The following is a 72,089-nucleotide window of genomic DNA, read 5'->3' as shown; positions in this document are numbered from 1 at the left end:
AAAAAAACGAGATTTGGTATGTGTTGATGTAGTATATGACATAAATTAGGATTGATTGACGTATTCAATAGTTTTTGGTCGCTTGTTGTTTCACCGGAAATTATTACAACTTTTGCTTTTTAAATGACCCCCTCGGTTTTTTTACTTTATTCTATAGAAAATGACACTGAATAGAATGGCAAAATATTTTTTTCCAAATATGCTAATGAGCCACCCTTGTGCCATTTGAAGATATTGAGATATAATTAAAAATACGATCTGGGCATATTTTAACCGGCCAGGAAAAGAAACGAAGAACATTAGATGATCAAATCTATTTTTCCAAGGCTCCTTGATTAAAAATTAGTGTTTTTATCACAGCCATGGCACTCTTAATTGAAATTTAAAATACGACTTTTTAAGCAAAAATGTCAAAAGTTGACATATTATATGTCATTCTATTCAGAGTGTCATTTTCTATCGAATAAAGTAAAAAAATACAGAGGGTACAATTAAAAAATCAAAAGTTGTAGTCGGTGAAACAGGAAGTGACCAAAAACAATTGAGTACGTCAATCAATCCTAATTTATGTCATATACTAATATACCAAATCTCGTTTTTATCTGAAAAAATAAAGCTTCTGAGACCTACCTGGCATAGGGGCAATGTCTAAAGAAACCAATACTCTAAGTTTATTTTACACTTAGTTTTACACTTAAGTCTATTTTTTATAACAAAATTAGTCAACCAATAATAATTTATGTCACATCCTAATATATCAAATCTCATTTTTATCTGAAAAAATAAAGCTTTTGAGACCTACCTGGCATAGGGGCAATGTCTAAAGAAACCAATACTCTAAGTTTATTTTACACTTAGTTTTACACTTTAGTTTATTTTTTATAACAAAATTTATTTTTCTTTAATAAATACTATTTTTTTAATAATATTAAAATTATTTTATTTTTATTCTACCACAAGAATCAGGTGCTATTTGGTCAATAAAACAGTTTTTTAGCCATTTATTTTTTTAAGTGTCAGACTACAGATACCTGATAGCAACAGCGTAAATTTTATTAGATAATTTTAAATCAAATACTAAATAAATAAAATAAAATCCCATATGATGCACTGACTTTATCTGTGACATAGTATAAAAATATTTTACGTTTGCGACAAAAAAAAATAAAAACCTTTTAGTTTGATTCTGCTGTTTAAACAGTTTGAATCTCTTCATAGTTAATTAATTTAAAAGTTCGTCGCAATTACAAAAACTACGCCGTTATAAAATATCGACAGCCAGTAGATTTTAAACTTGGGGCTTAAGGGAATATTGATGATTGAAACTTTTATCGTTTTTAAAACTCTTAAACGAAAAGAAAAATCATCTTTTTATCGATGGGATCGATAATAAGACTTTTATTCAAATATTTTAAATCTCAACGTTCGTTTTATTTTGAAGTAAAATTCAATTTTTTTATTAGACCCGAATTACAAAATAATAAATGTGCGAAGCGATCGCATCGCGATTAAAAAAACGATACAAAGACACAAAGTGCCGGAGTGTGTCAAACACAGAGTGAGTATTCTACGATGTTCTCTATGGGTATCTCGGAAACTACTGGAGCTAGAGAGTCGTTTAAATGGGAAAGAATTGCAGTTTTGTGAAGAAAAACATATATGCCATTCAGAATTTTGAAAAAAGTTTATGGCTTACTAGATATTTCGAAAAAAAAATCCGGCTATTTTAAAAATGCTCCCTAATTCCATTATGATCCATTTTTGAGAAAAAGTTTTCAGATAAAAGTTATAAATAATCACATGCTTAATGAGATTGTATTCTCCGTTTTTTTCCTAAAGCCTGTCATTTTTGACATATGACACATTTTCTTAAATGGAAACCATAGTTCGTAATGACTTCATAAAAAAGCGACATTTTTTAAGCTTTTCAGCGATATAAGCTGCATGCTTTTTTTAGAAAAACTACTGAATTATAGCCAATTTTTACCTTTTTAAACAATTTCACTTAGTTAGCCATGGAAGCATCTTCAATCGTCGTTGCTCTCAGAGATGTCAAACTGTCACATCCAAATAAAAATAAAGTGAATTTTCAAATGAAGAAAGGCGCGTGGAATTCTTGGACCATACATTTTTGAGAATACGTTGACTGGTGAACGTTTCTTATGCTCTGTAGAGAACCGTTTTCTAGAGATGTTAGAAAAGTTAAATTTAGAGATTCACACATCAATAGAGAGATTCCAACATCACTTTCACTATGACGCACTCCCGCGAAGAGGTGGTACGGGAGAAGTTTAATAATATTGACTGCCGTTCTGTAGGAAAAGCTGTAATTAAGTTTTAAAAAGATGCATTTTAAGTACTCAAAACAATGGCGGATTTTTTGAACATTTGCTAAAGTAACTTAAAGTGAATGTAGTGATATCAGTTTTTTTTCAGTTTAAATTTGGTTAATGTAAATTGTAAAGAACAGTTTAATAAAATATTCTGCCTTGTTATAATTAATCATAATAGAATAAGCATAAAAGATAAGAATTTGCTATAACTCCTTAAAACATAAACATATTACACCTTTTATTGCTGGAAACCTGTAGAAATGACGCTTTTTATGAAGTCATGGACAAATGTGGTTTCCATTTTACAAAACATATAAAAAAAAGTAGGAACAGAGCTAGGAGTATTTGGGTGGAAAATTAAATACTCCGAACGATAGAAGATAATGAAAAAGCAAACGATCAAGCTAGAAAAGGAGTAAACACTCCACTAACTGGACCAGAACCGTTCTGCTTCCCAAGTGGAAACCAACTTAAAGCGGAACCAACGGAAACCAACTTAAAACCTAACCTAACTCAACAACCTGACCAAACTAAACCTGGAAGACTCCAACCGTAACCTGGAATGGGAATCTTCCAAGACCTATAGCACTCAAAGAAATTTCTCAGAATTTAAGACCGCGAAAAATAATAAAAAATCCTGATTTAAGTAAGAACAATCTTTGTCACGGGGTTTTTAACAGTACACTCTCTTCTCAGTGAACACCTCATTAGATTGAAGCAAGAAACAAGGGCGAATGCAGATTCTGTCGAGAAATACCAAAAAAAATGTCTATACCTCTGTGGCGGATTCATCTATCCAAAAAAAACCTATCGGTATTTTGCCACTATAAAAAAATCTACAAAATAAAATAGTTATTAACAGTAAACACTGCTGCGTTAATCCAATGGAGACTAATTGCCAGCAGTGGTTTACAATAAACAAATTAGCCTAACGGAAAAAAAATTCACAGTCCTTTACAAAGATGCAACCGGGGGGGCATTGAAAATGATGAATAAAAACGTAAAAATATGATTAGTGTAGTGTATTACATACATATGTTTAAATAACGAACTTAACAAAAAAAAACAGATTTAAAGATTCACTGAAAAAGTAGTAGTGTTAACATTAAATAAAACATTATCAATAATAATTATGCGATCGCACCTATCCATAAAACAAGCAAGCAAAAAAACCTCGAAAAAAAATAAAATAACATACAAAACATCAGGTTAACATGATGACAGATCATGATCAATGACAGATAAAGAATTCTTACGGAAAGTTACACTTTACGATATAATTTTTTAACTGTTAAAGGCAAACCCCATTTAAACACAAAACTTTTTAATACCTACTACTGTATCTAAAAGAATTTTTTTAAATTACTAAATTCTTAGCCACGCTTCTGTTTTTCTTGGCTGTTGTGCGTCACGTCACAGATTAACAGGCCCACGTTTGCACCACAAGGCGATGCTGCAGACTACTAGTTAGACCGGTCGTAGAAATTTATGTTATACAACTTGTAGTCAATCTACACAAATATTATCAAAAACTTTTTTCTTTTAAAATGTGTTCAGATTTTGTAAAAAGTATAAGTCAAAATCGCAAAACTTAAATTTGATATGAGTTTCTTAGTTTTTAACTAATATAGTGGCGAATTAGAAAAATTCCTTTTCAATGAAAATTAATGAGTTAAATAAAATAATTTAATAAATTACTAGCTTTTTCTCGCGACTACGTTCGCGTTACACCTCGAATCGTTCATGCATTGATTTAAATGATTTTTTACTTCTTTATAGAGAGCTAGTGAGCATAGATGTTTTTTATTTTTCATCTTTTTTTTATTTATTAAGAGCACTAATACTCTGTTTATAGGCTATTTTTTATTCTTTGAAGGATAATTGAGGAAGATATATTTCGTTATGATGTCACTAAATAAACCCTTGTATAAAATTTTATACTGTCTGGTTTATAATGTTATAGTATTGCATTTTCGTACAGCAAACTTTCATTCCCTATTCTACTCCCTAAGGGTATAAATTTCATAAATTCGCTTTACCTTTGTGCCAATTTTTATGTGTATAATCCAGAGGTCACCAAGTTTTATATAAATTTTTACTAACTTTACCCATTTGGTTGATGAATTTCAAAAATTTCTTCTAATTCTTTTTGTAGGATTTCATTCTTCTAGACCAAATAGTAAGGAATTTTCATACAACAAACTGTTCCGAGATAATTTTACTCTCTAAGAGGATGAATTTCCTAAAATCGCTTTGTGTAGCTAATTCACTAATGTCGTTTAAACGAACCTTTGTGCTAATATTTATGTATCTAAAGCTGGCGGCATGAACTCACTCTAAAATATCTAAAAACGTAATATATAATCTAACTGACACACCACTGACAATGACAAATAATTTATTTCTGGAGGTATTGTGTGTAGGTGTTTTTCAGGTATGTTTTAGTATTTAGTCGTTTTACACAAAGAAATAGCCATTAAGCACTATAAAAATACTTCATAACAAATCTACACATATATACCTTTCATTTAAAAAAAGAATCATCAAGATTGGTAAAGCGGTTTCGGCGGGATGGATGCAACAAAAAAACCCTTTGAGCTTTTATATATGTATGGATTAATTATTTTTCCAACATATTTTACTTTGCAAATTTTTATAAATATTCAGACTCGCCAATATCGTACTCCACCGTGTCCAGCCTGTTTAGCCAAACGTAGGCCGATTCCTCTTCGGCGGCGTCGTGACCCTGGCCGAAGGAAGAGTCTTGAAGACGCTCATCCGCGCATAGGAATAAGTTGACTGCGTAGCGTATTGCGTATTAATCGATTCTGAAACTTTCTATCTCGTGTATAACATGTTACGCAAGTTTATTATTTTAATCTCGATTTTAATAGATAAATGTGTGAAATGCCACCTGAATATCTTCCGCCATGACATGTTTTTACTTTTTTGTTATGGTAAAGTGATTTGTATAAACTTTATTCAATAACGTATATTTTCCTCCATTTGTGATTTTTTAATTTTAAGCGAAAATTAAGTATAACATTTTAGGAAAAAGAAACACTGTAATATTTAAAAGAATAAGAAGAAATTAGTCTTATTTTGAAAGGAAAATATAGAAAAAACTCTTTCTATAGAAAAAGTCTTTATACTAACCAGAATCCGGTGACATATACGCGGTCTCACCGGAAACATTACTTATTACTTCGCATAACTTGAAGAATATCTACTTTTAATAATGAACACTTCAGAAATACACCAGTAAAAACATTTATTATTTGAGATTAAAACTCGAATTAAATTATAAATATTAGTTACCTATGTTGTTATAGCTTTTATAGGCCTGTTTAACGACTTAATAAGTTACCTAGCGAAAAAATCTGTGCGCGTACCTACCACTATTGTTACAGGTTAATTCGTTAAAGAAATATGTTACACAAGTTAAAAACGCTAAAATTTTAATGGTATTACTTGTGCATTATTGGCCTTATAATGTAATTTGTTGGAATTATATCTTCTTTAAATATAATTAGACTTTTTAACGACTTTTAAGTTACCTAGGAAAAAATCTGTGCACGTACCTACCAGTATTGTTACAGGTTAATTCGTGAAACAAATGTGTTACATATTATTCGTGGTATTAGTGGTATTATATTGGAATCAGCTTGGCATTAGTGGGGCATTATATGAGAAATTTTGGTATTTAATTTGTATTTTTGGCATTACTTTGGCATTAGTATACAGACATTTGTCAGCGGTTTACTCCTTGTAGATAATCAAAAAGTTTTTTGATAAAATTTGCTTTTCATGTCAGATCATTTCTATGAAAAATTACATTAGATTTTTATTAAAGACGCTGGGTAATTAAAACATTGACTAATAAACCTTGTCCACTTTAAATACGGGGTCACGAAATATCCTCCTTGGAGTGTTTGGGTTAAGGGGTGTATAATAAATTAATCGTTGTTTTATAATAAAAACCATAAAACATTTATTTGTGAGTAAAATAATGCAATGGTTGGATATCTCTCCTTTATAATTCGGTGACTAAAAATACACTAAAATAATTAGAAAAAAAATCTTGTACTTATTTAGTAATTACGTCAATATTAATTAATTGACTTTCTAGTCTATTTTATTTTATGTACAAATATATTATTAAATTTTAAGCATTAAGTAATAAAACACTTTGTGCCCTCTTATATCGTAAAAGGTTACGAAATATACTCCTGGTTACACCCCTTACAGAAAACAGTGTAAGGGGTGTAAATAAATTGTATAATCACTGTTTTTTATAATAAAAACTATAAAATATTTCTTATTTGTGAGATTAAAAAAACAAAACAATGCATTGGTTAAAATAAGTACATTCAATACTGTTTTCAATTGTTAATTCAATAATGTGTTATAACATAATATAGCCATTACTATTATACTATTATTATTAAAATAATATGTGTGTAACATATTTCTTTAACGAATTAACCTGTAACAGACATTTATATGCCCAGTATATTTTTGTTTAACAAACCAATCAGGAAAAATCCAAAACCTACCGTTATAGGAGGTATAAGACGATTAAACTTATATAATGACAACTACTTATCGGATAACAAATTAATTACTACTGTCAGCTAGTTCAGCTACTGTCTAGGTAGAATTTACCTAGAGTACCTACACCTACCTATGATGATGTAGGTAGATTAAAGCTTATTTTGACGTTACCTCTCACTTCGGTGTCACAAGCTGAATTTTTCAGGGATGGAAGTACAGTACATCACAGTACATGATATGGGGACCCTTATTCCGAAAGTAGTACAAAATTAAACAGGGTAAAAAGGCACTATCATCAAAAATCGATATATTAATACCACCGTATAGAGAAAACAAATACTTATTTTTTGATCCAGTACAGAATAAAGTCTTCGTAGGGAGTAATTTTTTATAATTATTTACAAAAAAACATTTCCATTAGCGCTTATGACCAAAAAAAAACTTTAAACATGAATAATCATTTCAATCATGCGAAAATTTGGTTTAAAAAAGATTTTTTAATATAACTTTCATTTAACGAAAAACGAAGGCCTAAATGAAAAAAGAAACAATTTAAAAGTTTCGCTTATGTCTTGACAAGGTATCAAAGCAAACCCCATATTTTTTGCTTTTAAACTAATAAAGATATATCAATAAACAATTAGCGACGTAATGGTTTTTGCGCGCGCTGGCCGACTGCCGCCGCTGCGCCGAGATTTCCTATACCGTTGTATATATGACGTCATGGTGTGGCAAATGTAGCATTTTAATTCGATTTGGACTCCCTTATATAGGATAACAGAAACATTTTCAATGTTAAAATGTTTCGGAAAGTATATCCCTTTCCATCGTCGGAAGCAAAAAAACACAATGAACAATGAAAAAAAAAATTAAATATCTAAATGCAACTATTCGAGAAAACTTTAGTTTTTTAAAACAGATACGTTTACAAAAACCGTTGACGTTCTGTTAAAATGACATTATATCAAGTTAAACTTCAAAATTAATAATTACTACCTGATAACAATTTCTTAGTAATGTAAAACCAAAAAGCTTCAAACCGTCTGTATGATTATTTTTAATTTGTATTTAATTTTTACGTATGTTATATTTATTTATCTTATGTTCTTTAAAATTAAAGAAGCAATTGCCATATATTACTACCATCTACAGATTCATAAGCAATATATTTATTTTTATTAGATTGTATTAAAAAGCCTCTTTTATTTTTCTTTTAGAGGCTATTGCTTCTTTCATTGTCATTTTTGCGTTGTTAAAATCTATTCTGTGCCCTGTGTCCCATAAATGCTGACAAATCTTAGATTTGTGAAAGTCGCCCTTCCTTAAATAATTTTTATGTTCTTTAATTCGAACATTTAAGGGTCTAGATGTTTCACCAGTATAAAATTTTTTACATTCACATGGTATTTTGTATATTACATTTTTTGTTTGTTGTACAGTGTTTATTGGTTTAGTGTGTGTTAAAATTGATCTAAGTGTATTATGTATTTTGAAAGATGTTCGTATGTTATATTGTTTTCCTATACTTATTTTATTATCCCAACGAAACGCCTCGTATGTATGGAATTGTAAGTTGTATGGTATATTGTGAATTGTTATCATTGTGTGTATTCTGTCTATGATTTGGGGTTTGTATTTCGTTTAATGTTTTGTCAATAAAATATGGTGGATGGTCGTTTTATATTAATGTATTTTTTATGCGGTTTATATCCAAATACATTATAAAGATAGACCGAACATCTCATTCATAAATACTCGTTGGTAGTGTATCAAACATTCCAATGTATCAGACAAGGACAGAAGAGAAAGAGAAGTCTAAAATCTCCGACCCCGGCAACTAGGCGCATTTGGATTGTTCTAATGGCCAGTGGCGTATCGTTTTTTGGAACGAATTTAATTAGTAAAGTAAAAGTAAAGTAATTAGTAAAATTTTTACTCCATATTGATATACTACATTTTTCGTCAGATGAGTTTTGTTATAAGGTCTACTATGATTAACATCCCACATATTATATACATATGTGGATATGTTGAAACGTTAGTAATTTTCGAAAATCGCTCCGACGCCGATTTTCAATTTAAACTTTCAGTTACTTCTATATTTTTCAATTATAGCGTATGATAAAAAAAAACGGCGTCCAGTTGGTTTGAAAACGACGATTGATGATATTCCCCATATAATTTTGCATATGAAATGACAGCGATCTGCATTTTATAAACATCGTTGATGCCGCTTTTTTCGATCCTATTGTATCTCTGTTAATAGTATCAGTTAGTAGTGGTTAAAAGAAAACGGCGTTAGCCATTTTATATGTAAAATTAAATGGGGAATGGTCATCGATCGCAACTTTTTTTCGGTCATACGGTAGTTATGTATGTATATAATGGCGCGATCGCACATGCGGCATTTGGCGATTTCCGAGCGCTCATCGCCGATCTCCGATCAGTGTGGACAAGCAAGTTGGAATTCGGCGACTCGATCGGTTACGAAAACGAGCGCTCCTCTCTATGTTGTTGCTATCAGAGCTCGGCGATGCCCGCATGTGTGGACGGAAAGTCCGATGACGAGCGCTTGGATAATGCCGACTGGCCGCATGTGCGGTCGCGGCATAACGAAGATCAATTTTATTTACATCCGCGACAACATCCAATTAAAGCCCTCCCAAAAATTTAAATTCAAAGAATTTTAAAACTGTTTACTGTTAAACCATATAAAATTAAACAATTACTTCCTGTGAAGTACTGTGTAATAGTTGTTTAATCTTGAATTATTAATAACTTCCTATAAAATCAATATTTAATGAGAAAATTGTGTTATTTTGAAAATATAAGACAAGATTTGACTTTCGGTCTTCTCCGTTGTAGCGTACTACGTTTGGCTTATTTTTGGTTGTATCAAGTGGGAAGTGAACCTTTCAGTGTTTTTCAGTAGTTTTTGTTTAACGTACTTTTGAATCTGCGAATTTTCAATATGGTACGACAATGTCAAGTGTGTGGAAAAATAAGCTCAAATTACCCGAATTTGTCTTTTCACAGGTAGGTATTGTTTTGACATTTTATATTTCCGCCATAATTGTACATAGGCGACCACAAGGGAGCCTCTCACAATTAAAATAATTTATAATTAAGTATATTCGTGTCAATTTTGCTCAACGAAGATGGCTCTGATACGAGGCAATTGCCTCACAGTCTCTTAATAGAAGGTATTTAAAAGTATCAAATCTGTGTGCTACAGTGTGGATTTTCTGTCGCATAATAATGAATATTACGCTTATTTACAAATGCATTACTTTTAAAAGTAGATTCATCAGACAATCAAATTTTAGTTAAATGTCCCAATCTTCATGAACTGTATTAAGCATATGTATTGGGGTTTGAATCACCCTGTATATTGACAAAATATTTTGAAAATGTGCGTTACAATGGCCCCCATCTTATGTAAAAAATGAGAAATAAAAATCACAAACCAAAAACGTAATAGGTATAAAGCTTTTTTGTAGGCCGTAACAAATAACTCTAGGTAGAGGTATTTGGACGGTGGTGTTTTGGAAGTTGTCTATACAAGGCCGAAGGGGCAGATATAATAGAGCAATAAAATGTAAAAAAGGTCAGGTAAACACCTTTGTTTATTTGTTGAGCAAAATTCCTTTAGAATATCGTATACCATAATGACCAAAATATGACGCAATTTTAAAAAAAATGACACTTTTTGGCTTATAATAAAGTTTCAAATGCAACGTTTATATTCAAATTCGTTATGATCTACAATTGTTAGTAATTGAGACGAATTATAATTCAATTACCGTCTACTACGTTCTTGTTTTAATAGATCAAAATTATTATAGTATTAATAATTATAAATTATTTAAATTGTGAGAGTCTCCCTTGTGGACGCCTATGTACAATTATGGCGCAAAATGTCAAAACAATACCTACCTGTGAAAAGACAAATTCCCGTAATTTGAGCATATTTTTCCACACACTTGACACTGTCGTATCATATTGAAAATTATCAGATTCAAAAGTACGTTAAACAAAAACAAAAACAACCGAAAAACACTGAAAAGTTCACTTTCGACTTGATTCCGACTCCAAACACACCGTAAGCTAAACGTAGTACGTTACAACAGACCAAGGGCAGTCGCGAGGGGTGGTGGGACGGACGGCTCATTTCGTTCTGGAAGACTAGTAGCGACGTTGCCAATAGTTCTAGACGTTTCAGCACATTACTAAAAAGTAAACATGTCCTTTAATAGTAACGCATATATCCTCTGGTTAATAACATATTATTACGCATGCTTCTTTAAAAATAAACTATTAATTTAATTAAGAAATTGAGATTTATTGATACCCGGTGAAGGTTTTAAAGTCACCTTTTCTGCAAATCAAACTAAGTAGATAAGCGCAAATTTGAGATGTGGCAATGTCGCCTTCTCTATCTCAGTTGGTTTTTACAGTACGTAGCCAACCTCCGATTGTTTGATCGGGTTAAAATGCACAATGTGATATCTGTTCTTACTAAATCTATGTTTATATCTCTGTTTAGTGAATAGTCGTCTGAACATTTTATTTTTGCCCTATCATATAAACTTTTTATAACATCTACAATCTACTTCATCAATATTATTAGAAATAAATTATCAAATTTTGTTGTATATTACATCTACTTTAAAATACCTCTTGTGAAAATATGGTTTATAAATCGACCTAGGTCTTTGCCTATCCCACTAACCTACATTCTAAATATCGATATAGTCGAAGCAGAATTTATTTCGGGTCGTTTTAAAAAGAACGTAATAAATCACCGGAATTTAGACATTGTTAGGCTGCCGAACCTTGCCGATCTATTCAAAATACTATCGATATATTTACGGATGTGTAGGAAATTTCGTCTACGACTACGAAAATCGAAAATTCTTATTCAGCTTATCTATTATTTACCGGAAATTCAACGATGCTGTTTTAGATAAAACGCTTAAAGTTAGTAAAACAGGATGGTGCAAAAGTGCTTATACCGCTTACATCCCCCATGTTCTTTCAATGGACGGAGGTTGGAGATTGCCATCCTAATTGAGAAATGAAAGAGAGCTTCAAAGTTACTTTCGCTCATGTAAAGGAATCAGAAAATATATTTATTTCAAAATGAATCAAGTTAGTGATTATACACATCGGCTATGTTGGATAGTACTAAACAACAATTAGTAGAAGGCTTATTTCTGTATATTTCTAGTTTTTACGTTTTAAGTTCGTGTTTTAAGTACTTAATGCAGAGAGACAATTTTTTATCTGTAATATTAAAATGACACCGATTGTTTGAAAGTTGCAAAATAAAGTAATTTAAATTGCATTCCACGTCAACACATATATGTAGGTATATAAAACTCAATACTGATTGACTTACGCGGAAACGACTTAACATAGAATCAAAAGATTAGGTACAGTTAATCCTTGCGGGATGTAATGGTGCGTTTAGACTTGAGAACGCACGAGCAGAGCGTGCGCGCACGGCATTCGTTCGCGCTCTCGGCTCCGTGCAATTTAAAAACTTATTTTTCGACGAATAAAGTGATCCATTTGTGCGCGCACAGCAGAGTTGTGTTGGCGAAAATAATGGACTACCAAGAAATAGTCGAGGCTGCAGTCATTGTTATGTACAGCTTATTTATTAAAAAGGAGAAAACATCGTCGCTGGTAGCAAACCCAAATTTTTAGAAATCGATATAATTTACAGCAACAACTTAGTGTCTGAGGAGGGCTATGATCAGTTCAAAAACTTTACAAGAATGACCAGACCCGACTTTGAATATTTACAAAATTTAATAACACCAAAAATTACGAACAAAAGATACAAATGAATAGCAATTTCATTAATATCGACATATTCAATATTAATTTTATTTACAAGATCTTGCCATGCGTTTTTTTTTGATTTTTTAATAATACAAAATACAAAGAATGTTTAACATAATATAGGCAACTTTTCATATTCTTCAATTAATAATAACGAAGATTCATTGATCCACTCCATAATTTTATTAAAGAAAACGAAAAAAAAATCACATACGCACGCACGAACGCAGACAAAACAAATTGCCGGTGCAAACTGAACGTTAGCGCACACATAAAATCCCTTTGTTCACGGAATGGTGCGTTTAGACTTGAGCACGCACGCACTGATCCTCCGCGAATGCTCAAGTGTAAACGGCTGTGTGCGCACGCTCACTCTGAATCTGTCTGTGTGCGAGCAGACGCGAACGTGAGCCGTCTGGTGTCGGTTTTTGGTCCGTGCACAAAGGGATTTTATCTGTGCGCGAACGCTCAGTTTGCACCGGCAATTTGTTTTGTCTGCGCTCGTGCGTGCGTGAGTGATTTTTTTTTCGTTTTCTTTATTAAAATTATGGAGTGGATCAATTCTTCGTTATTATTAATTGAAGAATATAAAAAGTTGCCTATATTATGGGATGTTAAACATTCTTTGCATTATTAAAAAATCAAAAAAAAACGCATGGCAAGACCTTGTAAATAAAATTAATATTGAATATGTCGATATTAATGAAATAGCTATTCTAAAATTTGTATCTTTTGTTCGTAATTTTTGGTGTTATTAAATTTTGTATATATTCAAAATCGGGCCTGGTTATTCTTGTAAAGTTTTTGAACTGATCATAGCCCTCCTCACTCCTCAGACACTAAGTTGTTGCAGTAAATTATGTCAATTTCTAAAAATTTGGGTTTGCCACCAGCGACGATGTTTTCGATTTTTCTCCTTTTTAATAATTAAGCTGTGCATAACAATGACTGCAGCTTCGACTATTTCTTGGTCGTCCATTATTTTCACCAACACAACTCTGCTGTGCGCGCACAAATGGATCACTTCGTTCGTCGAAAAATAAGTTTTTAATTTGAACGGGGCCGACGCTCAGCTCGTGCGTGTTCAAGTCTAAACGCACCATAAGAATCACTTGATACAACATTCGCAACTTATTTTACGGCTAGAAATTTTCGCATTTTATTCAGTCTGAGCTGGCACATTAATATCACTAAGCCTTTTAAAATATGGCCCTCTTGTTTTTTAAAGCTACCAGCAACTGCTAAATTTATTGAAATCCTTGTGAAAATAGTACGATAAGGCTGTATCCTTTCAGAATACAATGTTCTATAACTTGCGCAGGCCATATCAGCATTTTTATTATTTTTAAGTAAACATCATACATATCTCGTGTTTCCCCACTTATGAAAACATTGTTGACTGTTAATACACTTTACACTATCTACTATAAATTTTTGTGTGCAGATTTGACACTTAATGGAGTAAACAAAAATCGAGACAAAAATTAACTTGCTGTCATATAAAGCGTCAATTGGATTTCCAAGGCAGACTTGATCTTTTCATCGAATTTTTAAAAAATCGATTTTTTGGTGAATTTACATAATAATGAATAAAAATTAGATACCACGGTATAGATTAATTTTTGCTCTATCTAATAGTATACAAATTCAAAATGGCGGCCATAAGAAAACAAAAACTTGACTGTTGTTGTGCGAAATCTAGAAAGCTTAGAAATTTTCTGAAAACGGCATGTAATTGGCCGAGGTCAAAAATATAACTCTACCAACTTACGTTAATAGATACAATAGTTCTAAAGATATCGACGGCGTCACGACAAAAGGGCGTAAGCGCCTAAATAGCGAAAATGAGATTATGGTTCCAAAATGTAATACTAATAAATGCGCACCTATCTATGAAACGGCTTAACCAACAAAAATTCTTAACGTGAGAAAAAAGACAGTTTTAGTTTCTAACCGCCAATACACTTTCAATCCAGACTCGACGCGAATATCAGTAACCGCCATTCACACGTGTTGGAAGGTCGCTTACGCCTGGGATGAAAAAATACCATTTTCCATTCAAAGGTACGTAGAAAAACTTATTAATAAGATAGGTCTTATTCATATTTGGTAGCCTAGATTGTTTTTTGTGCTTCAATCTTATTCAAATAGTGAACACCGACATTTATTTGTTATTGTCGGTTACGTCTTTTCGTGTTAATTTATTTGGTTTCCGTAAGCGCCATCCGCCTATGTGATCGTAATGGCATATTTTTTTGCTTTTAACAAAACTACCGTTCAGCAGATTTCAAAAAATTGTAAAATATCTAAATTGTATACAATATTAATTTTCAAAAAAACCTTTGCTACAAGTCAAAGGACTTTTTCTTGATTGTAATAATTGTTTGAAATTTGGTTTTTTGATGTCGCTTAAGCCTTTTTTATATTTTTTCTCCACAGTGTGATAATGACTTCCCGCGGGAAGAAAATCAGAGATTTGGCATTAAAATGTGGAAATCAAAAGGTTGAGGTTGAGAGCGATATCATAGATAATGATCTTCTGGCAGAATCATTGCAGCATGATGCGCTGTTGGAGTCAGAATTATTCATGTTAGAAGAACCACCTTTTGCCACCAACGAGGAATAAGGATCAAGTTTACCCGTGTTTTGCTCAGAATATTAGTTAAATTTAATTTTCCAGTTATTATTTCAAGCCTAATGAGTTTGAAAATATTGAAAGCATCAGTTTGAGTATTTTGTACTGTGTTTTCTTAAAAACATTAAAAAATCCAAGCGACATTTTTAATTTTATTTGTAAAACTCAAAAGGCGTAAGTGCACCTAAACGACAAAAAATGACTAGAATAATAAGACACAAAAGTCTTAAACGCCTTTCAAAAAGACGTAAACGCCAATCGAGCCTAGAAAGAAAGGCTAAGCGCCAAATATTAAAATAACTAATTAACAGTTTAATATTTTATAAGCAAAAAATTCTTGAAAAATGTGCCATATAATCTATAATACTGTAGCAAAAAATAATTCACAAAAAATAAAAAATATAGATTTTAGACGTTTTTTTCGTCTCCTGAAAAAAATGACGAATGGCGCTTACGCCCTTTTGTCGTGACGCCGTCGATATTGTCATTTAAAATAAACGTATTATTTGCATTTTTTTTACATAAATCCGAAACTAATCAAGATACAGGGGTTTTCTTCATAGGTGGTTGTCAAACATCTAATTACGCAACTTTTGTCCCATATAACCGAATTCGTATCTCTCGTAGTTTCTGAGATGTCCATGTTGAGCATCGAAATTGTCACCACCCTATATAGGGTGTCACAGGCTAAGTGTGCATTAGAAGTTTCTATAGAACTACAATATCTAAATCGGAGATAGCACAAACAACAAATTTAGTGATTACTACAGCCACTAGACATAGAGAGAAGGCATTTGGCTATCTATTTCAAAAATCAAATTGTTTGAATGTCATATAATATTGGCTGCCATGGAATTATGAGATTAAATAATTATCATAAATGATTTTTTTTTCAAATGGAAACCCACTTTTCTATTTCATAAGAGAAAATGATTTTCAAATCGTTACTTTTTGATTATACATGTTCCTATATATTAAATAAAATCGTTTTTAAGTTATTTAAGAATTAGTTTTAAAGCGTAATTGTTTCTTGATTTTATCTAGCTTCCTCTGACATTAAGTGTCAGACCATCAGACAGTTTATTTCGTTCTGTCAAAATAGTATATTGTTTTATTAGGAGTAAAAATAAAAATAATGAAATTTAAATTGTTAAATCATTAAAATCAAGCAATTAATAGCAATAAAAATTAAAAAAAAGGGAATTACTGACTGGACAATCATGTAATAGTTTTAAATGAGCAGAAAATATGTAATAGTTCTAAATGAGCAGAAAATTTAGAGGTTTATTTCACTCAAATAATTTTCTAATTGAAAATGGAATAATATATGATTAAATGGTAGCTATTTGATCTAAGAGCTACTACAATAAAACGACAACATTAATTTTAACTGGCCAGTGGAAGGCGATAAACATAAACGAGAATAGGCAATAGATTTCTGATAATGAGTAAATTAGTCAATCGTAGAGCCAAAATGTCCGCGTACCTTGGTTTCGGTCGATACGGACTGACTGAGATAATCCTAATGCCAAATACAGCCAAATCAAGACACATGTTTGCAGTTAATTTATTAACCTGGTATCAATTAAGCTGTCTGTTTCACCTAGACTCTATTTGTTTTGACAATTATGTAGATGAACAGCTAGAACACATCAAGATCGTACCAAAATCTAAGTATTGTTCAAGTTCAAAAATCATTAATTATTAATAAAAATTATTAATAAATTAGAAAATGTTGTAACAATAATTTCTCTTTTGAAGTGAAGCGATAGGAGTAAAAATTGTAGGCCGCGACACACGAGATGACAAGATAAATTTGCCTAACCGACAAATCAGGAGGTATAAATATAATACAACTATTCAAAACATTTTTTTTTTGAATTTAAAAATTTAAATAGTTTTTTTTGTTCATTGTATTTCTTTTTGCTTCTGATGGTAGGAGCAGATATACCTCCTAAGTTGGTTAAGCATTTTGTGCCGGTTAAACAAATTTTCTCACTAGTAAAATACGACTGACAAATTGGACTCCATTGGTTCAACGCCAACGGTGTTTACAGAAAATAACTTTTTATTTTCAAATTCACATTCAAATTCAAATTCAAATTTTAAAAATTCAAAGTACAAAACAAAGTTATTAGATACATATATTTTCAGAAATACCATATTTATCATTCCCTTACAGACGACGAACTTGCTTAAAATTTTGATATGTAGTGTTTGAAAGAAGAAAGTTTTGGAAGAAAAAGGAATGTAGAACGAAGAATGTATGGAAGGGGGATTAATCACCGCGACCTTAGAGATCTATTGTCCCCTGACAGTTCTATTTTGTCCCCAAGGCAAGAAACAGGAAAGAAAAAAAAAGAAAAAAAAAAGGAAACTTGCATGACATTTTTTGTCCAAACAATGATAGATATAAAAAATGCAATTTAATTAATTTATAAATTATGTACTAAAAGTCAATATAAGAATAAACTGTAACATATTTTTCCTTTTTGTTCTAGGTGTTTGCCTTATAAACCATATAAAATTGAAACATTGATATACTTTTTTTGCGAATACAAATGTTGATATATTTGACTGCAGTTTAGGTGATATTAAGAAATTTTTTTAATGAAGAATACTTTGTGTTTATGATGTTCAATTAGAGGTATTATATTTCCATTTATAGTTTATGTACTTTTTAGCTAAGTTTATATAATATTATCTCTGTTAGGTTTAGTTATATTAGGTTGCTGGTGTTAGCAAATTTTGTTTATTAGTTATTTAGTGAATAAATAAATATCATTACAATTTAAACCCTCATATAGCAGAAAAAATCTAACATTATATAGTCATTAATAGTGGACTTCTGCAAAATTAAAATGCAACACTTATCAATACATTTTATTAGTTTCTTCTATACAAAAATAGAAAATATATAATGCATTTAGTACCATTTATTGATATAATCTCTTATACAGATTTTATTTTAGAAGAAATAAATTGGTATTATTTTAATAGAAAATTTTATCATAGCAGAAAGATCTTTTTTGTTTAAGTTACCTGTTATTTACTTCGAATGATATGAAATTTAATTGAAGGGCAAGCTTCTAGTAAATTTATAAATCAAAGAGTAAGCTCTTTCCGGTTGATCAGTAGGTACCATATGTCCTGCATTTCTGACCAAAAGTTCTGTGAGGTTACCAGCTGTTTTATAGTATCCAGCAACACCCTTACTGTCAATCCAAATATTCCTTTCAGCTGTCTTATATTCTTCTGCGGCGCTGAAATTCAAGTTTTGCAAATAGTTCACTGTCATTGGATAAGCAACGATAATATCAACTTGTCCACTGTAAATCAGAACTGGATAGTTACTGAGCAGTTCCGATACCCAGGGAGCTACACTTTTGGAAATATCGTCGTACAAATACTCGTATACAGGTCCATTACCAAACTCCGTGTTACCAATATGTAGAGCTTTTCTGGCATTTTGTTGTATGAAACTCTGCCAATCGCTGCTAGATTCGTCGCTGTCTTGAAGATAATTGTATACACTATACACCTCAGAAGCTTCAGAAATTAAATCAATTATTTTGTCGCCAAAATATTCGGTTGCACTAGTCCAGTCTTCTTCGGCGACGTATTTTTCAAACAAGGCTTTGTAAGATAATAAGGTGTCACGCGTATTTGCATCTACTAATCCTAACTGATATACATAATCAGCGTAATCGGCTTGGTTGATTGGGTCAGTTAAACCGTTGCCGATAGCTAACCCTTTAAGGTTAATTTTCAAAGAAGCGGAGGGATTGTTTTGAAGGATGGTATAAGATACAGCTGGAACATATTTTCCTGCGTAGGATTCTCCCACAATAAAGAAATCGTTGTTTTGGAGTTGTGGAAACAAAGTGAAAAACTGGATTAAGCCATTATAAAGGTCTTGCCCAACTTTAGTTTGGTTGCTTGCATATCCTGCTTTGTTAGAAAAACTAAATCCAGTACCGACAGGATTATCAAGGTATAATACAGACTGGTTTCTAGTCCACCTATACTCTCTCAAACTGACAGTGTCGTTTTCGCTGACTATAAAAGGACCATGTTCTTCAAACAAACCATACTCGGAAGGCGAACCAGGTCCTCCTTGCAACCAAAGAACTACAGGATCGCTTGCAACGTTATCTTCAGAAGGGAAAAACCAAAAGAATAGATTATTTTCGAACAATTTATCTACGGTAAAGTATCCTGAATAGCTTACAATAGGATCAAAGCTTTCAAATTCAACTTTAGACTCATTTTGAGCCTCTTCTATTTGGCCAGCCTCAATGAGAGGTGTGAGTATAAGTGGATCTCCAACGTCATCAGAAATCGGGAACTTTCTATATTTGAATAGTCTGTCCGAATTGTATCCCCCAATAATCTGAGTAGCATATAATGCTAGATTTAGTAGGAAAATAAAGATCTTCATCTGGATGGCGCTAAATTTTTACCTGAAATTTGATAAAATATTAATTTTATTTTAATTTAAGGATATTAATGATGTGACAGTACGTTTTGTTTATCAGATTATTAAAACTTAAAAGCTACATACATAAGATATGGAAACTAATATCACAGATTGTAGGTATATCTATACTTCGGTAAATTTTTCAAAAAGAAAAAGGTTTTTCATAATAACTCTAATAATTTTATTATAGATATCTTTATGAAACTTGATACACGTATTCTATCCATCAAAATACCTTTTTTAATGTACAATTTTATTCATTTTAAACTGTGCCGTCCAGTTGAAGAAAAAATTGGTACACCACTGACTTCTTTTAAAATAAAAATTATTTTCAAAATCTCCATTAATTTCTACACAATTTTTATCTCTTAATTTTTTCGTCCGGTGCATATATTTATTGCTTAAAAAAATTACCTAAAGTCAGTTTACTTCAGGGTCAAATCGCTGAGAATCTGATGCGGTGACTGTTGTGTGCAATTCGTTTCTGTATTAAGCAAATTAAGAAATAAAACATTTTTTTGTATATCAAAATATGTATTTTGATGCATGGAAGACGTGTATCAAATATAATATACTATCAGAGATATTTTGAAAAAAAAAATAAAGAAAATTACCACCCTTATATGAAAAAATAAAATGTTTAGGAGATACATTCATATGAAGTTTTTTCTCAGAATTGGTCCAAGAATCACCCCCTTAAATATTAGCATGCCATTAAGAAACACCCTGTATGTCGTATCACATGACCTGACGCGACGGGAGTTTTTGTACTCTACAGAAATAAATGGAACATCGAAAATTTGCAACAAAGCGCAGCGCTGACCAGCACGCGCCACTGTAGTTCAGACACAGCTTATCGCGCATCACGTGTCTAGGTTGTTTTCGCAACAAGTGTTTTTTGTTTAGCTTTTGTTAAAAAATATGACAGATGAAAAATTAGAATATGTTTAATTTAGTTTAATTATCATAAACTTTGCATCCTTTATATCATAGAGCAGTTTGTGTAATCTCACCGCTTCTATTAACTTTTCATCTATCATATTTTTTTACCAATAGTTAAACAAAAAACACTTGTTGCGAAAACAATCTAGACACGATGCGCGAAAAAAATGAACTACAGCGGCGCGTAGGTCAGGTCATGCGTGGCGTGCCACGCTGCGCTTTATTGCCAATTTGCGCTGTTCTATTTATTTCTGTAGTTTACAAAAACTGGCGTCGCGTCAGGTCATGTCACACGAGATATACGCGACTCAATTTGCGCTTGGCCTAAAATAAATAAAAAACTATAGAAGAGGTGTACTTCCCGAAACGGTAAGATCTTTTTTGTCCGTTAGACAAATTTGTTTGTTAGTAAATCACCGCTGACAAATTGGTCTCCGTTGGATTAACGCAGCAGTGTTTACAAAAAATAATTATTTTATTTTGTAGATTTTCTTACAGTGCAAGTGGCGAAATACCCAAAGGCCCTTTTTGAAGGAAAGGGATATAATTATTATTCTAAATTTAAAAAAAACAATATTTAATAGAAAAATGTTTTTCGTTCAATGAAAATCAATCATTTTACTGATAAGCTATATGCTAACATTGTCAAGTGTATCATAATTTATTTAAGATAAAATGTAAAAAGCCATTGTAACAATTTATACATATTTTATTATCGTATTCAAATATATAATATTATTTATATTAAATAATATTTACCGTAATTAAGTTATTTAATATAATTTTGTGCTGAGATTAATTAAAATCCACTTCACATTTTACATGATTGTTTCTTATTTTTAGAACTGACATTTAAATGGAATTTTGAATGTTGATTAAATTTCTTTGTTAGGAATTATAAATATTGAAACTTACAACAAAATATATGATTATTTTTATTGATAATATTCATATAGTAGACACGTAGACTACCAATATGCTAAATTGGAAGTGATATTCTTATATTTAGGAAGAAAATATTTAAATTAAAAAATGTATATCTAAAATAGATAATTTAGACTACTAAAAGGGTTTAAAATTAAGACATAAATACCCTGTTTAATATATGAACAGGGTGACACAAATTTGAGGTTGATATTGCGACCTTGGAAACCACAATAGATCGAAGTAGGTCAAATCATGACAAAATTTTATGCTCTTTATGGCATTATGAAATGCCGTATCCCAAGATAAAAAATGTCCGAATACTCCCAAGTATTGTAAAATCGTTTTGAGCTTTTCCTGGATTTATTTGGATAGATATATTAATATAAATGAAAGATCAATTTCAATTTTTTAACTACGAACAGGATTTTCTATTTGTTTTAAAGATTGTGATCTTCCAAACGTAATAATGTACCAGACTTACCCTAAAGTGACTCTTCAAAACATTACCTCTTATGGAAATTTTACTTATTGTACAATTTGTGGACAAGTCTCCCATATCACTTATAAAGCATTTGATCACATCAAAAACTCCAGATCTACCGTTAAGAAAATAATGATGGTGTAGAGTTAACGATGCTCTTTTGGAAACAAAACGTCGGATTGACAATTGGATAGACAATGATGGAGTGGCTTCTATTTTAATATATACCTATCTTCAAACAAAGCCAGGAAATATTTTATTTTTCTTTGAAATCTAGGAAAATATTCGAAATATTATAATTCTATTAGACATAAAATTGTAATACTTCACAGTAATTTATTCTAATAATACTTTTAGTCAACTTTTTTGTATCTCTTATACTTTTCGAGATCCCAATAGCTATCCTCAAATTTGCAATACTTTGATATTGCGTAATATTTTGTTTCAATCCCATTCCATACATATATGAACAAATTATTTTATTTTCTGTCAGAACATGTTATTCAGAGAACTATTGTTACCGTTGGGCATATTTATAAAACTTAAACTATTACTGTGTATTTAATATACCTATAACTATTTGTCTTATGTCTTATAACGACTGTCTGCTTATAACTATTAATATATTTTAATATTTAATCAGTATTTAAATAATCTTGTGATAAACTTAGCTTAGAGACAACACACTTAGATATTAAAGATAGATCACTCACAAATTAAGTTGAGTTATAAGTATGTAAAATTCTAAAAGGCGAACTTACACCAAAAACACTGAAAACTAGTACGCAGACACTCGTGGAGATATTTTTGACGAATAACTAATATCAATTTCAATAAATTCTTATTTATTAATATAATATATCTTATCTGTACATCCACTATCTGGACATATCTATATCAGGGTCGGCTCATTCTCACTTTTAAAGCAATTTAAATTTGTCTTTTAATAGCTATTTAACAATAAAAATATAACATCCTTTTCATTCCTTTTCCTGCCCTATGTTTTTAGATTTTCTATCTGACTTCGTGTCTCATTGCATACGTCATTAGCTGATACTCCAGATTTCAAAGAGGATATTATCTCAGGATATTATTTATGACAGGCTTTTGTCTTAGGCTAGGATAAATTTGTGTGTAGCATCCTTAGTTTCATAAAAGAATAGCAGTGAACCGTATCTTTGTATCTCTACTCATGAACAAGAAACCCTCATAAACACATGAAAATGGGAACCCTGCATCTACAGTCTACCGGCAGGCTCAAGATTTTTACAAAATCAATCTAAACCTTGAGAAAAAACTGTATATGTGTGTTTAGCTTAAGATGTTTAAACAATATTAATTAAGATATTTGTAAAAAGGTTTTTTGAAATTCTTTCCTTACTATGTTTTATGCATAGTGTTTCATGGTAAACCGTTTTTTATATTAAATAAAATACTAAATAAGCTATCTCATCCTCTAGAGACTAAACTACTTGAATTTACCTTTACTTATTCAGCGCGTATTGCAGAACACCAGCTGGAATCGGGTCCTAAATTTGACAAACTGCAGCTACTCCCTAATGGTGGTGCTAATGTGAATATTAAATAGTCCGATAAACATTACACGTATGGCAATTTATACAAATTGAGTTGTTAAATACGAAGCAAAATTAATTTGTTATTCAGTAAAGTGTATTCTATAACCACAAAACAAATACATATTTATATTTAAGTTATAATAATTTAATTCGTAAAATTAATTAATGACGTTTTGCGCCATAAAACTACAAATATTTTGTCAGCTATCTACATTCTTTGTATAACGAAGCCCTTGATTTGATTAAATATATCCACATGTCAAGTTATAACATGTATGGCTAGACGCTGACATGTAATTTCGAGTCGGCCGATTATTTATTTGCAGAATTGAAATTAATACATTCTTATAAAGCTGCGCACATATCCAATCATGCAATCAAATAATAGTCGGCCAATAGAATATATTCTTTTCACTTTTACAACTAATTTATTCATTACACATCTTTTCTGATGCATCATAATACCTCATAATTCTTACTTCGCGAACAGCAAGCCTTGTTTTAAACATGTTATGTTTACAAGATTATGAAGATAAAGATGTCTGAACCAACTGAATGTATTCAGTTATCAAAATGAAATATGTGAACACAAGCAGCGTTGCATAGATATATCTCGTTGTATAGATATATCTTTTGCTTTGCCTTATAGACGAAGAGCGGGCTACATAAAAAACCTTATCATCGTTACATGGCTAATTTTTTGTGTGAAGTATCCTTTTGTGTAGCCACTATGAAATAGTCACGTCTGCCAGCGCGATCCCGGGGCTTAAAGCGGGGGCGGCCAATCGAAAGGGTGAAATTTTGACACTAAAAATATTATAAGGTACACGTGTTATAATTGCGGAAATAGCTTTTATTTATTATTAAGAAAAGTGTAAAACTGTTGACAGACATTTTTCTCGTGGCTAAAATGCCGGCAGACATCAACCCGAAAAAGGCATAGAATTTGACAAAAAAAATCATCGTATACATGCATATCGATTGGTGCAATGTCATTTTTATTTATTTAAAAAGCCGTATGCAAAAGGACAGACAAAAAAATCGTGGCTTAATCAGCGGTAGACAGTTATAAAAAACGCGATATTACTCTACAGGGCGAATCTTGAACAAGTGCAAATATTTTCAGAGCTGGTAGATCTCGATAAAAGAAACATAATATTTTCTTTTTACCGTTTTCCAAATAAGTCCAAAATAACCGAGTTATTGAAGTTTGAAAATTTAAAAAGAAATTGATTTATTTTTAAATAATTTCGCGAGACACCTGCATTCAGTAACTGCTCATACTTGCCGGGACAGTAACTCGACGGGTATGTTTAAACGATTTCAGTAGCTCGCATATAGTTACTGGCCTTCTCGACTGACCCGCTAGCTCGCACCGTGTAAACTCCTTTTTAGTTACGATATTTTTGTCTGCCTTTTTGCATACGGCTTTTAAAATAAATAAATATGACATTCCACCAATCGACATGCCTGTATATGCTACATTTTTTTTTCATTCTTCAAATTTCATTTTTTAATAATTTTCGAGATAATTTTTAAAATTTCATGCCTCTTTCGCGTTGTCTGTCGGCATTTTAGCGGCCAGAAAAATGTCTGCCAACAATTTTCCACGTTTCTTAATAATAAAAGCTATTTTCGCAATTATAACTCGTGTACCTTATAATATTTTTAGTGTCAAAATTTCACCCTTTCGATTGGCCGCCCTCGCTTTAAGCCCCGGGATTGCGCTGGCAGACATGACTTTTTCATAATGGCTACACAAAAGGATACTTCACACAAAAAATTAGCCATGTAACGATGATAAGGTTTGTTATGTAGCCAGCTCTTAGACTATTACGTGGATGTCAAAACACTTCACAGCTCCACGCGCACTGAATAGATATCGGCGAGAGCGAGCGACACGTAATTTTCAGTTTACGTTGAAATAAATGTAAGCCCGCGCACCACATTAGATCGGTGCGCTCGGTGCGCTTCGAGCTATCGACGGTACTCGCGCCATCAGGCGAAATCAGAGAATGCATGGGAGGGGGCGAATAGTCTACGCCGAGCGACTGTTTTTAGTGGAGCGGTTTTACATTAAACATGTCCGATGAATTATTAATCGAAAGTGTACGAGACCATATTATACTTAATATGCGGTTTTTTATAAAAATTTATTACAAACACCTAACCTATATTGTTTACTACACTTATTCAATAACTGACTTAGAAAACCTTCCGATTAAACCCATTTATTTCTCATCTCGTTTTGATTATCTCACATTATTTTGAAAATCGAATTTAAATATCGTCAAAAAACTTATCATATTATTTAATTTTTGGTTTGTTTTGACGTTAGTAATAACAGCTGATAAATAGTCATCTTATGTTACTATGTTGATCGTTCCGTAAAAGGTACAAATAGAGAAAATTATATTTATGTTTGAATAAAATATTTGTACATGTATCTACCGTATGATAGAAAAAAACGGCGTCCAGTTGGATGGGAAATGACGATTGATGACATTTTCTATATAAATTTACATATAAATTGGCACCGACCTTCATTTCATGGTCATCGCTGATGCCGTTCCTTTTCGATAATACGGTACTATAAAAACTATTTATATTTTTTCTTTTTTCAATTTTCTTTGACTTTTTTATTATATTTTAACTTTTTATTATAGTTTATTGAATCTTTGTTTTAAGTCAGTAAAGAATAAAACGAAACTTTTGTTTACATTTTGTTTAATGATTGATGTTTCGACTAATTTTAATTCGGTCTTCTTTAGAATATATAATAATATATAAATATAATATACAATACAATTTTATCACTAACAATGTGTTTAATATATAATTTTTTCTTACCACAAACATAGAAAATTATTTATACGTATATTATAGATTCTGAAGAAGACCGAATTAAAATTGGTCGAAACGTCAATCATTAAACAAAATGTAAACACAAGTTTCGTTTTATTTACTACTGACTTAAAACAAAGATTTTAAAAACTTAAAATAAAGGCTATATATAAATGTTTGTAATGACACTTATTTAGATTAAAAAACTAAAAATAGAAGTTTTATTTGACTATTTTTCATATCTAGCTTTGTTTTTAAAGAACAAATTAAACCCTTTAGAGTTATACCAAATTTGTTAAAATCGGTCAAGCTAAGAGTCATGTAGTATATTTTATCCCCATCTTCCACTCTATTTCACTAATTTTATGTGGTTTGTTAAGATCTAAATATATTAATGTGTGTTTGGTTAAGATCTAAATAATATCAATTTCCATCATGAAGCATAAAATATAAAAAGTTGCATAAAAATATAAATAGTAATAATACTTTATAATTTTTTGAAATGCCGAATGAATTTGACTAAATTTGAATAAACTTCTCCTCGTCTATGCTCAAATTTATGCTGGTGACGTACTCTCGACCGTCGATGGTGTGACTCCAGTGCGCGGCTACAATCGACTTTCCGACCGGTCGTGCCGCTCGCGCCTCTCGCACCGCTCGCTCCCGCCGATACCTATTCAGTGCGCGCGGAGCATTAAGGTGTACGCGCACTGAATCGGTACCAGTCCGGCGAGAAACGGCGAAGGCGGTGACTCGACTATCGTAGATAGGTAGAGGTAGGAATCTGGCCTCTACAGGCCGAAATGTTTTAGTGGACGCCGGCGCCGTCTATATGTACGATGGTCGCAGTCGCTTTTGCTGGTCGGTCCGATCCGATGCAGTGCGCGCAGAGCCTTAAGCGGCCAGACGCGGTATAACTGTGTATTCTTAATCTTAGTAGCATAACCGTAAAAACGCTTATTTTGTCTCAATTTGGTGATGGACCGGAATATATTACTAAGTATTAAGCAATTTTACATAAAAAATGTATCAAAATATGATTATATACTTAGATTATACAATATGATCAAAACAAAACGGCGTCAGCGAAGGCTATGGAATGAAGATCTCATTGTCATTTCATTTTATATTTAAAATTATATGGGGAATGTCATTTCAAAGCCAACTAGACGCCGTTTTTTTCGATCATACGGTATTTTTCCTTTAAAGCATATTTGAGCCGAGGTTTATGTGAAACAGATCTGATATTTTAAAGATGTTTTCAGATAATAATGTAGACAGATAAATATTTCAAAACCCCTTATTTTGTTTATTTTTTGGATTATATAACAAGTTTAAGTAGCATTATATATTTTTTTAAGTAACATGGTGATTGTTTAGTTTTATTTTATGGATATAATATATTTGAAGTGTATTTATGCAATTTAAAAATTGATAAATATAATTGAATACCAAGGTAATTGACACGTAGGACTTTGCGACCTATTGCCTGTCGTTATTTTTATGCAATTTAAGGTCTACGGTGCGACTGTTTTGAGACAACGATTACAAATCAGTTGAGCCTGCAACGGTTTTGCAACCTTGGCAACTTATAATAGTGCAACGCAGCACACGAATCGATTAGAATGAAAGCAGTTGCAGTCAGTCACAAATTTGTTGTTCGCGACCATTTCCCGCGGTCGAAGTTGCGATGCAGTTTTAAAGTTGCCCGCATTCAAGTCATACCCGCGTATTTTATATATTTTAAAATGGGTGATCAAGAACTGAAGATTTGTCAGAGAGGTTAAGAAACACAGGGAAGTCTATTATTATAAACTGCCTGGTGTACTCCAAGAAAGACGTGATAGAGAATGCATTTAAGGATGTCAATCCAGTACTCCCTCTGAGTCCTGCGTTTTCAGCTGCATTGATAATAAACAATGTCAAAAACAATGAACAAAGTCTTTATCATCGGATTTGTTCTGAATATTCGGAACTTGACATAGTAAATTTTTTTAAACTGAACTGCTACATCAAATGACTGAAACTGCGTCAGAATGAGTTGCATCTGTTTCATTTTAGTTGTAAGTTGGTTATAGAGTAAACTAATTTGCAACGTTTGTCTCAAAACAGTCGCACTGTGGCGACCGCCTAAATTTAGCGAGTTGATTTAAAAAAAGTTAAGAAAATGGAAAATCTATTAATAACACCCGATATATATTGACGATACGGTGCTTCTAGCTACCAAATGAAACTTCAGAACGAAACTTGCAGTGTACAGAATAATAATAATCCCCACCATGTTATATGAAAGCGAAACAAAAAATGGCACACGAACGCATTAAACAAGTTGCAACAGAGACACCTTAAACAACTGTTAAGAATCAAATGGTACCACCAAGTCTCAAACGTATCAGTCCTTGAAAAAGCTAGCCGCGAGAGCGTTGAAGTCATAACTAAATACCGCTTAAGAAGGGCTGGCCACGTATGCAGTACGCAAGAAAAACGCCTACCGAAATCTCTTCTATATGGTGAGCTTGTAGACGGTAAGAGAACACCGGGTTGACAACTCAAGGATATTTTCCATGAAAACTTAAAGGGGATAAGCATGCAGAATTGGTGGGAGGAAGCAGCGCACAATAGAACGCAATGGAGAAGAATTGTAATTTCAGTTAATAACGACAACCAAAAAGTAAAGAGGCAACAAAGTAATGAGATTTTTGAATGTCCGGAGTGCGGAAGAGATATAACATCACGTATCTGGCTTTTCAGTCACAGGAAAGTTCATGAAAGAAAATGCCTTGCGTAACCATCTTCTGATGCGTGTCGAATACTTATCAGCGAGTAATGGCAGTAAGCCTTCTCAAACACCCACGATTTTTTTTCTGCATAATTTAAAATTCCGTTACGGAAATAGATTGAAGTTTTGCGATTACAGTGATATACACACACCGGAAAAGTCTAGGGATATTACAATTTTATCCAGCCATCGTCAGTAATTTTATTATTTGCATTTCTGATATAATAAAATTAAAATAAACAAATAGTTTACAGGACGTATTGGAAATAAAAATGCGAAATTTACCGAATTTTTCAAATTTACATTGATTTTTATTGAACTCAAAAAAATACACACATTTTTTTTTAATTCTAAACTGTGAATTAAAAAAAAAGATAAAATCATTTTTACTTAATAAAGGGTATGGCCTCCTCTACTGTTCATTACAGCCCTACATCGTCTCTCCATGCTCCTGATCAGGTTGTCGATCTCTTCTTGAGGTATAGCCTGCCACGCTGCATTCACGGCCCGAACCAGATCCCTACGAGCTTCACGAAGCATACCCATTCTCAAAATTCTTCTTTGGACCGCGTCCCATACGTGCTAGATGGGGTTGAGGTCAGGAGATTGTGCCGGCCAGGGTAAGATGTTTAACTGATGAGCATTGATACTCACTTACCACTCTGGCTGTATGAGGCCGTGCATTGTCATGCATGAGAATGAAGTTTCTCCCAAAATCATTGGCATATGGTAACACGACAGGCTCAAGAATTAAATCAGGATATGTGATTCCTGTTAGAAACCTTTCAAGAAAAACGAGATCTGTTTTTCGGTCTAACTGGACTCCTCCCCAGACCATAACTGTTTCACCTTGATAAGGGTGCACTTCCTGAACATGATCCAACCAAATAAGATTTCCCGGTTCTCTCCATACCCTAAGCCTTCTCGAATCCGGATGAATTCCAAAGCGTGACTCATCCGTGAAGAGAACATTGGCCCATTGTTCATTCGACCACTGAACATGATCTTGAGCCCACAAATATCGTACCTCTCGATTTCGTCTCGTTAAGGGTTGAGCTCTCTAGGGGCGTTTGCTTCTTAAGTTGACCTCTCTTAATCTATTGCGAAAAGTGTCAGGACTAACGGTTACATTATGTGTTTCCTGGAGAATTAAACTAAGCTCTGGTGCTGTAAGAGTCGGTCGGCGTCGAGCATTTAATTGTAAAAAATGATCTTGCTGAGGGGTAGTAATGCGGTGTCGCCCTGTGTGCCTTTCAGCAACATCACCACTTTCACGGTAGCGTGCACTTAATCGCGATATTACACTTTGCGTTGTATTTAATGCTCTAGCTACGTCGATTTGGCGCATTCGAGCTTCGAGCATACTCATGGCCCTTAGCATTTCGTCTCTGTTAAGATGTCTACGCTCCATAATGTCGTTTAATACTAAACAGAGTTATTTGAATGAATTCTGGCCAGTTATCATAAAAACATAGCCAGTACAGGTTAAATTCGAACAATTGATGCTAGGTGCTTTTTATACATTTGACAAAAAATGCTCAAACACTTCTGCAAATATCCCAAATTTAGAAATAACTAGTGCCACTACTTCGTTTCAGTCGAAGTAGAAAGAATCGGCCTACAAATATGTGGTTGTTTATTAAAAACATTTATTTTTAACTTTAATAAAATGATATCCCTAGATTTTCCCGGTATGTGTATTATAATTTATATGATTTTGTAACAAATTGCTCGCTATTTTATGGCGAATGCTGAAGCTCTGCAAACTTTAATCAAGCCTTAATCAAAGCACGTCTTTATTGCATGTGGAATTTTGGCTGTGGTTTAACACGACAAGATCGGTCTTAGGTAGATTTCTGAAATATAATATATATTTATTTCGGCCACACACCCGCTTTACCCGACCCCTGAGAGCAACCCGAACAGTACAGCGTAATAGACTCTTAATATACAAACTGCAAGCGCACATTTGTAGATGGTCCGAACCCTAAATAAGCTTGTTTATCTTGGTCTAAAAGATTTTAAATCAAGAAAGGATTTTTAGGCCAAAATTCGGTTCTAAGTAAGATACTTGAAACAGAATCTTCATCGTCTGAAATAATTCAACTTTATTGCCGAGATTAGTTGAAAATCGTTTTAGAAAAGTCAGTGCTATGCATTTTTTCTGTTTGTTAAATTAAACAACTCAGCCTAATTTGAATTTTATTCAATCTAATTTCAAAGGCTTTTTGTTTAAACCTTCCTTTCCCCTTTTTTATTAGACTGAGTATTTTGTAATCTGCATGGGTCGTTTTTGTAAATTAATTTGTGTAAAGCCGACCTAAAGGAGGTTAAAAAGACCTCTCCAATCTCCTGTACGTCGTTACAAAAGATATACGAATAAAGTTGTTAATTTTCTAAATAATTGCTTTGAGTGTCAAATAGTTCTTTTTTTCAAACGTCATAAAGTATTAATTTTTGTAACGTAATTGACAATATAAAAGGGTAATTTTTGTAACTAAGTTGAAAATACAAACTACCAAATGTACAAAAATATGTTATTAAAGAAAAAGGAATAAACAACTTTCAAAACTTAACTTTATTCATAAAATTGTGGTCTCAAATATATATTTGGGACAACTAATACACAGCTCGGGATCTCTACTACCAGAAATCAACAGAAGAATTAAGTTAGCATGGAGTACTTATGGAAGAAACTCAATCATATTCAAATCTAGAATGCCACTCTATTTAAAGAAGAAAACATTTGACCAATGTGTACGACCAGTCATGACCTATGCATGCGAAACCTGGACACTTAAGACTGACATCATAAGGAAACTGCAAGTCCCACAACGCCCAATGGAACGAAATATACTGGGAATAACCAAGAGAGACTGTAAAAGGGAATAGTGGATAAGACCCAGGTAATAGATATTATCCACAGAGTTAAATCGTTCAAATGGCAATGGGTAAGACACCTGGCAAGAAGAACGAACAACAGATGGACCACAAAAATTACAGCATGGTATCCAGGAGGAATTAAGAGACCTAGAAAAAGACCAAACCTGAGATGGGACCGTGATATTACTAAATTAGCAGGGATAACTTGCGTATATATAACTTGGGGAATAACTGCGTAGCAAACAATAGACAACAATGGGCCCAATTACAAAGACAGTATCTAAATAACTGAGGGAGGTTGAATAAGCAAGCCGAATATGATGATGATGATGGCCATTGATTATTATATACCGCTGTAACAACCAGGATTTTTTTATTTTTCTGGAGAAATTAAGTTAGTCTCTTCAGAGTGAATTATCTGAATAGTCTGCTGACAATAATAATAAGTAATAATAGCTCAATGATAGTTATAAATGATACTCTATCAAACAGTGGCGCATCTAGAGATTGAGTCTGGGAGGGGTAGTGTGAATATTCAAAAAATACTAAATTTGAATTAAATTTTTGCTGGAAGGTATTGTAACTGTGGAGAAAATCTACTTGGATTGGTTTGGATATTCTGTTTTAATTTGTATTATTAACTTTTTTGTAACAATTTTATTTTATACCAAATTTTATCTTATTAATTAATTTCTTTCTGGGAGGGGTAATTGTATAGGGCTTGTTTCTCTCTACAATTTCCTGTTTCACAATGTACTGTTTGTGTCCGGGAAGGATTCATAGTTTCATAGTTGCCAATTTTCGAAAGAAATTCGTACATGTATATTATTTCATATATTTTTCATTTTATTGATTTTATGGACAGCACTGTTCATTAAAATGTTGTATCCTATGTTATAGGGCTCGTTTCTCTCTACAATTTCCTGTCTCACAATGTACCGTTTGTGTCAGGGAAGGGATCATAGTTTCATCGTTGTCGATTTTCGAAAGAAATCAGAACATGTATATTATTTCGTATATTTTTGATTTTATTGATTTTATGGAAAGAATTGTTCATTAAAATGTTGTGTCCTATGTTATAGGGCTTGTTCCTCTCTACAATTTCCTGTCTCACATTGTACCGTTTGTGTCCGGGAAGGGTTCATAGTTTCATAGTTGTCGATTTTCGAAAGTAATAATAAAAATAAATTAATTTCTTTCTGGGAGGGGTAATTACGCCCATTACCCCTCCCGTATATGCGCGCCTGCTATAAAATGAAAATAATCTATTTTAAAGTATCAAAAAATATTAAAAGTGTTTAAAGGTGAAGTTGAAAGAACAATGGAATTTAAAAACCGCTCGTGTGGCAACAAACGAGACAATTTTCCGGCACGGAGATATTTTCCGCCACTGAGAGACGATGGCTGGGAGTAATCAGAAGGAGATTGTTTTTTTTTTATATTATAGAAGAAAGTAAAAACGAAAACGATCCCGTGGATCTGATCTGAATTTTATATACTTATATATAATTTTTTCCTAAATTAAATTGTTTGAAATTTTGATATTTTTTATATAGTGTGATTGGTAATTAAATCACATTAGTATTTCCTTTTTTATATTTTTTATTACTTTTATTTGTTTTTTTATTATTAAGGTTGTATTCCGTTTCTAAATTTTGTTATGGTTTTATAAGTTGGTTGAAAGTTTTCTAATTACAAAAGACGGTTCCTGAAAAATATCAGTATTGTCTATATCAGTTGTTGTAAAATTTTACCAGTGGCAAAAGTCTGGTTTTCCTCATTTGTTATTCAATATCGCATATTTTGCCTTTCCGAAATCCAGCCATAAGAATCTGGCAACCCTAAACACAACACGTTGGACAAAAACCATAAATCGAGTAACATAACTATATCTTTACGAAAAATATAGAGTAGATGAATAGAAGGTCGAGGATGCCTCAAAAAAGTGTAGTTCTATTTCAAGAAAGATATTATTTAAGAGTGAATCATTTAAATATTATCTAAAGTATGCATTGACTTTTTGGATTTTCCATATCATGAAATGAAAAAAATATACAAGGGATCTCACATCATAAGTGTTCATTGCAGGGCTGGAAAAAATCATGATTTAAAAAAAAATCAAAAAAAATCAGATTTATTTGATTTAAATCAGATTTATTTGATTTAAATCAGATTTTTTTTATTTAAATCAGATTTTTTTTATTTTAATTCAAAACAATATTTAAATCGGATTTCCAAATGACTAGGACTTATTTCCAATGAAAGTCCTATCCTAAATGGCTAAATCTTTATAACTCTGCTTGATATCAATAACATTCTACGATGCGTTTGACATTTTTCCACATCGGTCACCAATATATTTCGAAAAAAAAGTCGCTCGCTTCAGATCAAAAGGATTTTTTTTAAACGTCTCAAAAGTATTAATTTTTGTTATTTTATCGCCTAGCATAAAAGCCAGGGTGTTGTATCGAAAATATATGCAAGATACTTGAAATTAGGAACACAAGGATAGGCCCATACAAAGTCGTCAAAGAGTCACATCTGAACAACAAGACCGCCTTGTGTGTTAAATTGCTAGAATAAATCCCAATGTTTCTCATCCAGACCTACAAAGACAACTTCTGGCAGCTACAAGTGTGAACATTTCAGTTGAAACTATAAAAAAAGGATTCGTGCACGAGAGTTTTACAGTAGGAGAGAGTTACGGATCCCACAGTTATCTCGGCAAAATATAATTGACCGGCTAAATTGATGCCTTCAACATCAAAACTGGACAACTGAGAATTGGCAAAATATTCTTTTTTCGGATGAGACCAGAATTGGCCTAAGATCAGATAACCATCGAATTCGGGTTCTCAGTGCTCCAGGAAGACCAGCGATACTTCAGGCTGCCAAATCTGTACCAAGATATAAAGGAGGAACTGTAATGTTCTGAGGAGGTATTATACTAGGAGCAAAAACTCCATTGTTACCACTTCAACAAATTTGACCTGGTTAAATTTGTAGGAGATATGTTGATGTGGTGCTAGAACCAATCGTTAGTCTTTGGAGAGCTGCAATTGGGGATAATTTTAACTTCTTGCGCGATAGTGCACCTCCCCCATACCAGCAGAGTGATTAGAGAATGTCTTGAAACGAAAGGTTGTAAAAACCGGTGTCTTGAAACGGAAGGTGTCATAGTTTTGGATTGGCCGGCCTATTTACCAGATCTAAACCCGATCGGACACTTGTGGGACTAGCTCAAAAGAAGGGTTAGAGCTCGTCGAGACAATCCAGGAAATATCGCATAACTGATTGATGTAGCATTAGCATAATGGGAAAACATACCCCCCCAAGACATACCCCAAGACAACGTGGATAATTTAATAAGAAGCATGCCAGCGCGGATAGAAGCTTGCATAAGGGCTAGAGGTGGCAACAAGGAATATTAAAATTATCAATTTTCTTTTTGTTTATGCTTTTTGGCCATTAAAAATTTAAATCTTAATTTCGTTTCAGAAACCAAAAAAGTACCATTTTGTTTATTTTGGGAACTGATTTTTTTTTACTCCTATATGGATTATTTTTCATTAAAAGTCATTGGTAAGGACTGAGTTTTATTCATAAACAGAAAATTTTCATGCAACTCAAAAATTATGAAAAATAATAGATGATTCCATATAAGTTTGGTTGTGTGTATTTGAAAGTGATAATATTTGTTATCTTTACTCTTATTGCGTGACTTGTAAAAATAATATCATCTTATGTTTTATTGTAATTTTTAACAACAGTAGACTGGAACATAAGTATTTCTATGATTAACTATAGCCTAATCAAAAATAATCTTTACAGACCCTTGTGTCAAATATCTTAAAATTATAAATGATTTACAATGGTACGATGCACTTATACTGATGTACTTATTTACTGATAAAAAATATTCGTCAAGTACAAAAAGAATTGTTTTGGAGGATACAGTAGATCTGTCTCGTCTCTACTTGTACCTATAAAAATAACTGTTGCAGATTTAAAAGATATGATACTTGATCACTTGAGGGGGTAGATTGTTTTTTGTCTAGCTAGATAATATACCTATTGGTTTCCTCAATGTATTCTATCAACTTCTAAAAACGCTCATTTTCTTTGTGAATTTTTATAGTCCAAACTTTTTTAAATAAATATGTGGTCAATAGTAGTGTGAACCGTGAGTCAAAGTAGTCTATTAGAAAGCGATCGACAATGATTGAAGTAGTTGACTGTTCTGTATTTTCCATTCTGCAAACATCCCATACCATATTATTTTTTTTCTTCTATGGTATCTATAATACTAGTTGCTATGTGCATTCGATCCCTTATGTTGTCGTTTCTCACTTTATCTAGTAGAGTTAGTTTACAGCACCTTCTCCAATATCCCATTTCCATTGCAAAAAATATAGTATATTAATAATACTGATTTTCTATCATTAAACAATTTAGTATAATACTATATCATTAAATAAAGAACAGCGTCAGAGTTGGCTTGGAAATGAAGATCGCTGTTATTTCTTATGTAAAATATTATCGTAAATATCAATAGCCGTCATTTCCAAGTCAACTAAACGACTTTTTTCGATCATATATAATATTCAGCACCCATAAAGGAATTTTTAATTTTGTTGTTTATTTTATGTTTAATACGAATAAATTTTCAATACATAAACGCAGATTTTTCATCCAAAGATATTTTCGTCAAACATGTTACAGATATTACACATTTTAATACGGCAACACTGTCGCTTTCAGTTCCACGCCGCGCCGTCTTCATTATTCCTTCGCTGGCCAAATTAGAGAAAATGAGTGTATTATGTCGTTGGCCGCAGAACGAGTAGTGGCTTTACCGTACAGCACTTGAAACGTAAGGGGAAATCAAATCAGCTTTACCACGCATTCGCCCATTAGGTTGCGTATCTTTCCAATTCTTTCAATCAACGCTAAAAGTTACTACGCCGACTACCTTTAATTTTCTAACCTTCTCTTGAACGTGCGTCGGGATGAAAATAAGCCGTAATTATGTAAGTATTTTTTTACACTGATAAATATGTTGATTTTACAAATAACAAAGTTAAAAATTGCAAATTCGCAATAAGCTAAAGAAAAGCTAAAAAATTGACATTGTAGAATGTAGAATGAGTAAGAGGGGAGGGTTAATCACTGCGACTTTAAAGATCTATTGTGCCCCCCTTCCTTGAGTCATCACACAGTCTATAACCCATCATACCCCTGTTGTAGAAGGGACAGGGTATTTCCTATCCTCCTCTGACAACAGTTCTTCCTCCGAGGACACACCCTTACACGGTTGGAGTTTGGTCCTCCGTGCCGCCCTTCACAGTCGAGGAGCTTGCCTCCGGCTGAGAAACCCGTGAGGTGGAGGTGGGGAATCTGTATCCATTATCTCCATCTCTTTAACTTGGTCTCTCCTGAGACCTGATACCGGTGTTGTCGCGTATCTATAACAGAGAATATGTCCATCTTTCTCTATTGCCTTCTTGGATTTGAGATCAATTCCTATTGTGAGGACCTGACCATGACCCTCCGCCCTCGAGTTGATGACTCGCCAACTCGATGTCCTTACATTGAAGTTCTGACCCTGGATAAGGCTCAGCAGGTAGGTGGTGTCTTTCCCCTTGCTCCTCGGCAGCAAGTCCGTGATGGCCGCCCCTTTAGGGATGTGTTCTCCCTTCACTGCAACCAGTTCCGGCCCTTGCCAATTTTTAAGCTTAGGTGCGATTTTCACCAACCAATTTGCCGATTCTTGAGATACACGATCTATGAGGATCATGCCAACCCGAAAGTGTATTCCAGCAAAATGCAGCTGACCTCCCCCCCAAATTGTCGTTAACGAATTGACATAATTTGATATAATGTTTCGATCGAAAATTTGTTTTAGAATAAGTATTAATCCTAAAATCTTGTAACATAATATCGTCAACGTCAACTACTTGGATCATTGCTGATCGCTTTGTAGTATAGTAAAGGAGGCTGGTTCTAATACGAGTATATTTTTAAACTAAATTTATGCTATATTTTTTTAATAATAAAAAATTGTGTGTGTACTATGTGGGCATATTTGAAGTGAAACTTCTAGTTACTTTCATCTGTCTGTCTGTTCGTCTGAAAACTCCATTCGGGTCAACCTCAGACATCCACATGTCGAGATTGGTTCCAAACGACCCATAATTAAGAAAAATCATGATGATTTTGTCCATTCAGACTAACTACAACCTAACCTAATCAATTATGCCGAAATCGACCTACATTTCTTCAATTTCAAATCGTTACCCTGATGAAGATGTAAACAAAACTTCGTATCCAACTTTGCAGGGTGGGACCGTGTGCACCGTCGCTCACATAGCCTACCGACTAAATTTGGTTGCGATCGGACGACATCAACTTTTGACGTTTCTTACGTCAAAACTAGGCCCAGTGGTAGATAGCATAAATACGAAACAACTACTAGAGCACAAAAAGAACCTAGGACGCATAAGCGTCGTTACTGGCAGCTGCCTCACGGGGGTCAACCCAGTGAGATGGAAGATTTCCAACGACGACTACTGCAGAGAATGCGGAGAGGAAGAAAAAACCATAGAGCACCTGCTGTGTCACTCTCCGGTACTGGAATACCGACGAGTTAAAACTTTAGGGCAAGGTTTTTAGGGCAAGACTAGAGGAAGCAGCAGAAGCCAACATCAGCGACATCGGGAACTTTGCAAAGAGCTGGAAGTGCTTTAATGCAAAGAAAGAATGAGAGGAAGGTTTGGTATAACAATAACAGGGGTATCACAATGGGTCCAAGACCTCCGAGTGGGGGATCAAACATGATCCCAAACTCCAGCAACCCAACCTAACATACGTAAAAACTGTCACAGAGACATGTGTCGTAGAGGGTCAAGTTGGTCTTGGTCCAATCTATCGACATACCAAATTTCATTTAAATCGGACGATATTTTGATTTGATTCATTAATGATGGAGTTTATAGTCTAAGAGCTAGCAACGTTTTCGAGAAAGTATTTTAAGACGTCTGGCTCTTTGATATATCTTTTATTATGCTCTCTGGAACAGCGTGCAGGCCGTCTGGCTGCCGATACACGTTGCGTTCACTACTGCGCATCCAAAGAAGATCCTCTATTTTTTACTTAGCGCTTTAAATTCTAGTATCGAACAAAAATCGAGCAAGTCTCCATTAGCTCGGCGCGTAGCGCTTTCGCCTATGAAGCGAAGGTCAGTGGTTCGATACCGGCTGGGAGTGTGCAACTTTTTTATTTTTTTTTTTTCGTTTATATTCTGGTATTAAGGGCTGTTCTCAGAAGAATCCCTGACTAGTCAGCGCGTTTCTTATTGGTTGAAATGTGTAGAAACCAGACTAACAATCAGGTTTCTACGCATTTTAACCAATGAAAAACGTGCTGGCTAGTCAGGGATTCTTCTGAGAACAGACCTTTAAATATTTGCTTTTTTATCACCAGAACGGATAGCGTTTATGGGTTTATGATCCGTAGTGTATATAAGTAGAATTTCATACTTTCATTTGTTTTGAAGGATTATTGTGGTAATTAATTATTAGATAGGTTTAGGATGGTCTGGCTGCCGCGCCGGTAGGTTCACTACTTGCGCATCACATGGATACAGGGTGTCTCATTATCGTGCGTTTTTTGGGATTTGGAATATCTGGGATTTCTCGTTTATGAGGGAGATACAATGATGCGTTTTTTTTTTCACATTACTTTGCTGTTTTTTTTATGTAACTAACTATTCTACCCCTAGATTTGCTCATTTTCTACACATTAACATTAATCAATATTGTTTAAAAAGTATTCTTATTTTATTTAATTTAATTTAACCAGATAATTTTGTTTTCCATCGTTATCTTAACAAACTGAACTGAAAATAAACTTGTGTAGCTTTTAGATAACAATCTGTTAAAAAAAGTATTACTAAAATAATAAACAACAGCTGAAAAAAATATTTTGAAGAACGACAGGCAGAAATTACCTTAATAAAGCATTAAAATGTTAACTTTTATATATTATGTTTAAATCTTTAAAATTAAATTATAAACGAGAAATCCCAACAAACGCACAAAAATGGGACACCCTGTACACATGTGATGCGCAGTAGTGAAAGCAACCTACCGTCGCGGCAGCCGGACCATCCTAAATCTGTCTAATAATTAATTACCACAAAAATCCTTCATAAACCCATAAGCGCCATCCGTTCTGGTGATAAAAAACAAATATTTAATACTTTACTATCAGAATATAAACGAAAAAAAAAAATAAAAAAGTTGCACCCCCAAACGGTATCGAACTACTGACCTTCGCTTCATAGGCGAAAGCTCTACGCGCCGAGCTAATGGAGACTTGCTCGATTTTTATTCAATACTAGGATTTAAAGCGCTAAGTAAAAAATAGAGGATCTTCTTTGGATGAGCAGTAGTGAACGCAACGGGTATCGGCAGCCAGACGAGCCGCATGCTGTTCCAGAGAGCATAATAAAAGATATATCAAAGAGCCAGACATCTTAAAATACTTGTTTTCCCGACGTTGCTAGCTCTCGTACTATTAGTAGTGCATGAAACGTCATCAAAATATCATGAAAAGATGAGGCTCTTCGAGTTCTATCTACATTCCGAGTTTCAGCCCCCTAGTTTACATAGGGTTCAAGGTACGACGACAAGACCCATTAAATCGGACAATTTCTCGCCATTGATGATGGTGTTTTCTAGTGCACGAAACGTCGTCAAAATATTATAAAAAGATGAGGCTGTTCGAGTTCCATCTACATTCCGAGTTTCAGTTTTCTAGCTCACATAGGGCACGAGTTACGACGCTCCAAGATCCATACCATTTTTGTGACGCTTGGCGACCTTGGCGTGACGCTTCGCGTAACGCTAGCTCGTGTGGCGTGGCATAGAATTTTTAATCCCATCGCGCGTTTCACTTCAAAAAGTAAAATTTAATTATTTTTTATTTTTCATCGGTATTTTCTGCATCTCTCCACACATTTTATTTATCTTTTGATCTTAACTCGGAGGCAGATTTTTCAGTCGTTCCTTGCTTCCTTCTTATTCTCCTAGCAAATGTAAAAGAATCTTACTCCGGGGTAAACGGCGTCTTTCCGAAATTTAAATTGGCCTTTGTTAAAACACAAATCTAAAGACTAAACGACGCTCTTAAGCTTCTGGTTTCAGTATTGCTCCGGATAAGTTGTTTTTGAAGTTTTTCGGTAGTAACTAAGTCATTTATTTAAAAAGGTTTATTGAAACGAGTCTGAAAAGGATCTCTTTTAAAACGAAACCCGTTATTTCTTTTTGTTTTCGTTATATTTTTAGCCATCGGCAGGAAGACAAATTACGGTTGGCAAAATTTCAAAGGGAAATGGCCGTTTCCTAACGGACTTAATGCCAAGTTCAAAAATAATAGTTCTGTATCGATGTCGATCTTTTAGATTTAGATGTCTGCATTGTATTTTGCTATAATTTTTTTATTATTTTAGTTTTATAGAGCATCGCCTATCTACCGGGTGCGTCTACTAAAAGTGGCTTACATCTATAACTTTGTTATTTTTCAGATAAAAAACGAGATTTGGTATGGTAGTATATGACATAAATTAGGATTGATTGACACATTCATTTTGTTTGAATTCACAACTTTTAATTTTTAACTGGCACCCTCAGTTTTTTTTATTTTACTCGATAGAAAATGACACTCTGAATCGAATGACATAGCATATGTCAACTTTTGACATAATCGCTCAAAAACATATTGTATTTTAAATTTCAATCTAGAGTACTATGGCTGTGTTAAAAACACTAATTTTTAATCAAGGAGCCTTGTAAAAATACATTTGATCGTCTAATGTTTTGTCCTGGCCGCTTAAAAGATGCTCAAATCGTATTTTTAATCATATCTCAATTTTTTCAAATGGAACGAGGGTAGCTCATTAGCATATTTGGAAAAAGCATTTTTTACGAATAATTGGATACCACACACTTGGTATTTCGAGTCAAATTATCGTTATGAACCGCCTGTTACAATTTCAAATAAACCATATGAGAAAATGTCAAAAGTTGACATATGATATGTCATTCTATTCAGAGTGTCATTTTCTATCGAATAAAATTAAAAATCAAAAGTTATAGTCATTTCCGGTGAAACCGGAAAATATGTTTAAAACAATAACCTATTAAAAATAGTTATGTTTTTTAAAGACATTTGTTATTTTTGTCAAATGTTTTTTTGTCACTTTTTTTTTTGTTTTTTTAATTTTTGAAGCAGCATGTTAGTTTCTGAGGCATTTGAATTTCGCTGACTTATATTCATTCACGAATTGACGGGAAGAACACACACTAAACTGTAGAAATTCCGAATTATTTAAGTAGTTTCAACAAATAAATAAGAGCTATTTTACAGCTATATAGAACAAAAGAACTGAAAAGCATGATTTACAATAAAATATGAACCTGAAAATGTAATAATTTCAGTTTCCCCGTATTTGGCCAATCCATACCTGGTTTCTACGACCTATATCTATCTTTATTATTTTCAGGAATATATTGAAGTGCTTTTCAAAGATCGTTAATTTTTTATATTAATTGGAACCATTTTTTCTGCATAGGCTCTTTGATCCGCAATTCTCACAAGTTGATTGTTTGTAAAAGGTACTTTTCTGTTCCATCGATGTATTTTAAGGCCTCAACACTGCCTTTTTTCGTGTGATAGTATCGGAACTCCATGAAGCCATGATTCTTTTTGGGACCTTGGAGTAGTTTTTCCACCACTTTCCAACGATAAACAATAAATTTTCACAGTAAATTTCCTCTCTGTTTTGGAATTGCATATAACTTCACAAATTTCCATTGGCGTGTACAGTCTATCTGTACGCATCATTTTTCTTTTGACCAACCCAAAATCTCGGTTACAAGGTAGAAATGAGTGACCACGAATGAGAAACTTGTGAACAACTTTTTCAAACATGCCTGTATCTGTCAGGGCGAGGCACAATCTGATCATTACATTGTTTTTGTTCTGGCCTCCGCAACCGTCGCTATAAAGATGAAGTTCCTTCACTGTATCTGGAACATTTTGCTTTATGTACATACTTAAGGATGAAAGAGCGTGTTTCATTTGGTCCTTTTTAGCAATATCCTCATGATAAAGAAAGAACTGTGCTGCTTTATTCTTCAAATTGTGAATACTGAATGGAAATACATAAAGCTGGCGTAAGTAAAATATGTCTTGCACGGGAATGGATGACAAAAAAATGTTTTCCATATAATCAAAGCAAAGTCCGAGCACGGTGTCATCTTTTGAACATAGTTCTGCCGTCTTCTTAATACTGTTATGAAATTTTTTAGAATGCCTTTTGTGGTTTGGAATGCCTTTTGTGGTGTTAGAATGCCTTTTGTGGTGTTCCAAGCGGTTTTCTTTGCTGCTTCACTCAACGTGGAACTATTTGCTTTGAGATCAAGCTCTTCGCACTTGCAGCAAGTATCTACTTGGGGTCTCCCGAACTTATTTACGAAATCCGAATTAAATTTATGAAAAGATATAAGTCACCGACTTATATCTTTTCAAAAATAAACGAAATATTAATAGGAGGCTATTACTAGAACAGATAGCCGGGACTTCAAATCATTATTAAACGATTAGTCGCTGTTTAAAAAACAAAATTTCATCATATACTCATTTTTCCTAAAATGGTGACTTATATCCCTTCACAAATAAGCGATTCAATTTATATCATATACTAACATACCAAATATCGTTGTTTCATCTAAAAAAATAAAAAACTTATAGGTGTGAGCCACTTTTGAGACGTTTTGAACTATTTCAATCCTTGTTTATCGCCGCGTATAATTTAATGATGAATGAAATAGTTATTTACTCGTTAATCAGTTTTATCTGTGGAATTTATCGAAAGTTAGTATCTTTACTCTATCGTAATCGAGCGATTTCCGTAAATTCCCAACAGAGGACGGACCGCTTTATCTAAGGTCTAAGGTAGGCGTTTTTGTCCCGGTAATGGAAATAGGCCCGTCATCCAAACGGCCTATAAACATAAAGTCCCCCTCTAAAAACAAAAAAGGATTTGATAGAGAAAAATGGAGCGAACCCCAAAAATTTATTTTAAGTGAAAGGTTTAAGTTAAAAGGTTCCTTTATTTTAATTTTTACTTTTTTGTTTTTAGTGGCATTTGGTTAATAATTATTTGAGTTTAAAATAATTGTAATCGTAATCATTTTTGGATCTTTGTTCTGTAGTAGATAAACAGTGAATAAAATATATATAAAGGAAATAGCATATCAAAAAATAGCGAAGGCATAGCAATATGGCTGACATAAATTCCGATTGATTAGTGGTGTGAGTGATTTTTATTTTAACGTCTTCAAATAATAAAACAATACACTTCTTATAATATAATTGTTTTACTTCTTTGGATAATAAATAATTGTATTTTGTGTCCGTTTCTGTTGTTAATTTTTGTTAAAGATATTTTTGAGTTCTCTTAACTGTTCTAATATCGGTTTCGTAAGTGTGTATTAGTTTATTAGTTCTCAAAGTATTAATGATATTTTTATTAACTTGTCTTTGCCTACAGTTGGGGATCAGAACCCTCGTTGGAACTATTGATGTTACAACAGCAAAATAAAATACTAATTCATCACAATACACCAAAACACTTTACTTTTGCACTTTACGCGCGTTTCGCTAACCATGTTATCATTTGCTCAGTTTGCTAGAAGAATATGAAAGAGGAGAAACTGCCAAACAAATCTGTGTCCGAATAAAATTAAAAGATAAATAGAATTTCTGAACAAATACAGGATTTTACAGAGTGTCTCTATATTCCGTGGACATAGGAATGCTACGTTTTATTATTGGAATCAAATAATGTGTGTGTAACAAGAGTTATATAAAAAGCAATAAAAATTTTAAGTTTGATCATAAAGTTCATTTTTGTTTCAAATTCAACATTTATTTATTTTTTCAGTTAATATTAAATAATATTCATTATACCTTATTCTTAACAAAGTATGTTAGAATATTTTACAAGAAATCGTAATAATCGTTTCTCTCAACTTATACTAAGTCAAAAGTCAAATACCTTACCCGCCAACTTAGAAAGTAACAAGATTACAACAATATATTTAGTAGGAGCGTAACTGAAGTCATTCTAAGATAAGAACTCGTTGAAAATGTAAATTTAACTCTAGCGGAATCGCTTCATCTACAAGATAAAGCGGAATTAACACAAAACTTAATTCAAACTTTTAATTTATATCTTTTATTCGTTTTTACATGACAACGACCTACTAAGAGACCATTGTTTCGTAAAAATAATAGATTTCTTTGTAACAAATCCAAAATGTTAGCGAAAGAAGAAAACTTTTTCAGTTTCTTTCAAGGAATCTGTTTCAAAAATTAAATTCTCTTTTCACGTGTTTTATAATATATTTTATAAAAGAAGTTGATAATTAGTCCTTTTAATAATGTTATGAGCCACAAAATAAAACGTCTCTCTGACAATGCTTTGGAAAATTTCTGTTATTATATCATCATCATCATCATTTTCAGCTTATTCAACAACGAAGTATAGTGTAGCCTCCCTTACATACTCTCTTTGTAATTGAGCCCGTTGTTGTCTATTATTTGCCATGCGGGCCCAAGTTATTCCTGCTAATTTCCTAATATCATGGTCCTCACCCATGGTCTTTTCTTTCCACTAGTTTCTTTTAGATTACTTTAGTTTTTGCTAAATTCATTTTGAGATCCACTTTATTGCTGGCTGTAGGTTTGGTTTGGTTTGGACACAAATTAATTTGTGCTTGTTCTTCAGGACTATTGGAAATTGGGACTATTTCATCTGCGAATCTTAGATGGTTAAGATATTCTCCATCTATTTGTAATCCTTTGTTGGTCCAGTTCACTTGACGGAAGATTTCTTCTAATGTTGCTGTAAACCGCTTTGGGGATATTGTGTTTCCCTGTCGTACTCCTTCGCCCATTGGGGCAACTCCGGGGTTGTTGTATACAGGGTGGTCCGAATTGTATTCCGGAAACTTCGGGAGCATATTTTGCAGATAAAAAGAAGTAAAAAAACTTCTTAGAAATATATGTCCTAAAATGCTTAGTTTCGGAGATACAGGGTGTAGAAGTTTCATTTTTATTTCGATTTTTTCCAAATAATTTCTGAAGTAACGTCAATATTTGGATGAAAATTGGTGTCTATTAGTTTTTTGACATGAGAAATTTGATTTTGATGTCATTATGACTCCTATTTGTAGAGGGCGCCACCTACATGTGTTTTAACTGTTTTGAAGAGTAATAACTTTTTGTCCGTACCTGTATAGAACTGCTGAGTGAAAAAATATTCATTTTCGTATTTTTTTACGTAAAAAATGTCTCTTGGTAAAAATCGTTACGAGCAACCCTTCTCGAAATATTTAGAATGGGAATAGTCAATATATGTCATTATTGACAAAAAATAAACATGTTGAGTAGATAGTTATTTGACTAAAAAGATAAATTTGAGAAAATTTTATTTTTTTAAATTAATGATAAAATTTTCTTCGAAAAAAAGATGATTGATGACGGTTTGGCACAAAACAATTTCAAATTTATGATTTCCCTCTATTAACTATTTAGACATCATGTTTAATTTATGTCAATGATGACAGGTATTGATACTTTCGATTTGAAATATCTCGAGAACTATTACTCGTAGCGATTTTTAGTAAGAGATCTTTTTTACGTTAAAAACGTCGTAAATGTATATTTTTTACTTGGTAGTTTTATACAGGTACGGACGAAAAGTTATTACTCTTCAAACCAGTTAAAAATATGTAGGTGGCGCCCTCTACAAGTAGGAGTCATATTGATATCAAAATCGAATTTCTCATATCAAAAAACTCCCAGACTCCCAATTTCATCCTAATATTGATGTTACTTCAGAAATTATTTGGAAAAAATCGAAATAAAAATGAAACTTTTACACCCTGTATCTCCGAAACTAAGCATTTTAGGACATACATTTATAAGAACTTTTTTACTTATTTTTATCTGCAGAATATTCTGCTGAAGTTTCCGGAATACAGTTCGGACCCAGGCAATGTGCATAATTTAAAATTACTTTGAAATGTACAGGGAGTGTCAGAACTAAGATCCATACCAAAGTTATATTTTTTCTTATGGAACATCAGGTATTTTATTTTATTTTTGGATTTTTGAGCATAAAATATGGCATTTATTATAAGGCTTTAATATGTTTAAATGCTTTGGTTTTTGAGATATTTAAAGATTTTTTTGTTTTTGAGATATTTAAAGATTTTTAAATATGCATGCTATAATAAAAAAGTTTGTCAACACCCTGTACATTAATTTTCAGAGTTAATTCTTGTGCTCACTTTGAAGCCAGAGAAATAAACTTTACTAAAAAACTTTATTGCTTTCTAAAATGTATACAGGGGTATCAAAAATTGCTGGTCTATTTCAAAAATTTATTTTACATAAAAACTTAGTTATTTCAAATACAACACTATGTATTTTTTTAAATAACTCGAAGCAGATTTAAATTCTCTTTCAAACTATATTAGGGTTTCCTATACCTATCTAGCTCAGATTTTGAATAAAAAGCGATTTTTCAATAAAATGACAATCAAGAAGGCTGGTGTCGCCATGGCAATTTGCTAGTGACACTTAGTAGCTATTTTAAAAATCGACATTTGTTTCTACAAGGTGTTAGGTTAGGTTAGACAAACTTTTTTATTATGGCATGCATATTTAAATATCTTTAAATATCTCAAAAACCAAAACTTTTAAACATATTAAACCCTTATAATAAATGTCTTATTATAAGGCATTTATTCCAAGTTTTTAGTCCAAGAATCCAAAAATGGAATAAAATACCGGGTGTTCCATAAGAAAAAATATAACTTTGATATAGATCTTAGTTCTGACACACCCTGTACATTTCAAAATAATTTTAAATTATGCACATTACCTTTCCACATATCCCCATAAAATATTTTGTTTCTACATCTTTTCGTTTTCGTCTAATCAACCGAGGCGAATAAGGTGCGCCACCCTGTATAATTACTCTTGCTTTGGCTTCTTTGTATATATTGGCGAGAGTTTCTATATAAGGCCTGTCAATACCTTGTTTCGCTAGGGCTTCTACTGTTTGACCAGCGGATCTGAAGCTACGGAAGGAATGCGAGAAAAAAAAATCGATATTGCCACGTTTATCTATAAAATTGCAAAATTGCCAGACATGAACTATAAATTTAATATATTTTTATTATATATAATGTGTTTAGCATATATTCTGACATATATTACTAAGGAATTTTAACGTGGTTCATATTGTTCGATATGTTTTATTTAATAACTTATTTCTTTCATTCTGTATAACCTGCTTATTATGAAAGTTGAAGATGTTTCATGGATATCATTGGCAAACCGGCATCGCCGCGCATGGCCGCCTATTCATCGAACATGATTGGCGAGACTACGTCACAGGATTTGTTACCACGCGGTTGCCTGGCTTTTACGCCTTTCCTATTCGCTTGCTTTATCCCCAACTTCACGGTCTCTTCTGAAAAGAGTAGGAATATTGAATACTATTGAAATATCCAGTGGCGGTGTCATTCTTTTGATCATTATTACTTTATTTCATTATTTTATACCGGTTATCCTAAACTTTATTCCTATATTTGATAGTTAAGTTGTGTTTTATTGTTTTGTTATCTTGTTATAATGTTTTTCATTCGTAGTTTTTAATTATTAATATCAAGTTTGATCGTATATTTGTGTTTTAAAATGAATAAATTTGTTAAGGGTAAGACGCTACATAGCCAGACAAAAGAAATAATAGCTAATTTATATAGGTAAGTAGAATAATAATAATATAATTATTAGAATATTAAAATTAAATATTGGCTAAAATGAAAAGCACCACATTTTACCTAAATATTTTAGCTAAACTAAAATAAAGATAAATAAACGTGGATGAAATCTCATTTGGTTTATTTCCTTATGTTCATAATAGGGTTTGCGACGAAGAAGCTACAGAGAGTTCGCTTAAGTTGCCGCTTAAACGTAAACTTGAGCGGATATCTCTTTATACCGGAGTTAGCGTATCGGCTATAAAAAATTTCACATTCACACAGAAGATAAAAAAATTTATTTCTTCTATTATATTAACAACACAATAATAAAATGATTTAAAATATTTAAGGGAGCTTTAATAAAAGCTTTTAGTGTTTATCTGCTAACTCAACAGTAACGATTATTAAATTATTTAGATTTTAGATTAGTAAAAATTGTTAATCTGAATATTATATTTATGATACACATTATTTTCATATAACAGCGTACGCCCATGCCTATTTTATGAATGAAATTGGGCGTGTTTTGTCTACAACTGCGTTCCCCTGCCGATACCCCGTAGCTACAGATCCGTTGGTCACACTATACTATTGCCTTGAAAAATTATATACAGGATCGGCTGTTATGTGTGGAAACGGTCGATTATTAGGTAAAATATACAAGGTACCGCAAAAAGTCAAATACAAAAATTATAGGGTTTTTAAATGTCTATTTTCGAGTAATCAATTTATATATACAGGGTCGGTCCTAAAGTCGTGGCACATCAAAGTTTCATTTTTTTAAATAGAACCCCCTGTATATTATTGCATATTTCAATTCTTCCTTTAATTCTAAGCAAAAATCGAAATACACACTATGTACCTCAAACCAATCGTTTCCGAGTTATTGACTTTTGAACATATCACTTACACAATTTGATATAATTCATTTTAATATGTTCAGTTTCATTAAATGATGCCATTCTGCCGATACTGTGATACTGTTGTAATGAGTTTATAAATGCCTATTAACTACTAGTAAATTTAAGTTGCGACACATCAAACTTTATATTTTTTAAATAAAACCCCCTGCATATTATTGCATATTTCAATTCTTCCTTCAATTTTAAGCAATAATCGTAATACACAATGTACAACATAAATTGAGGTATTGAAAGGTTAAACGAAAATTTTGTAATTTCCACACTTGATATAATCTCATTTTATACATCTATAAATGCTAACTTGAGAACTAATGTCAAATATTATTAAGTAATACAGTTTCGGCAGAAAGGCATCGTTAAACGAAACTGAACATCTGAACGTATCGAAATTAATTAAATCAAATTGTTTAAGTGATACTGTATACTTAAATTTATTACTCGCTAATAGATAATTAAAAACCCTATAACTTTTGTATTTAAGTTTTTGCGGTACCTCTTATATTTTAACTAATAATCGACCGTTTCCGGTACACCGGTAGAAAAAGTTCCCTATATAACACCTTGTATCATATATATTATTGAACATTACAATAAAAAGGCAGTGCCGTTATTACTTATTTTTATAGCTGTCTTTTATATTTTTTAATTGCATAGATTAAATAATAGAATTCTAAATGTCTTTCTGTGTAATCTTAGCAGCCTATCAGTTGCTCCAAGCAAGTGTACCATAGATAGAGAACTAGTAAATTAGAGTATATAAAAAGTCCAAAGTACGTCATTTGGACTAAAATTCAAAAGCGACAATTAAAGCTAAGTTCCAAATAAACTTAAACATATCCTACCGTATACAACGCTGTAAGGCTTTCACCGTACATTTTATTTTAACCCAGCCATTTTCCGATTACAGTAGAAGATCCCTTTATTTCGCTCAGGATCCCCCGATAATCCCATCAATGTCAATTTGCCGCTATCATAATGGCTATATTTGCTAATTCCCACTTTCGCTTGGAAACTGCCGAATTATCCAGTCAAGAGTGGAGATATTTTCGTTCGTATTAGAACAAGGAACGTAATGTTTACGCATATCTTGCTAGAAATCATTAATTCATTTGTTAAGAAGCCGGATTGTCTAATAAAGGATTACAACACATCTCTTATGGAGTTTGTAGAACTTTTTTAAAACAAATATATTCATTACATGCCCGATAATGGTTAAAATAATATACAATGTGGACGTTATTGGAGGAGGGCCATGGTCTCTATTAACGCTTGAAAAACAAAAATTATATTAATAACAAATAAATCATAAACGAATATTCCTGTAAAGCGCATTGTCAAAAATGTATTCTTTCTCATTCATATTTCAGATATTATTTTCGAATAAATATCTACAACATGCCCAAATTACACGGTGTTCCATATATACTCCAACCAACTCCAAACCATCAGTAAAAAATAATATATAACATAAACAGTATTTTACATTTTTCCTCCTGAGATAGGTACCGGGTGTTGCATCGTCGGACGGGACACAGGAAATCCCATGTAAATTTTAATGGGGTCAATTATTGGCTTCCCTAATTATTTTAGAGAATAGTTCTATTTAGGTTTATTGAAGAGCACTAAAACCCACATTCAAAAGAATAACTTTAGATATTTTTGGTTAGCTCGTTTACGAGTTATCGCCGATTTCTTTTTAAATATTTCTTCTTTCTTATGGCCCTGTATTTACTTATGAGCACCAGTCAAGGTAAAAGATAACTGTCAAATGAAGTTGTTATTTCAGAAATTTACATATTTATTGCTTTATTATTATTATATGAAAAATAAAAAATAAATATGATTATTGCTTTATTATTATTATTGAAAACTCATTCCTACATCGGAAATCTTAAAGGTGTATTTATAAATACAAATTAATATGAATTAAAGTAAAATAATCAATTACAAGGTTAACTTATTAGAATTAAAGGTAATTACAAGGTATTATTACAATATTCAATAACTTATTAATTTAGGTACTATTAAATTGTTAGAACTTTAGGATTTAAGAAGATGTTCAAATATTCCTTCATCGACTGCTAGACAATAACCCAGGCAATCACAAAATTCTCTTCTTACATTCGCTAGTTGGTAAACTGAAATTCTAATGCATTCGGCAGAAACAGCATTTTATATCTCGTCTAGATTTGGGTATATTTTATCCTTGTATATCCTGTTTTTTAAATGGCCCCAGAGAAAGAAATCATTTGGCGAAATATCAGGAAACCTTGCTGGCCAATTTACTGTATGATTTAGGCCAATAACGTTTCCGTTAAAACTATTGTCTAAATATTCCCGAACAGCCAGGATACTATGTGCTGGGCAGCCATCCATTTGGTACCAAACTTCCCGATTTTCCCTAGCGGCATCATGTAAAGCAGGTAAAATATGATTTTCGAGTAGTTCCAAATAATATTCTGCATTTAAATTTCGCGTAAGAAATAATGGCCCGATAATATTGTGTCCGAATATCCCTGCCCAAACATTTACTTTCTGTGGATATTGCGTCCTTGTTTCGACAAACCTGTGTTGTTTTTTTTGGTTTGGTTTGGTTGGTTGCCCAATATCGATAATTTTTAACATTGGGTTCATTATTTAAGGTAAACGTGCATTCGTCAGTGAAACATATGTGTCTAGTTTCTGTATTTTTATTGTAAATTATTTTAAATTGATTTAACGACATCTACCAGACAATCAAGCAATTAGGCAACAGCGCTCAGCTGACGAAAGTTTCAGTTTATAGACAAAACTCAAGTAAGACACAAGGCCGCCCGATCGCCGCTGAAAAATAATAAATAAAAGTGTCCAAACTTCAAAACCTCTTTAAACTCATACCTATTACAGTCCACTAATAATCTTAGAACAAAACATTTTGGTCCATCGAGCGGATTAATCGGAAAAGTGATCGTAAACAAATCGTAAACGCGTAAAGTTCGCCGGTCAAGACGAGCGCCATTGTTCCTGGTTGGAGGAGCCGCAACGTTGCCAAACCGAACAGCAAGCAGCAAGGAGTCCAGAAATTTAACAGGTCGTTTCCTTTCATTTAATAAGTCCTAACCGTAGTAATCCCTGCTTAGTTTTGCCGCTTATAAATATACCCATCTGCATGCTAAAATTTGGATTCGTAGTGTTTATTTGGGCGTAGTTTTTAAATTGAGATTTTTGCAATTTATGTAGTTTTTAACGAAAATTTAAATTTGGTAAAATTCAAAAAATTAAAATTTAAAAAAAAAAATGAACGACTCTGAAAATACAGCAGCCCAGAGTGCCGCCACGAAGGCAGTCGAGATCAAAAGATTGGTATATCGTAGGAGCCAATTAAAAGCCACGTTAACACGCTTTAATAATTTTGTCAACAGTCAAAATCTTAATATATCGGTTTTAAAAGTAAGAAAAGCGAACCTCGACACAGCTTGGGCAGAGTTTGAAGCTATTCAAACCAAATTAGAGGAATTGGATACCTCTCAGGAGCCAGAGAGAATATGGTTTGAAGACGAATACTTCAACGCAGCCGCTTTGGCGAACGATTTAATAGAACAGCATGATCGTGACGTGCATTCAAATTTAAATACAAGCATACCCGCGAGTTTACCGTCTTCGGTGTCCAATAGTAGTAACAGCGCTAAATTACAGTCTATTTCGTTGCCACATTTTAGCGGAACGTACGAAAACTGGTTGCCTTTTTTTGAGATCTTTCAAGCGCTGGTTGACAAAAATTCTGAACTGACAAAAATACAAAAGTTCTATTATCTGCAATCCTGCCTTCAAGGGGAAGCAGCACAAGTATTACATTCTTTAGAAATTTGCGAATCTAATTATAACGAAGCTATTAAGTTATTACGCGAAAGATATGAAAATAAGCGAGTGTTAATCCACAGCCACGTCCGAAATTTATTCGAAATGCCGAGCATCACGAAAGACTCATATCCAAATTTACGTAAACTTATCGATAACGTCGTGCGAAATCTCCGAGCTTTAACCAGTCTACAACAACCGGTAGATCACTGGGATACATTACTAATTTATCTAATTGCGCAAAAATTAGACAACAATACCCGAAAAGAATGGGAAATTTTAACAAGCAAGATTCTCCTACCTTCGAAGACTTTATATCGTTCTTAAAAACAATTGTCAAGTGCTCGAAACTATCGACAATAAAAGTCAAAGCGTATACGAAAAAATACACACGAAAGAAACCCCCAAAATCGCGGAACCTCAGTGCCCAATCGTGGAGTTGTAGCACACGTTAACGCAAATATTCCTGTAAATCAAGGGCAAGAACAACAGTTACAATTTTACGATGTCGGCAATTGTTCGTTTTGCCACGAAACTTCACATTATACGTACAAATGTTCGAAACTACTCGCGTTGCCGTTTAAAAGTAGATTTTTCGAATTAAAACGTTTAGGAATATGTACGAACTGCTTGAAAACCGGGCATAGCGTCAACGAATGTACAAGTAAAACCTGTAAGGTTTGCAATCGAAAGCACAACTCAATATTACACGACTATAATTATAATTCGAATCGAAATCCACCTAATCGTAATTCCGATAATAATACAAATCGAAATCCGCAAAATAATAATACGTTTGCCGCTGTAACTCTTATGAACGACGATAACACCGCAAATTTACAAATTCCCGCTTCCAATAATTTTTTAGAGGTACACAAGAATTGCGAAAACGAAACTACTGACATACGTGCTCAACCCGGCAACAGTGCTGACAAGGGCTCGCTACGTAACGCGCCAAGCGAAGTCGGTGAAATGCAGACGGCTCCGTATAGTCCCGCCACGGCATCAGCTGCTAGCCAAGGTGAAAACGACAAGCAGATTTTGCTTGCTACAGCATACGTACATATTTTAGATTCAAACGGCAGGACGGTAAAATGTCGCGCGTTATTAGACTCCGCGAGCCAGTCAAACTTTTGTTCGGAAGAACTTTGCAATAAATTAAATTTACCACGCAACAAAATAAATATGCCGGTTATAGGTATAAATAACGCGTCCTGTAGGGTATCGTCTAAAATTAAAACAACTATAAGATCGTTAAATGATGCGTTCCAGGCTAAAATTGAATTCTTGGTAATCAGTCAGATTACTACAAAATTGCCGCAAGTTTCTTTCGATCCTACTTTAATAAATATGCCCGCAAATATTACGTTGGCCGATCCTGATTTTTTTAATTCAGAGCCTATAGACATTTTAATAGGAACCGAAATATTTTTCCGTTGTTTGAGTAGCGAAAAAATACTCTTCGGAGACAACGCGCCGATTTTACAGAACACCAAATTCGGTTGGGTTCTTGTAGGACCTTTAGATTTACATAAAGTAACGACAAACCACCGCACTAACAACGCAAATACTAATTGTTTTTTAACTTTAAACCAAGAACGCGATAAAATGTTGCATAATAACGTTCAACAATTTTGGCAAATAGAAAATATTGAAAATAAACAAAATAAATTAAGTAACGAAGAATTAGAATGTGAAAAACATTTTCGGGAAAATTACAAAATCGATTCCGACGGGCGATTCATCTTAAAACTTCCGCTAAAAGAAAATTATTTAGCATTGGGCGATTCCTATTCTATTGCCGTAAATTGTTTATTATCTTTGGAACGACGTTTAGCAAAAAACCCCGATTTACAACAACAATACGCGGATTTTTTAAACGAATATAAGCAGTTAGGACACATGTCGAAAATTAATCCGGAATTAGATCAATCTGGAAAGGTGTGCGTGTACTTGAGCCATCACGCTGTTGTAAAGGAGAGTAGTAGTACTACAAAGGTACGAGTTGTCTTCAACGCTAGTTTAAAAACTGATTCTGGGCTTAGTTTAAATGACGTGTTAAAAGTCGGACCGAAAGTTCAACGGGATGTTTTTGACGTCGTATTAAGAATGCGTACTTATCCAATATTAATCGTCGCGGACATAGAAAAAATGTATCGAATGATATTGATCGACGAATCACAACGTAGTTTACAGCGTATACTTTGGAGAGATAACGAAACCAAAGAAATAATTCATTATCAGTTAAATACGGTGACTTACGGTACCGCTACCGCATCTTTTTTGGCTACTCGCGCACTTCATGAAATCGGTCTTAAAATTAAAGATTCTAACCCGAAATAAGTCAAATTATTATCAATAATTTTTACATGGACGACTTAATTTTTGGTCATCATGACCTTGACAAAGCTATTGACTTAAAAATAAAAATCAACAAAATTTTATCGAAATTCGGATTTAATTTGCGAAAATGGATTTCCAATGATCACCGCGTTCTAGAAATTTCCGGCGATACGCCAAACGAAGACTTTTGTATACCAGGGGAAGGCGAAACGAAAACGCTAGGCACAGTTTGGAATCCTAGTATGGATACCATCGGATATAATTATAATATAAAAATCGATACTTTCAAAATTACGAAAAGAACGGTTTTAGCCGCGATAGGACAGCTTTTCGATATCTTGGGTTTAATTAGTCCTGTAATCGTTAAAGCTAAATTGATTTTACAAAGGATTTGGATTTCCAAAGTGAACTGGGACACCGATGTTCCAGAAGATATTTCGATCGAATGGTTAGATTTCGTTAGTAAATTACCAAATTTAAAGTCGTTGCAAATCCCGCGTTGTGTATTAAAAGGCCAGTCTTTCAAAAAACCCAAAAGGCTTTACGGATTTTCCGATGCTTCACAACTTGCGTATGGAGCATGTATTTATTTAGTTAGCGAAAACGGTGACGAAATCGAGTCACACTTAATATGCGCGAAATCTCGGTTAGCTCCTTTAACGTCAAGTTCCATGAGCCTACCTCGATTAGAACTGTGCGGTGCACTTTTCTAGCTCGTTTATTAGAAAAAACAATAAAAGCTTTAGATTTCCCTGTAAACGATACTGTCCTGTTTACCGACTCAACCATCGTATTGGACTGGCTTAATGCAGAGCCTAGCCAGTGGAAAACTTTTATTTTTATTTGTAACCGGGTAGCGGAAATCCAACGTCTTACCGCCGATATTACCTGGAGCCACATAAATACAGAAATCAATCCAGCAGACATAGTTTCTCGGGGTGCCGACCCACTTGAATTAAAAAACCAAGCACTTTGGTGGTACGGACCGTCGTTTTTGAAAACAGCGCCCGAAACATGGCCTGATACCAAGAAAATCAAAATATCAATTTCCGATGTAAGAAAAGAAACATAGAGGTTTCTTTCGCCACTGTTAAAAGTGTTCTCGAAAACGAAATATTTTCTAGATGGTCTTCGTATCCGAAACTAATCCGTATCGTCGCTTATATTTACCGATTTTGTCATAATTTAAAATCTAATAGCAAGTTAACCGGAATTCTTACTTTTCAAGAATTAGATGAGGCTTTATTAACTCTTTGTAGAATTATTCAATCGGAACGATTTTCAGAAGAAATTAAGGCTTTAAAAAACAATAAAATCTTGTCAAAAAATAGCAAACTTATAAGTCTTGATCCTTTTATAGACAATAAAGGTATTTTACGTGTAGGCGGTCGATTGAAAAATTCGAACTTAAAATATGACCGAAAACACCCTATTTTATTACCCGCTAAACATTGTTTTGTTGATTTAATTATTAATTATTACCATGTTATATTTTTACACGCTGGTCCGCAGTTTGTATTAAACCAAATTCGAGACAAATTTTGGATAGTCAACGGAAGAAATGAGGTCCGAAAGATAGTGAGAAAATGTCTAATTTGTTTCCGCGTCAAACCAGCCGACATTAATCAATTAATGGGGTCTTTACCTAAACCAAGAGTCGTACCTTCTCGCCCTTTCTATTATTGTGGAGTCGATTACGCTGGGCCTTATTTACTAAAAGATGGTAAAACTCGGAATAGAGTTAAAATTAAGGCTTATGTGTGTATTTTTATTTGCCTTAGTGCGCGTGCCGTTCATGCTGAGCTTCTGACCGTCCTTAGCACAGAAGGTTTCTTGAATGCCTTTAAAAGATTTGTCTCTCGTCGTGGTTTGTGTGGTCATGTATTTAGCGACAACGCGACTAACTTCGTAGGTTCGAATAACGAATTGCTTAAATTATGCCAGGTTGTGCGAGATTCAGTTAACGAAAAATACCCGAATTATTTCTCAGAGCATAGAATAACGTGGCATTTTATTCCACCCAAATCGCCTCATCATGGTGGTACTTGGGAGTCTGCAGTTCGTTCGTTTAAACATCACTTAAAGCGTGTTCTCGGCGATAATCATTTAAATTTTGAAAATTTTTACACACTACTAACTCAAATAGAGGCAATCTTAAACTCCCGCCCAATTTTACCCCTCACTAATGACCTCTCCGACCTAGAAGCTCTTACGCCCGGACATTTTCTGATCGGCGAAAGTTTAATCGCAGTCCCTCAATCGAACGACATTGATATTCCTGCCAATCGATTACGTCACTTCAAGCACCTACAACAGCTCGTACAGCGTTTTTGGTCTTTATGGAGTAAAGACTATTTGAATTCATTACAACAGAGGTCCAAATGGCAAACTCGCCAAGAAAACGTTAAGGAAGGCATCCTAGTGTTGCTGAAAGAAGACAACGAGCCTCCTATGCGTTGGCCATTGGGACGTATAGTGTCTGTTCATCCCGGAAGTGATAGTTTAGTGCGTGTTGTGTCAGTGCGCACAAAAAATGGCATTTTTAAACGTGCGATAACAAAGGTCGTTCCTTTACCCATCGAATATGATTAGCAATAAGCATTATTTTGTATTTGTTGGAATTCATGATCTCTATTCATGTTAATGTATCAGATTATAATTTAGTTTGTATTTTGTTGAAACAATGTATTATTTCAAGGTCGGCGGCATGTCTAGTTTCTGTATTTTTATTGTAAATTATTTTAAATTGATTTAACGACATCTACCAGACAATCAAGCAATTAGGCAACAGCGCTCAGCTGACGAAAGTTTCAGTTTATAGACAAAACTCAAGTAAGACACAAGGCCGCCCGATCGCCGCTGAAAAATAATAAATAAAAGTGTCCAAACTTCAAAACCTCTTTAAACTCATACCTATTACAGTCCACTAATAATCTTAGAACAAAACAATATGTTTTTTAAAAATTCCCTATCCGTGTCTGTTCTTTCCATCATATGAAAACAAAACGCCTGCCGCCGTATTTCGTCCTCATCTCGTAGCTCTTGGTGTTTTTCATATTTGAAGGAATAGTATTTATGTCGATTCAAAATTCGAAACGCTGCAGTGTGATCTATTCCTATTTTATCTCCAAGTTTCCTTGTGCTGATCTTTCCATCGTTCTCTTCCACGCACAATAAAACTTCCAAGTCGGTATCATTTCTTGCATCTTCTCTTTGTTCCTTTGGTCTCAAATCTCTGGATATTCCTTGCGATTGTAGATTTTCCAGGTATCGATCTATTCGGATACAGAGCAGCAAACATGTCCGACACCTTTGGATAACTATTTCCTTGAGAATACCATTTAATAATCAATACTGTTTCTTCGATAGTGTAATTCATGGCTAATATTTTCGATGTAGGTATGAGTTTTTAATAATAATAATAAAGCACTAAATAGCTAAATTTCTAAAATGACAACTTCATTTGACAGTTATCTTTTACCTTGACTGGTGCTCATAAGTAAATACAGGACCATAAGAAAGGCAAAAATATTTAAAAAGAAATCGGCGATAACTCGTAAACGGGCTAATCAAAAATATCTAAAGTTATTCTTTTGAATATGGGATTTAGTGCTCTTCAATAAACCTAAATAGAATTATTCTCTAAAATGATTAGGGAAGCCAATAATTGACCCCATAAAAATTTACATGGGATTTCCTATGTCCCGCTCGACGATGCAACACCCGGTATATCCTTGGCTTCGGAAAATTAAATTTAAAACGTAAGCTCATTTTCCACTAGAAAAAAGCTAGCTACATTTCATCCGGTCGTTGTTTTTTGCGCTATATTTTTCGACGACGGCAACAGGGACACGCTTAGGAAATTTCATTAACTCTATAAAATGCGCGGAGAAATACCTAACCGAATTATAAGGTTGCTGTATTTGGTAATTCGGTCGACGTCACAAACAGTTTGAAAAGGCGAAAAAAATCGCGAAACTAAGTTGAAATAAAAATGTAATTAAAAATCCAATTAGGAACGTTTTTATTACAGAAATGAGACTGATGAAATTGGGTTGAGTTCGTTTAACAAGATGATGTCGATTGTTGTTCGTGACAATTTGTTTTGCATTTAAAAGAATATCATTTAAATGGAAAAAAAATATTCATTTATTGAGGACCACTATTTTCCAAGTTTCCTCTATTTAAAGACACTACACACTGCAGGGCCCGTATTCTGTAACTTTTACATAAAAACGTTACGCTTTCAAAGCGGTGAGCGCAAGTATTCGATCAGCGAAACGCAAGGCAGTCGATTTTGGTATTCTCGTTGCCATGCGAATCGTGTTCTGGATACGCGTTTAGCACATATTGGCAACATCACAATTTCTAATGTAGCTAACAGTCAAAAGTTGATAACTGACGGATGTAACAATGAAAAATGTCAATGTTACGTGAATTTCATAACCTATTGTTGAGTTATGTCAAGCTATTTTTCTATGGATGTCATTATTCTTATTATACAAGGGAAGTGTTGAAGACTCTTCTCAGCATTTTCGATGTTTTGAACAATATTTATAGCTGCCAAGTCGTAAATTATCAATTACTTATTGAGGAATTTATATAAGAAGTATTAATTTTCATTAAAGAGCAAGATAACGCACGAAATCACAAATTTTTCGATTTTTACTGACAGTTCGACAAGCAAAACGATCCTTTAAAGTAACCGTTTTCAAAGCGCTTAGCGCAATCAGTAAAGACGCCAAGCGCGTCAGATGAGAATACCCTAATAATAATAATCGGTAGTTAAGTGCGCGCTCAGCGAAAATTAACGGGGGTCATATACGCTGAGCGTCTAAAAGCGCTTAGCGTTTTCGGAGTTACAGAATTCGGGCCCAGCTTTGTGGTTTCTGTAAAAATGGTTAAGTATATTAGCCCTAGAAACACTAAAATTATATTATTAACAAATGAAAAAAAAATACATGTAATTTATACATGGTTAAAAATACGCACTTTCTCTTTATCAGAAATTAATTTCCGAGTAAATACGGTATGCCCAATATACACGGTGTTACATATAAGAATGTAGACTACAAGGATCTCACAAACCAGTAATTAGTATCATTTTCTATAAAAATATTAATAAGTATATATTTTAGTTTTCTGAGGATTTGTTTTAGAGGTGATATTTTAGAAATTACCTACCCCGGTTGATATCCCCCAGAAACATAAACAGTATTTTATATTTTTTCCTCCTGAAATATATCCTCGGCTTAGGAAAATTAAATTTAAACCTTAAGCTGATTTTCAACTAGAAAAAAGCTAGCTACATTTCATCCGGTCGTCGTTTTTCGCGCTATATTTTCCGACGACGGCAACAGGGACACGCTTAGGATATTTCATTAACGCTATAAAATTCGCGTCGAGAAATAACCCAATTATAAAATTGCTGTATTTGGGAATTCGGTCGACGTCACAAACAGTTTGAAAATAGGAAAAAAATAGCCCATATTAGTCGAAACTAAGTTGATATAAAAATTTACATAAAAATCCAATTAGGAACGTTTTTATTACAGAAATGAGACTTGTGGAAATGGATTTTGTTCGTTTAGCAAGGTGATGTCGATTGTTGTTCGTAACAATTTATTTCCATTTAAATGAATAGCATTTAAATGGAAAGGAATGATTCGTCTATTTAGGCGAATTGGAAACACTATGAAGGTTCCTTTATATAAAGATTCTACTGATTTGTGGTTTCTGCAAAAAATGGTTAAGTCTACTAATGCTAGAAAAACAAAAATTATATTCATAACAAATGAAACAGGAACGAATATTCCTGTAAAGCGCATGGTGAAAAATGTATTCTTTCTCATTCATTTTTCAGATATTCTTTTCGAATAAATATCTACAACATGCCCAAATTACACGGTGTTCCATATAAGAAAGCACACGACAAGGATTTTTTAAACCAGAAGATTCATTTTATTTTTTTTGGGATTTGTTTTAGCGGTGATTTTTTAGAAATACCTTACCCTGGTCGATGTAAGCAACATAAACAACATTTTACATTTTCCTCCTGAGATATATCCTCGGCGTAGGAAAATTAAATTTAAACCATAAGCTCATTTTCAACTAGAAAAAAGCTAGCTACATTTCATCCGGTCGTCGTTTTTCGCGCTATATTTTCCGACGACGGCAACAGGGACACGCTTAGGAAATTTCATTAACGCTATAAAATTAGCGTCGAGAAATAACCGAATTATAAAACTGCTGTATTTGGTAATTCGGTCGACGTCACAAACAGTTTGAAAAGAGAAAAAAAAATAGCCCCATATTAGTCGAAACTAAGTTGAAATAAAAATTTACATAAAAATCCAATTAGGAACGTTTTTATTACAGAAATGAGACTTGTGGAAATGGATTTTGTTCGTTTAGCAAGGTGATGTCGATTGTTGTTCGTAGCAATTTATTTCCATTTAAATGAATAGCATTTAAATGGAAAAGAATGATTCGTCTATTTAGGCGCATTGGAAACACTATGAAGGTTCCTTTATATAAACATTCTACTGATTTGTGGTTTCTGCAAAAAATGGTTAAGTCTACTAATGCTAGAAAAACAAAAATTATATTCATAACAAATGAAACAGGAACGAATATTCCTGTAAAGCGCATGGTGAAAAATGTATTCTTTCTCATTCATTTTTCAGATATTCTTTTCGAATAAATATCTACAACATGCCCAAATTATACGGTGTTCCATATAAGAAAGCACACGACAAGGATTTTTTAAACCAGAAGATTCATTTTTTTTTTTTGGGATTTGTTTTAGCGGTGATTTTTTAGAAATACCTTAGCCTGGTCGATGTAAGCAACATAAACAACATTTTACATTTTCCTCCTGAGATAGATCCTCGGCTTCGGAAAATTAAATTTAAACCGTAAGCTCTTTTTCAATTAGAAAAAAGCTAGTTGCATTTCATCCGGTGGTCGTTTTTAACGTTGTATTTTTCGACGGCGACAACAGGGACACGCTCAGGAAATTTCATTAACGCTATAAAATTCGCGCTGAGAAATAACCGAATTATAAGGTTTCTGTATTTGGTAATCCGGTCGACGCGCGACCTCACAAACAGTTACTAGCCCTAGAAAAACGAAAATTATATTATTAACAAATGAAAAAATATACATGTATAATTCATGCTTAAAAATGTGTACTTTCTATATAACAGAAATTATTTTCGAGTAAATACTAAATACGGTATGTCCAATATACACGGTGTTCCATATAAGAATGCAGAGTAGAAGGATCTCGCAAACCAGGTTGTTGAACCCTACATTGTCATGATTAGAATTCTAACAAATCCAGTAACTTTTTAAGTTATTTGGGAAAACCGGAGTGCTTTTTTATTTTTAATGACAAGTAAAATAATAATATGTGGAAAAATGTTCATAACTATAGAATTTCTTTAAAGAGATTGTTTACAAAATTGTGTCTTTATTTTTTTATATCTGGCTAGTAGAATTTTGTATTTTGTAGGAATTATAAATAATATTCAAATTGCTACAATTTGCAATAAAAATATATATTTTAGTTTTTTGAGGATTTGTTTTAGATGTGATATTTTAGAAATAATCTACCCCGGTCGATGTAAGCAACAAACAGAATTTCACATTTTCCTCCTGAGATATATCCTCGGCTGCGGAAAATTAAATTTAAACCATAAGCTCATTTTCAACTAGAAAAAAGCTAGCTACATTTCATTCGGTCGTCGTTTTTTGCGCTATATTTTTCGACGACGGCAACAGGGACACGCTTAGGAAATTTCATTACCGCTATAAAATTCGCGTTGAGATATAACCGAATTATAAAGTTGCTGTATTTGGTAATTCGGTCGACGTCACAAACAGTTTGAAAAGACGAAAAAAAAATCGCCGCTTATTATTCGAAACTAAGTTGAAATAAAAATTTACATAAAAATCCAATTAGGAACGTTTTTAGTACAGAAATGAGACTTGTGGAAATGGTTTTTGTTCGTTTAGCAAGGTGATGTCGATTGTTGTTCGTAGCAATTTATTTCCATTTAAATGAATATCATCATAAATGAATCTATCAAAATAGAGACTATGAAGTTTCGCCTATTTAAAGGCACTACAGATTTGTGATTTCTGTGGAAATGTTTAAGTATATTAAGTACAGATGAGAAACAAATCGGAAAACTGCGATTCTCAATCGCAGTAATTTTAAAATCGCAATAGTAACCTGCGATTGACTCTCATAGGAATCTGCGACTGAGATTTCTTCTATTGCAACCAATAGCACTATAGTTGCGATTTGCGATTTTGCTGCCATTTGCGATTTCTTCTATTTGCGAGTTTCAATTTAGGCAACCAATATTACTATAGTTGCAATTTACGATTTTGCTGCGATTGTCATTTTGTAAACTAGGACCGTGATAACCTTCTATATTTCAGGAGTTGCGATTTGCGATTTTGTTGCGAATGTAATTGTGTGGTACATTGAAGCATTTTATAGTACACTGCGATTGATTTTTTTCTCTGATTTTATTTATTTATAGAGAAGGTGTTATAGAGAAAATTGTTTTTTTGTGACGATGTACGCGTAAAATAACAATAAACAGCGTAATAGAGAGATATCGCTGAATCGAATAGCGTGCATGGACGTTAATAAGGCCAGGTGCTATTTCCTTTACGTGAGGTGGTATTAACTCTCTTCATTTATAGTTATCGGATCGGAAAAAATTCTGTTCGCGTCGCGTCCGCTATTTAAACTTAACCTAACTTTGAATTTAAAACTTTAAAATTGTTTTGTTTACTAGGTATTTTAAAACTAGGGGCTAAAGTGCTTATTTCCAGTGCATTATTGCTTAACGTCTGCCAGTGGGTTTAGGGTAACAAGCAACAAATTCTCTTAGAAGGGCTAAGTAGTCATCTGCTGTAAACCTAAGCCTCTTTATAGGTTCTTTAATATTGGAAGAGCTGGAATCCATATTTTGGGCCATATTTATTTAATTAAAACTAATCCCAGCTACTTAAATATCAAATTACCTAATAAAACTAAAGTAATAATTCAAAACAATTCAAACATAACCTAAAATAAAAGATCTCGCCGGCCGGCTCCGTTATTTAGAAATAGCGCTTAGTGTAATTAATCCGCAAATTACGTCAGGCGGTAACGTTATTAGCGGGTGTTGCGTTAAAAATTGACTCGCGCATATCGTAACCATGATAAGGTACGCGTAAATACTGCATGACGCTATTCGGTTTTCCGATATCTCTCTAACAATAATGTTTAATCAAGGATCCTTGGAAAAATAGAATTAACTGTTTTTCGTATGTTGTCCAGGCCGGACGGATTAAAATATGCCTAAATCGTATTTTTAATCATATCTCAATGTTTTCAAATGGAACTAGGTGGCTCATTAGCATATTCAGAAAAGCATTTTTTACGAATAATTTGGTACCAAACATTTGGTGCCTATTTCGTGTCAAATTGTCGTTATGAACCGCATGTTACAATTTCCAGTTAAGCCATAAATGTCAAAAGTTGATATATGATATGTCATTCTATTCAAAGACTAAAGCCTCTAAAGGTCTTGTTTTAGTCAAAAGTGTTTTTATCCGGTTGTGTTTGTTTGTTTCGAAAAAAAGCAAAATTATTTATTTACAATTGAATGTAACTGGGCTGTGTAACACAAAAACATTTAATGTTTTTGTGTACCGTTTTTTTGCAATCGTGACACAGTCCCTTTTACCTAATTTTTGCTTTGTTTAATTTGTATATTAATATTTAAAAAAGGGTAAATAAACTATTTGAATTTGAATATACACGGCAGCAGATCGCGACTAAACATTTTTAATTTTAAACGACAATATCAGGATGCCTGTGACTAAGTGAACCTAAATATGCCTTAAACTTCGCGAATGATCTGTGTACATTAGTCCATTTATTTGTATTGTGGCGTCACATGAAAAAATATTTATTTAAAAATGTTTTTAAGTGAAACTGTTTGCGCTGTCTCTGTGCGTCCGGGTTTAATAATCAATATACATGGTTTTCCGAACTGTACTCCGGAAACTTCGGCAGCATATTCTGCAAATAGAAATAAGTAAAATAGTTCGTATAAATGTATGTCCTAAAATGCTTAGTTTCGAAGATACAGGGTATAGAAATTTAATTTTTATTTCGATTTTTTCGAAATAATCTATGAAATAACGTCAATATTTGGATGAAAATTGGTGTCTGGGAGTTTTTTGACATGAGAAATTTGATTTTGATGTCAATATAACTCCTACTTGTAGAGGGCTCCAACTACATATTTTTAACTGGTTTGAAGAGTAATCATTTTTCGTCTGTAACTGTATAAAACTGCTGATTAAAAAAATGTATATTTACGTCAAAAATTCTCTTGGTAAAATTCGCTGCGAGTTGGTTCTCGAGATATTTGGAATCGAAATTATCAATACCTGTCATCATTGAGATAAATTAAACATATTGACTAAATAGTTATGAACCTGAAATAATAAATTTCAAATGTTTTGTGCCAAATTTATTATTTCAGTCAAATAACTATTGTATCAATCTACTCAAGGCGTGTTTATATTTTTGTCAATAATAACATGTATTGACTATTTCCATTCTTAATATCTTGAGAACGTTTGTAGCGATTTTTATCAAGAAAAATGTTTTACGTAAAAACTCACGGAAATGTATATTTCTTCACTCCTTAGTTTTATACAGCTACGGATGAAAAGTTATTACTCTTCAAAACAGTTAAAACACATGTAGGTGGCGCTCCCCACAAATAAGAGTCATGTTGACATCAAAATCAAATTTCTAATGTCAAAATACTGCCAGACACCAATTTTCATCCAAATATTGACGTTACTTTAGATATTATTTTAAAAAAATCGAAATAGGAATGAAATTTCTACACCCTGTATCTCCGAAACTATACAGGGTGGCGTACCTCATTCGCCTCGGTTGATTACACGAAAACGGAAAGATGTAGAAACAAAATTTTTATGGGTATATGTAGAGAGGCAATGTCCATAATTTAAAATTATTTTTAAATGTACAGGGTGTGTCAGAACTAAGATCCATACCAAAGTTATATTTTTTGTTATGGAACATCCGGTATTTTATTTCATTTTTGGATTCTTGGGAATAAAATAAGGCATTTATTATAAGAGTTTAATATGTTTAAATGCTTTTGTTTTTGAGATATTTAAAGATATTGAAATTAGAGACAACAGAAATGGACGCGATTAGAAGAGCAATGAGAATTTCACGGAGGGATAAGATCAGAAATGAAGACATTAGACAACAGATGGGAATAGAGGGAACAATAGTAAATGATATAGAACAAAAACAATTAATATGGTACGGCCACGTTCAGAGAATGCACAATGACATAATTCCTAAACAAGTCATTCATTGGATACCACCTGGTAAACGAAAGAGAGGACGTCCGAAGAAAACATGGATGGAAGGAATAAGAAGGTCGATGAGCGAGAAAAATCTGACCGAAGATTAATGGGAAAATCGCACAGGGTGGAAGTTAGGCATCGGACAATGTCGTAGGACGTTCTGACCCAAATTTATATATTATATATATAAAGATATTGAAATATGCATGCTATAATAAAAATGTTTGTCAACACCCTGTACATTACTTTTCAAAGTTAATTCTTGTTCTGACTTTGAAGCCAGAAAAATAAACTTTACTAAAAAATGTTATTGCTTCCTTAAATGTATACAGGGGTATCAAAAATTGTTGGTCTATTTTAAATATCTATTTTACATAAAAACTTCGTTATTTCAAATACAACACTATGTATTTTTTTAAATAATTCGAAGCAGATTTAAATGCTCTTTCAAACTATATTGGGGTTTCATATACCTATCTGGCTCAGATTTTCAATAAAAAGGGATTTTTCAATAAAATGGCTATCAAGATGGCTGGTGTCGCCATGGCAATTTGCTAGTGACAGTTAGTAGCTATTTTCAAAATCGACATTACTTGATGGACTTTATTTAAATTTATAACAGTTTACTTTCATTTAATTTAATTTACCTACAATAGTTTAATAAGTATATTATTTTATCAAGAAAAATAAAAAAGTAGTCCTTTGATTTAAATTACGATGACTTATCGTAGATATACTGGATTTTCTATAAAAGAATCAATTAAGGCAAATTCATTTTCTTCACTTCCAACGACAGGCTTCTGTCTAATAGGATTTCCACATACCACACTATCAGTTCTGCGATATAGGAAAAGTAGTATTTAAAAAAAACTCTTGTCAAGAAAATTTCTATTTGGATATCTTTGGGCACAGGTTTCTGCCTAATAGGATTTCCACATACCACACTATCAGTTCTGCGAAATAGGAAAAGTAGTATTTAAAAAAAACTCTTGTCAAGAAAATTTCTATTTGGATATCTTTGGGCATAAACCCTTTAGGCCAACAAGCAATAATTGTTCTCACCAAATAAAATCACTAGTAACATATCAATTCCTTCCGCCAGCAGATACTGCTTAATTTTTTTGATACAATAATAAATACTTACTTATTAACCTTATTGTCGGTAAATTAAATAAAAATAACCTGTTATAAATTTTAATTATTAAGTCCATAAACTAATGTCTATTTTGAAAATAGGTACTGTCACTATAACATTGCCATGGCGACATCAGTCATCTTGATTACAATTTTACTGAAAAATCGCTTTTTATTCAAAATCTGAGCAAGATAGATATAGGAAAGCCTAATATAGTTTGAAAGAGCATTTAAATCTGCTTCGACTTATTTAAAAAAATACATAGTGTTGCATTTGAAATAACGAAGTTTTTATGTAAAATATATTTAAAATAGACCAGCAATTTTTGATACCCCTGTATACATTTAAGGATGCAATCAATTTTTTTAGTAAAGTTTATTTCTCTGGCTTGAAAGTCAGCGCAAGAATTAATTCTGAAACGTAATGTACAAGGTGTTGACAAACTTTTTTATTACAGCTGCATATTTAAATATCTTTAAATATCTCAAAAACCAGAGGTTTTAAACAATTTCAACCTTCATAATAAATGCCTTATTTTATGTCCAAGAATCCAAAAATTAAATAATATACCGGGTGTGTTCCATAAGAAAAAATATAACTTTGGTATGGACCTTAGTTCTGACACACCCTGTACATTTCAAAATAATTTTAAATTATGCACATTGCCTTCCCACATATACCCATAAAATATTTTATTTCTACATCTTTCCGTTTTCGTATAATCCACCGAGGCGAATGAGGTGCGCCACCCTGTATAAGCATTTTAGGATACATATTTATATAAACTTTATCACTTATTTTTATCTGCAGAATATGCCGCCAAAGTTTCCGGAATACAGTTTGGACCACCCTGTATTTACATTTTAGTATAAACATTAGGGTTTCCGTTGCGTTATTTACTTTCTCTTACGACGCCCTCTAAATTTTTAGTTTATTATCTAAAAAACAATAACAGACCATTGTAAACCCTTAATATTCATGTAAAACCTCTGGCGAGGGGCAGGGGTCTCAAAATACCCACAATCCATTAGGATGTTTATTTCAAAATTTAATTTGATTTAAAATCGGGGCGACATGTTTTGGGATTCATTTAATTCCCATCTTCAGGCCCAGAAAGACACAAGTCACACCAGGAAGCCATACCACTCGGAAAAAACAAAATAATTGGATTCTTAAAATTCATTAAATAATAATTATTGTACTCATTCTAATTGCAAACCAATCCAATTTCTCAAAAGAAAATCCCTTCGTTGTTGTTCTAATCAATAAAGTCTTATACCAGAATTCTCAAACACAGTCTTATATAATACTTTGATAATACTTAAATGGTAGAAATAACTTTTGAAGGAGTAGGTTTATCGAAAAATTGTAAGAGACCTTTTTTGTTGAGCGTTCAATTCTGTACAAGTAATTTTGTAGTGTTCTAAGTTAATATGCATAATAATGATAATGAATAATATGTATAATTTCCATATAATTTTAATGGGAAATGAATCGTCTTTGGGGCAAGGTTTATTGCGAATATTAAGGGTTTACAATGGTCTGTTATTTTTTTTAGATAATAAACTAAAAATTTAGAGGGCGTCGTGAGAGAAATGATCAACTTTGTAAATAACGGACACTCTAATAAACATCTTCGTGAATTACCACAAGATATTTAAGGTTTACTTACTAAATTTAATTAAATCGAATTAACCCAAGGGTGAAACGCAATCGAGAAATAAAGTACATTTCCTCAGCACCGTAAAGGGCCGTCTAAAAGGTAGAAACGGCGTAAAGGAATCTTTCAGATCAACTCCCGGATCATTAAATATTTTCCGGTAGTCCTTTTCCTCGAGAGGCTGTTGGATGGCCAGCTTAATGTACACCGCATTTAAAAGGTATTTTAAGTTAAACCCATTTTCTTCAAAGTATACACTTTCCTGGCCTGCGATTTAATTTATTATGGTAATCAGGAATCTTTTTGTTACAACCGACCCTAATTTATCACCTGGTATTTTCTTATTATTTCGGGGAGATTTGCATAGACACGTAGGAAAAAATCGCTGCGGAAATGCCAACAAAAAAAGCATTTAGTCTGTTTATTACCCGAATTTTTGAGGCAGATCAAATGAATTTACTATTTATTATTGTACTGATAGTGTAACCACACCCCTATTAAGATGTGTATATTGATTAAAGTATGAATAATATTCATTCCTAGTTTATATTCTGATTCAGTTTTAGTAGTACTACGGTTCAGATACATTACACCACTGCACATTGTCACAAATTAACTACAAACATTGTCATCGGTAGATTATGCGACCGACTGTTATGTACCGTAAATAATTGTCAGCTCAGGAGTTTGAAACACCCTCAAATGGAAAATTCCACTCCTCCAACTCTCAGTGAATAACATAATAATAATATACAATAGAGTGGGTCAAAAAAATCGACTATTTTTTTCACTTTATTAGGTAAAGGTCCCAGTAATCGGACAGGACCCAATTATCGGACACTTTACGATATTTTTTTTACGATAATAAGACTTGAACACATAATAAATCCAAATTAAAAGCTTTTCTACTAAATAATACACGTTTTGGCAACATTGCCATCTGTATCTCTACCCTGCCGCTTATTTCAATTCCGCGATTTCAGCCATTGAAGAGGGTCGTGTCGACTGTGGCGGAGTGTGGCGCGGTGTATGTTAGTTTCTCTTGATAAAGTATGTTTATTTTAAACTTGTTTATTGCGTATATTAATATAAAAATATTAACTTTTATAAACAATTTTATTTAATTTGTGGGTGTCCGAAGACTGGGACATTAAAAATTATGTGCACCAATAATCGGACAGGTGTCCGATTACTAAGTCATTGGCGCCAAATTTTATTTTATGAAAAATATATTTATAACTTATGATATCAACAAAAATAATTTACAATTCTTGTGCAGAAAAGTGTAAATTTTGTGTGGCCCAGTAGTTGTTGTAAATAATGCCTATAAACTAACTGTTAAAATAGTTTCCGAAAACAGGGACAGTGGGTGGCCGAAAACTAAGCCATTGGGTTCCGATTACTGGTTAAGATGATTTATGAGTAATTCTAATATCGGACACCCATAACATTTGATTAGAAGTTCACTTTAATCCTTTATTATTTTAAAATAAAAACCATCAATCTCACCTTTGACTTAATTAACGGTGATGATTTCTAAAACAATAATAATTAGGAGTTTAGAAATCTATACGT

General features: G+C 33.0%; 3 protein-coding genes across 4 annotated transcripts; 2 read left to right on the top strand and 1 right to left on the bottom strand.

Moving 5' to 3' along the window:
* Nucleotides 1-18,288: 18,288 nt before the first annotated feature.
* LOC115883487 (venom serine carboxypeptidase-like) lies at nt 18,289-23,037 on the bottom strand. 2 transcript variants are annotated; one of them, XM_030901854.1, is made up of 2 exons: nt 22,964-23,037; nt 18,289-19,835 (listed from the first exon to the last, which is right to left on the bottom strand). In XM_030901854.1, the coding sequence occupies exon 2, from the start codon at nt 19,811-19,813 to the stop codon at nt 18,443-18,445; it is 1,371 nt and encodes a 456-aa protein (XP_030757714.1). In that variant the 5' UTR covers nt 19,814-19,835; nt 22,964-23,037; the 3' UTR covers nt 18,289-18,442. The 2 variants fall into 2 exon arrangements, with proteins under 2 accessions (XP_030757714.1, XP_030757723.1); XM_030901863.1 differs by having other exon boundaries at nt 22,916-23,022.
* Nucleotides 23,038-54,762: 31,725 nt separating this feature from the next.
* LOC115883035 lies at nt 54,763-56,292 on the top strand. Its single transcript, XM_030901312.1, has one exon. It carries the CDS (start codon nt 54,763-54,765, stop codon nt 56,290-56,292), a length of 1,530 nt encoding a protein of 509 aa, XP_030757172.1.
* Nucleotides 56,293-57,924: 1,632 nt separating this feature from the next.
* LOC115883025 lies at nt 57,925-58,884 on the top strand. The gene has a single exon (XM_030901301.1). It carries the CDS (start codon nt 57,925-57,927, stop codon nt 58,882-58,884), a length of 960 nt encoding a protein of 319 aa, XP_030757161.1.
* The last annotated feature ends 13,205 nt before the right edge of the window (nt 58,885-72,089 follow it).

Source organism: Sitophilus oryzae, unplaced genomic scaffold, assembly GCF_002938485.1.
Source record: "Sitophilus oryzae breed Bouriz unplaced genomic scaffold, Soryzae_2.0 scaffold_111_pilon_pilon, whole genome shotgun sequence".
NCBI lineage: Eukaryota > Metazoa > Arthropoda > Insecta > Coleoptera > Curculionidae > Sitophilus > Sitophilus oryzae.
Note: the sequence above shows the minus strand (reverse complement) of the source record. Positions and strands in the feature narration are given on the sequence as shown.

What these genes read in the sequence shown, in the direction of transcription:
- LOC115883487 (XM_030901854.1), bottom strand. Translation starts at nt 19,813, where the DNA reads ATGAAGATCTTTATTTTCCTACTAAATCTAGCATTATATGCTACTCAG.
- LOC115883035 (XM_030901312.1), top strand. Translation starts at nt 54,763, where the DNA reads ATGAACGACGATAACACCGCAAATTTACAAATTCCCGCTTCCAATAAT.
- LOC115883025 (XM_030901301.1), top strand. Translation starts at nt 57,925, where the DNA reads ATGGGGTCTTTACCTAAACCAAGAGTCGTACCTTCTCGCCCTTTCTAT.